At 39.3% G+C, this 72,089-nt stretch overlaps 2 protein-coding genes, 1 long non-coding RNA gene and 1 pseudogene across 3 annotated transcripts; 3 read left to right on the top strand and 1 right to left on the bottom strand.

The window, feature by feature from the left end:
• Positions 1 to 29,282: 29,282 nt before the first annotated feature.
• LOC120296382 lies at positions 29,283 to 31,913 on the bottom strand (annotated as a pseudogene).
• A 12,372-nt stretch (positions 31,914 to 44,285) lies between these two features.
• On the top strand, positions 44,286 to 47,934 carry LOC104452521. The gene is made up of 5 exons (XR_005552988.1): positions 44,286 to 44,796; positions 46,230 to 46,506; positions 46,623 to 46,773; positions 47,238 to 47,355; positions 47,641 to 47,934. It is a non-coding gene; the product is annotated as an uncharacterized LOC104452521 (long non-coding RNA).
• A 599-nt stretch (positions 47,935 to 48,533) lies between these two features.
• LOC120296356 (WRKY transcription factor WRKY24-like) lies at positions 48,534 to 49,411 on the top strand. Its single transcript, XM_039318239.1, has 2 exons — positions 48,534 to 49,150; positions 49,317 to 49,411. The coding sequence occupies exons 1-2, from the start codon at positions 48,807 to 48,809 to the stop codon at positions 49,393 to 49,395; spliced, it is 423 nt and encodes a 140-aa protein (XP_039174173.1). The 5' UTR covers positions 48,534 to 48,806; the 3' UTR covers positions 49,396 to 49,411.
• A 64-nt stretch (positions 49,412 to 49,475) lies between these two features.
• LOC104422935 lies at positions 49,476 to 56,523 on the top strand. Its single transcript, XM_039317700.1, has 8 exons — positions 49,476 to 49,495; positions 49,584 to 49,718; positions 49,842 to 49,890; positions 50,990 to 51,086; positions 51,665 to 51,925; positions 52,508 to 52,768; positions 53,347 to 53,577; positions 54,156 to 56,523. Exons 1-8 carry the CDS (start codon positions 49,476 to 49,478, stop codon positions 54,518 to 54,520), a joined length of 1,419 nt encoding a protein of 472 aa, XP_039173634.1. The 3' UTR covers positions 54,521 to 56,523.
• Positions 56,524 to 72,089: the final 15,566 nt, after the last annotated feature.

Genomic DNA, 72,089 nt, shown 5'->3' with positions numbered 1-72,089 from the left:
GCTAGCACCGGGGCTGATGGAAGGGAAAAGCAATACTGCACCACCCTACTTTGATGGAAAGGATTACAACATCCGGAAGAACAAGATGAAAGCTTTCCTACGATCAAAGGATCCTCTCGGAATGGGACGTTGTAGAAAAAGGAATTACTCCTACATCTCGCATCGCCCTCGAAAGAGGGAAAGAAACTGTGAGACCAGCGGAATGACTCAGGAAGAGACAATCAAGAGACAAGCACTCGATGCAAAAACAATTTACTCTTTATATTGTGCTTTGTCACCAACTGAATATAACAAAATATCTTCTTGTGTTACAGCAAAAGAAGTTTGGGACATATTACATATCACCTTTGAAGGAATAGATCGAGTGAAGGAAACCAGAATTAACATTCTCCTCGGTCATTATGAAACCTTCAAAATGAAACCAGGAGAATCTATAACTGACATGTTTAATCGTTTTACAGATATTGTCAATGGTCTTGAGAATCAAGGACAAACAATTTTTGATCCCATGAAGGTAAAACAAGCTACTTGCGTGGACTCTCCAAGGATTGGAATCACATAAAGACTTCAATAAGAGAGACGCAAAGAATTATGCCACTATCTCGTCGACGAGCTGATTGGAACTCTTCGCTTATGAAGTGGAACGAATTAATGAAGACGAAGATCCAAAAGGTAAAAAATCCATTGCATTAAAATCAAATGATGATTCTGATGATACAGATTCTGAAGATGATATGGACGATGAGGAGCTTGCTCTCATGATAAGAAGATTCATAAAACTGAATAGAAAAGGAAGAAGGTTCAACTCAAAGAAACAAAGTTTTCAAAGACAGCAGACCAAGTCTGTTGATGATGAGGAACCAAATAAAGATATAGTTTGCTTTGAATGTAAGAAAATGGACACATCGTACCCAACCGTCCTCTTCGAAGAAGAAGAGAGGAAAAGCTGAAAAGTTTTGAAAAGCTCTCAAAGCCGAAACCTCGGAGTGATACGAGTGTGAAGAAAGTGATAATGAATATGCCAACCTATGTCGATGGCACAATCGGACTCGATTCTGGATCGGACTCGGACAGTGAATTCGAGGCAAGTAATTTTAAAATTCCTGTCAAAGTTTCTAAATACATTGATGAACTGTGTTTTAGTCTTAAAACTTCTCTTAAAAGAATTTTCGAACTTAAAAGGAAAACTCAGCTCTAAAACACAAAAGAAAACGTTTTAGAAGAAAGAGTTAAAAGTTTAGACTTGAATGTTTCCACTCTTAAAGAAAATGAAGATAATCTTTTGAAAGAAAATGCCTTTTAAAAACTGACTTATCAAATATTTCAAAGAAATTTTCAATAGGGTCCGAAAAACTTGAAAAAATTATTACAGCTCAAAGACCTTACTTCAATAAGTTCGGTCTAGGTATGACAGCAACAATTCCCTTGATTGATTTTCCTAAAGTAAAAGAAAGAATTAAGGAAAGACCCTCGAGAGAGACTTACAAAAATCATTTCAAGAAAGTTTTTGTAAAGTTTGTAGGTCGAAATGCCCTCAGGTGTTCAAAGTGCAACAATCCGGATCACTTTGAAAAGAGTGTCCTATGATTTGGAAACCCGTTAAGAAAGTATGGGCTAATACTGTTTATCTTACTAACACCACAGGACCCAAGAAAATTTGGGTACCAAAGAAAGCTTGAGACTCTCTTTTAAATGCGGGTCTCCGTCAAGAAAAGGTAAAGTGGTATCTTGACAAAGTGGTTGCTCAAGACACATGACAGAGACTCAAATTGCTTCATAAAGCTTGTTCAAGTAAATGGTGGAAAAGTTTCATTTGGAGGAAACAACAAAGGAAGTATTGTGGGATTTGGAACTGTGAAAATTGGAAATCTCACAATAAGTCATGTTTCCTAGTGGAAGGACTCAATTACAATCTTCTCAAAGATTAGCCAATTGTGTGATACTGGTTTTAAGATCTTCTTTCAAGAACGAACATGTTCTGGAACCAGTAAAGACTCTACTCAGTCTTTCATGGGTCGAAGACATGGAAATATCTATCTTCTGGATGTGAAACCAAATGAATCGCAATGCCTAATCTCAATTCAAGACGAAGCAAGCTTATGGCACAGAAAGCTTGGTCATGTCAACATGAAGCAATTAGCCAAAATCTCATCAAAGCACCTTGTTCGAGATCTACCCAAATTACCATACCAAAAGATTGATCCATGCACTCCATGTATTTTAGGAAAGCAGGCAAGAAATTCATTTAAGCCAATAAATCATGTCTCTACTAATCATGTACTACGCTTGCTGCATATGGATATCTTCGGACCAACCGAACCTGTGAGCATTGGAGGTAAGAAATATTGCCTAGTAATTGTGGACGATTACTCCCGCTTCACTTGGGTATATTTCCTTGCAAGTAAGTCCGAAACCTTATTGTATTTTGAAAAATTTGCTAAAAAAGTTCAAAATGAAAAATGATGTGTTATCTCAAGTATAAGAACAAATCATGGAGGTGAATTTGAAAATCAAGATTTTATAAAATTTTGTGATGAATCTGGCTTTAAGCATGTGTTCTCCTCTCCATATACTCCTCAGCAAAATGGAGTTGTGGAAAGAAAGAATAGAGCTCTTTAAGAAATGGCTAGAACTCTTTTAATTGAAAGTAAGATTTCTTCACGATTTTGGGCTGAAGTCAAGCAAGAAGATGCTATATCATCAATAGAGTCTTCTTAAGACCTATTCTAGAGAAAACCCCTTATGAGTTATTCAAAGATAAGAAGCCTATTGTTTCATACTTTCATGTATTCGGTTGCAAATGCTTTATATTGAAAAATGCAAAAGATCGAGTTGGTAAGTTTGAAGAAAGATCGAGATGAAGGCATCTTCCTTGGATATTCAACATCAAGCAAAGCCTACGAGTCTATAACAAGAAGAGCCGATGCCTGGGAGGAGTCAATGAATGTCAAATTTCAAGACTCTACGCAAGATGAATCCAATGACTCATCATGAAGAGTCCGAACCTCGCTCCGCATCCACTCAAGAAGAATCTCGACTGGAAGACCAAAGATCAAGTCGTTCGTGAAGATTCAAATAAAGAAAGAGATCATCAACCGACAAATCAACCAAGAATCGGAAGCATAAGTCCAAATCATCCAAAATATCTCATTATCGGTGAAATTAATGAAGGAATTCGCACCAGATCCAAAAGGCGTGACGAGTCTAGTGATGTGGCTCTCATTTCTGAAATTGAACCAAAGAGCATAGAAGAAGCTTTATCTGATGAAAGCTGGATTGAAGCTATGCAAGAAGAGCTCAGACAGTTCAACATTAATTATGTCTAGGAATTGACATCTAAACCAAAAGGTAAAACTGTTTTGGAGCTAAATGGGTGTTCAGAACAAGATGAATGAGAAAGGAAGAGTCGACGAAACAAAGCAAGACTCGTGGCCAAGGGATATACGCAAGAAGAAGGAATAGACTATGATGAGACTTACGCACCAAAGAGCAAGGTTAGAAGCTATTCGACTATTACTTGCGTTTGCTTGTTATAAAAATTTCAGGTTATTCCAAATGGACGTCAAAAGTGCCTTCCTAAATGGATTTATCCATGAGGAAGTTTATGTGAACAACCACCGGGGTTTGAAGACCCAAAGAAACCGACTCGCCTTTAGACTGAAAAATGCCTTGTATGGTTTAAAGCAAGCACCTCGAGCTTGGTACGACGACTAAGTAAGTTCTTAATACATAATGGTTTTGTCAAAGGTAAAGTAGATACTACTTTATTTATCAAAAAGGAAAACAAAAGTTTTTTACTTGTTCAAATATATGTGGATGATATTATTTTTGGATCATCTAATGAAAGTATGTGCAAGAAATTTTCTAATCTATGCAAGACGAGTTTGAAATGAGTATGATGGGAGAGTTAACATTCTTTCTTGGTCTTCAAGTAAAACAATTGAAGGAATGAACTTTTATTTATCAAGAAAAATATGTTAATGATCTTGTCAAAAAGTTTGGACTAGAAAAGTGCAAAAAGACCGACATACCGATGTCAAGTTCTTTGAAGATAGACAAAGATAAAGAAGGGAAGAAAGTTGATCAAAAGTTGTACATGAGCATCATTGGTTCACTTCTTTATCTTACTACTTCTAGACCTGACATTTTGTTGAGTGTTTGCATCTGTGCTAGGTTTCAATCAGATCCTAGAGAATCCCATCTCAGTGCTGCGAAACGTATTATTAAATACGTTGCTTCATCTTCAAGCATCGGTCTTTGGTATCCTAAGAAGGGAGACTTTAATCTTTTGGGATATTCGGACGCAGATCCGGCTCGTTGCGAGTTGATAGAAAGAGCACTTCGGGAACTTGCCAGTTGCTTGGAAGCAGGACAATGTCTTGGTTTTCAAGGAAACAAAGCACTGTGGCTCTCTCAACAACAGAAGCAGAGTATGTAGCTCTTGAAAGTTGCTGTTCGCAAATTCTATGGATAAAACAATAGCTACAAGACTTTGGAATTGAAGACTCATGCACACAGATTAGATGTGACAACACCAGTGTAATCAATCTCACTATAAATCCAATCATTCACTCAAGAGCAAAGCATATAGAGATTCGACATCATTTCATTAGAGATCATGTTCAAAATGGAGAAATCTCGATTCAATTTGTTGATTCAAAAATCAACTAGCGGATATATTCACAAAGCCTTTGGAGAAAAATCAATTCGATTTTATCCGTTCCTGCACTCAACATTTCGAAGCTTGAGGAAGTTAAAGTCTAGAGACTCTCCAACCCTCAGACTCAGACATTCATGGCTATAGACTGTAAGTTGTTATTATATTCAATCTCGAAAAGGTACGATCATTAGTTCAGTTAATTTATAATTTCCGTGAAAAACTGAATCTTATCTTTTCAAAAAGATTAACTCCTATTTGGCGCTTATCGATTTTAAAAAGAGGCGTTTGTTCATTTTCCTTTGTGCCGATTGGTTTTTCCTTTTTAAACTGAGTTATATATATATAGTTTTCCTCGCTTAAACTTCAAAACCCTAAAAAGGCATTCTCCTCCCAATCCTGTCTCTACTTCGTGTATATCTTCGAGAAAGTTGTCATCTTTTCTTGGGAAAGCGAGTAAAGGAATCTTTCAACGACAAGGAAGGATGTCTTCTTTGAGAAAGTCTTCAAGAATCGCGAACGGGGACCACGAGAGAATGAGGGAGGGGCCTACCCATTTCGATCTCTCCGAAGAGGAAGATTTACCGAGTCGAAAACAGAGCCCAATTCACTCTCCACCACGTCACTCTTCATCATCTACCCCACAAGGTGCGGGTCAACAACTGGAGGAAGAAATAATCGAGGACGCAGACCCCGTAAGAGTCCAAAACCCTTTTTATTTACAAGCAGTATCGTGTGTTGAAGAGCATTGGGACTCCGCCGAACTATATAGATGATTTCCTTAAAGATAAGAATTATGAGAATGAGTATATATTTTTGCGACGAATGGAGGATTTGGGAATTGCTCCCAAAGGAAAGGCCGAGGAAGCACTTGCGAACATTCCAAGTGACCCTCGTGTATCGGGACTCAATCGGCGACGGGAACGATGATGATAAAATGTTCAAGTGAATTTCAACCTAGAATGGGTGTTGCTGCGAAGGTGAAGGGAAAAAGGATGGATTTGTTTAAATCGAAGGAATCGGAGAATTTGTTCTTCAGACTGTTGAAACGAGGGGTGATAAACCCTAGGAGTGTTGATTTCGATTTCTTGGATGCCATTAATGTGAACTTAAGGGAGAAGTTCAATCTACTTCAACTTGAGCAATTTTGCTCCGATACCACAGACGGTTATGCGTAATTGACAGCATACTTCTATTCGAATCTTAGCTTTTTAGATGGGAATAGAATATCCTTCAGTGTTTGAGACCAAGTCTATGAGGTAGATGTGGACATGTTGGCAGACATAATTGGAGTTGAAAGAGGACGATATAAACCAATCAAGGTTTCAATCGCTCGTACCACACTGGAACTTGTCAAAGACAGGAGTACAGAAGGAAGAGTTACCTACTCAAGAATGCATGCCATCAACATCTTGCTTCACAAAATTGTGATCAACTGTATCAGGCCAAAGTCTACATCCAAGACTGACGTGTCTAACTCCGAGGCGAAATTGATGTACGCGATCAATTCAGGATAGAAGTTCTCTCTCCCTCACACCATTCTCTTTCACATGTACAGAGCAATGGTGAAGGACAAGGGCCAATTTCCTTATCCAGATCTTGTGACCAAGATCTTTAGACACTTGAACATTGAACCTCCACATACTCTTTGTGTTCGACCATGCGACAAAATGGTGGTGGGTTTGAAAATGCTGACAAAAATGCATTTGAAAGAGCTTAATAAGGCAATGGAGAAGTTCAAAGTGAAGACTCCAACATCTTCTACATCAAAGAGAAAAGGGAAGGAGCCCATGAGTGCTCCATCCAAAAAGATAAGAACTCTTATCTTGGAGGATGAAGATGAAGAGGAAGATCTCACTATCTCTGCATTGAAAAGGACCAGACGTTTTGTACCTGAATCAACAGAACGACAGAAGAAAGGAAAAGAAGCAGAGGAAAAAGAACAGAGAGAAGAAGAGAGACAAGCAAAGAACAGAGAAGCAGAGGAGCAACAAGAGAAAGAGAAAGAAGACGAAGAGAAAGAAGCTGAAGAAGAAGGAGAAGCAGTAAAAGAAAAGTCTGCAAATGAAGCCGCAGAGAAAGGGAATCAAGACGCTGAAGAGCATGACCATCACTCTTCCCCATTTGAGGTCCTAGAGACAGGGGGAGATGGCGAGCAAGGAAGGACTACACCACATGCTATCAACAAGTGAAGGTGTGAGTCGCTCACCAGCAAATCCGGAAGATTTTCAGGCTTCTCAAATGCCCGAGGAAGGACATGATACGTCAACACCAAATCTGCTCGATTACACCGGTTCCATCGTCCGCCTTCACTCCATCCGAAAGAGCAAATGCGAGCACACGACGGACAATACAGCAGATTTTTGTCGTATCCTTGATGTTCTTCCGAAATGCGGGTCAAATCTATGCTCGGAATGTGAACTTCAAGTCCCGAAGAATGCTGGACAAGCATCTTCTGCTTACCCCGGCAGATCAAATGAAAGACCTCGCTCTTCAAATTCAAGCCAATGCCAAAGGAGAAGAGGTGGCTCATCTACGGGAAGACTTGAAGAGGCTGGAAGGCATTGTCCAGTCAATGGGAGATTTCCAGATTGTGCGCGTTCCCAAGCAGACTTGACTCTTTTCTCACCTTTTTAATGATGACAAAAAGGGGAAGAATTGCAATTTGAACTCTTTAAACTCTTTAAACTTTGACTTTAAATTTCTTTTGTGTGTTTGAATATTTGAGTATGACTTGGGTGTGAACTTGAATTTGACTAACTTGTGTGTGGATTTTGATGTTTAACTGTTTGCATTTATATCAGGTGTTGTTGTATGGTCTTACTCATGAAAGACTAACTGATTTTACGTGGATGCGTAGTCCAGGTTGATTTACTAATCTTTATGAGATGGCCATATTGCTTGAGTAATGTTTTGCGGGTCAAAGTTGTTCAAATCTACATGAAAGTTTTGTCACCATTAAAAAGGGGGAGATTGTTGGAGAAATCTTTCCAGAATATTTTAAAGCCGACAAAACATTTCTATCAATCTAGTCTCGGATAAATACAGGACCTTCCGTTTAGAGTCCTAAGACTTTCATATCACCCGGACTCGACTCAAGGCTCAAGACTCAAGACTGCTCTCATTGGCAGTTTTTCTAATCTAGTGACGAAGGCAATCCAGAGCCGAAGTATTTGGTTGACGATTTAGTCCTATCCTCTGGAGAAGATCTCTTGGCTGGATAAATATAACGGATTCTTTTATTCGTAATCAAGATCGTTTGAAGATCCGATGGTCGATGAAATATTCTTGGAAGGTTCTATTCTTGGAAACCAAGATCCTGGTTGTATGGGCGAACATGATTGATGGGCTATCGTCAGGTTCCTTTAATAGCTCGAATGATCTTCTTGATTGATTCCGTCCAACGGGTAGATTGGAGGAATTCCTTTGGTAAGTGCCAATGGGTATGATGGCATAAAGGAGTATAAAAGGAAGACGTTCTAGTTGCTTTAGAGCATGATCGATAGAGAAATTCTAGAGTCTAAAGCACCTTGATTATTAGTCGATACATTTTGAGCGAAATTGTATACACAAAGAGTGTCTATACTTAGTGATACCTTGAGCAAGTGTGGTAGATCATCTACACTGAGAAATCAAGGGAGAATAACGCTGTAACATCTCTTTGTTCATAGTGGAATCTAGCCAATAGGCTGTCAGTGTAGAAGAGTGGACGTAGGCTTGAAATAAGCCGAAGCACTATAAACCGCGTGTTCAATTTTCTCTTCTCTTAGTCTTACTTTGATTATTGTTTGTCTCAAATCTATCAACTATCTAGTATTGTGCAATTATCGAGAAAAATCATTTATATACCTATTCACCCCCCTCTAGGTACTTATACTAGCTATATCAGAACCATCGTACAATATTGATGTCTTGGATTACTCTTCTTGAGAATACAATATGAAAGAAGTGCCTGAAGATCAGGAGACTTCAATGTAGCTTGGGGATAGACCCTTGCATCTTCTCTTCTACTCCGACGCATCTGTAATATTTCCAGATTGGAGTGGTGGTGCAGGAGGGTCCACTGCTGTGCTTGTTGTTTCGGTGCTAGCCTTGATTCTCGCTGGTTATCTCATCCTTTCCGTTTGGGCGATGACGTTTTGTTTGGTTTTAGCTTGGGTTGCCATTGTTTGGCCGGTGGGTCTCCTTCTTCTGTTTGGTCCGTCTTTTGGATGTGGCCGTAATTGTGTGGCTTAACCACGTTTTGTGCCTTGTTGGCTTCCCTTTTTTTCTTCCTTTGGCATCCTTCCACTCATTATGCCTCTATTCATTATGCGTGTATGTTTTGGTGCCATTTTTGTTGTAAATAATTATTAGCTTAATATGATTACCTTTTACCAAAAAAAAAAAAAAGGTGCTTGAGGAGATTGCGGAGCAGATATCATCTGATTTAGTTAAAGCCTTTGAATGCTAACATCTCAGACTTGGTGAAAAGAGTGCCAAAGTGCGATGAATTATCACTTGTTCTTGATGACATTCCTCAACTCCTAAATCTGGAATCAATGGGGATTCTTGATCCAATGCCACAGAACAGTAGCAACATAATCTTGGTGACTAATCTTGGCGATCACAGTGGACATAATGCTAAGTTGGGATGATCATTTTTCTTGGGAGCTATTTTGCCACTCTGCATGTGGAATAGTTCACTCTTAAAAAATTCAAACTATAGCTAGAGAAATAGCTAGAAAGTAAACTCATGAATCCAGAGCGATTGTTCTAATGGTACAAGCACTAAAGGCTGTCCATGATTCTTCCATATGGAAACATACCCTTGAAACAGTGAGCCTGCAACTTGTAATTAATGGAGAAGATATTGAAGCCTTTAATGATTTCTATGTTGGCCTCCAAAGTGAGCTACTTGGTGAAGGAAAATTATGAAAATTGTGTAGGCTTCCTCCGCAGTAAATTTGAGCATCAAATTGGAGAGATTTGTTAAGAAATTGAATTTCGGACATTTCAGAAAAAGGAAAAGTATTCGGATGGGAGAGATAGTGGCCATTTTTGCTGTCCAAGACTTGTTATTTGTGGGAGTTTGCATGCAAGAAAGTAAGTGGGGATCAAGTATATTAGCATGGAGATTTTTGGGGACCAAGTTGGGTCGAAATGGAAGTCCAATTTGTGAAATTCGGAGGCTTGGGTGGGGGCTGCAACATTTGGCACCAATTTGGCTATTTGTGGAATTTATTGTGCAAGAAAGTATTAGGGGACACAAGGGGATGTGTATGAAGACTTTGGGGGACCAAGCATTGATGGAGAAGATATTTAAGCTTGACTTTTGGCCCCCCTTTTCTCCAACTTCTCGAGCACGCTTGCTGCCTCCCCTCTCCTTCGTGCGACGGTCTTCTCTTCTGTTAAATATGACTCAAGTTTGAGCGTTTGCTAAAATGCGAAATTTGGTGGACTCGCGAAGGAGTTGCACAAAAGAGGAAATAAAATTATATATATGCAGCAAAGCTTTCTGTTTCGTTACGAAGAGGCCGAATAAGCCGAAGCTTCGTGGGGCCCAAACCGACGCGATTTCACGCCCGCACGTTGAAGACGAGGTGGTGGGGCCCAAGGTCAAAAGTTTGACCTTGGGCACACACCTACATGAAGATTTCCTTTTGTACGTGAAGCAAGGAGGTGGGCATCGCGTATTAAAGGAAAATATATTTGTAGGTCTTTGGTTTTTGAGGGTTTCTTCTTTTCGGTGAGTTGCTACCGCACGTCCTACGAAGCCGCACACGATCGTTGAGCGAAGCCACATATTGAAGTGCCATTTACTCTGAGTGTCGTGGGTGTTCTCTGTTTGTGAGAGACATCCGTAGGCGATGGGTGCTTGATAGCGGGTGTTCGTGTTTCTCGTGCGGCAAAGCTTATTCGTGATTTACATCCAAGTAAGATTGATGTATTTGGTGTAATTGGGATTTGGGAAACACCGAGAGAGTGTTTGAGTGACTTGAGTGTGTAATCTCCTTGTATCACTTGATTTATAGTGAAATTCACTACTGCTCACCCCGTGGACGTAGGTCTTTACGACCGAACCACGTAAATCCGGTGCCCGATTTATTTTTCTTCTTCCGTCTATATTTTGTTCGATTGCTCACCCTATCGCAACATCTTCCTTGGACCAAAGCCAGTTGCTTCGGCTTTTCTTTCATTTCCTTGGAAGCTCGACTTCTCCCTTTCGCTGCTCCATTGGCGTCTGTCCTCCACCGAAGCTGCTGCTCCTCTTTCATGTTGCCACTTGCCCGACGTCCATTCCCCTCGGTTTCTCTCTCTCTCGCCGCCTCACACACACACATCGTCCACTCATGCTAGCCCCCACTCACGAAATCAAACCCCACCAAAGCAGCCCCTTGCGTCTTCCATCTCCACTGAGCCTACCCTCACGCCAATCCCCATGTTCTTCATTTCTTTTTCCCCTACTGCCAGCATGTCCGCACTTCAACCTCCATGTCAACACCCACCGAAGTCCTTCACGCCAGCAGCTCCTTCAAGTTTTCTTGTTCGACCAGCGGTTACAGATCCGGCCCATCTTCAGCCCCCCGCCAACAACGACACATCGCGCCATCCCACGCTCCAGAATTTCGGCCAAGCTCAGCACCGATCGGGCAGCTCTCCTCACCTCTAGTCCAGCTCGCAATTCAGCCTCAAAGCAAGTAGAAGCCAGCCCACTTGGACCAACCAGCAAGCCCCTTCAGAACCGAGTAGCAACTGTGAGGCTTCATGGCCCGTTTTTAGGCCCGACCGGTCTCCGTTTGGTGTCGCTGCAAGGTCGTTTGTCACCCACCGTCACACCATCGTCGTCATGGACTTACCAGCTTGCTAATCTAGTGAGTTTACTCACTAAACTCTGCTTAGGGAGTTAACTATACTTAATGGTTGATTAGTTTAGGCTAAGTATGGTTTAGATGGTTAGTTGGAACGGTTTAGTGATTTAATTACTCGTTTATGCATAGGTGGTTAGAATGGCTTAATTAGAGACTAGATAGATTGTATTATTTATCTAGACTGGTTCGGAAATTTTTCAGACCCGTTTTGGTATTTAATTAAGTGTTTCCAACCTAGGTTTCTATTTTTGGTAATTAAATGCATTTATTTAATTATTTTTGGTAATTATTTAATTATTTATTATTTTCCGGAAATTAGATTGGGATAACCTGGTGACCGGAATTTCGTGTTGATTGCAATTGTATGCTTGATTTATTTAATTGAATGCTAATTTGTGATATTTGAGTGGTGATTGTAATTTTGGGTAATTATTCCCATAATTAACTAGAAATTACCGGCGTGTCGGTTTACCACGCCAAAAATATTTTCAAACACTGTATAAATAGTGGGATTTTCTAAAGTAAAGATATTATATTTTTTGCTCAGGTCGATCGTGTATCCACACACGATTATTTATGTCGGGTACATTTTAACAGGATGAACAAGATTATAGCAGCTTCGGTGAGCACTATAGATATTAGCTTTGGCATGCAGCAATATATAGATATCTAGCAGCTTCGGTGAGCAATATTATCTAAAGTAAAGATATTATATTTTTAGCTCAGGTCGATCATGTACCCACACACGATTATTTATATCGAGTACATTTTAACAGGATGAGCAAGATTATAGCAGCTTCAGTGAATACTATAGATATTAGCTTTGGCGAGCAGCAATATATAGATATCTAGCAGCTTCAGTAAGCAATATTATCTAGCAGCTTCGGTGAGCAATATTATCTAATAGCTTTTGTGAGTAATAATAGATATAGCATTTTCGATGCGCATTAATATATCTATTTCAGCTTCGGTGAGCATTAATATATCTATTTTGTTGATACCTAAATATTTGCCTAATCATTTAGTAATTAGTTACATGAAAAGAAATAAAAAGAAATAAAAAATAGTAAAATTGCATTTCATGTAGTCGCATTTGGATCGGTACCAAAAGGCAACAAGAAGCAGGGGCTCGAAGGGATGGTGTCTCACCACTAGTCTGAGCACGCAAAAGAGCGAAAGTCAAAAATTGCGGCAATCCTATAGATAGGGGAACAAGTAGCCGTATAAGAAGCGAGAAAGAAGTTCCTGCATGTCCATTGTCTCTCGCTCATTAATGCATGCACATGCATGCGCAAGAATTCGGCGGACGTGAGGAGCCTCGAAGAAGCAAAAGGGAAGCCCATGATATATTATAATATACTCTCTCAAGTGGGGGTCGTGAATTTTGGTGAAGCAAGGAGAAGTGTGTTCAAGAAAGAAGCAAGTAACAAGCAAAGAAAAGTCAACAGTTGTGGCTAAATTAATGAGTGTCAGGCGGTGGCCTCCTTATTTGAAGAAGAACCGGACGTGAACAGCAAGGAAAAAATGACGGCTGCCTCCTATTCACACTAAAGTCGGTTGGACTCCAAGAACCCTATAAATACGCAAGGGGGGGAGGCCACGCGCTTAGGGGGGAGAAAAAAAGAAAAATTTTGATGGTGGAGGGCTTCTCCTTCGGTCGCACGAGTTGAGAGAAAGGAGGGGATTAAAAAAAGAAAAGAGAGAGACTCTCGTCAGAGTGAAAGAAGAAAATATGAAGTCAGGGGAAGAGATTAAAAAAGGGAAAAAGCAGAGATTGAGACGTGAGAGAGAGACAGAGAAAAGAAGGGCCCGTTTGTTTATGTTTCTTTTTTCTATTTTTAAACACCTTTTCTGTTTTTTTGTTCCTGGAACAAAGGAACAGAAACGCGTTTGGGTGCGTTTCGTTATTTTTTTGTTCTTTGTTCCCGTGAACAAAAAGAAACAAAAACAAGAAACACAAATTTTGTGTTTCTTGTTTCTGAAACACTTTTGAGAAACACCTTTTTTTTTTTCTCTTATTTTCTTGTTCTTTTTTTCTTTTGGCCGGTCGCCGGCCTCGGCCATGGCCGGTGACCGGCCGATGAGGGCCGGCGGCCTCGCCCGCCCACGGCGAGGCTCGCCGGCCCGGCAAGGCCGAGGCTCGCCGTAGCTGGGCGAGGGTCGGCCTCGCGCCGGCTTGGGCGAACTCGATCTCGCCCCCGATCCGGCGAGGCCGAGCTCGCCTAGTGGCCGGCGAGCCTCGGCCTCGCTTGGCGGTGGGCCCGGCGAGGCCGCGCCTCGCCCGCCGGGGCGAGCTCGGCCTCGCCGGATCTGGGCGAGTCGGCGTCGCCCGGGCGGTGGCCCGGCGAGCCGCGCCTCGCCCGCCGTTGGCGAGCTCGGCCTCGCCGGATCAAGGCGAGGCCGACCCTCGCCAGCCCGGTCGCCGGCCAAGGCCTTGGCCGGCGACCGGCCAAAGGAAGAAAAAAAAAAAATGAAAAAGAAAAAAGAAAAAATGAAAAAGAAAAAAGAAAAAATAGAAAAAATAGAAAAATATAGAAAAAGAAAAAGAATAAAAAATTATCCAAATTTACCAAACATGTTTCTGTTTATTTTTTATTCCCTAACAAGTTTACCAAACGCATTTTTTTGTTCAAAAATTGTTCCCGAATAAACACTTTTTTCTATTTCTCGTTCCTGGAACAATTTTTAAAACAAACACAAACAAACGCACCCGAAGTGACCGAACGGCGAGAAAAGGAAAAAAAGAAAAAAAAAAAGGAAAAGACCCTACTGTTCATCTTCTTCGGGAGTTCCTCGCCGCTGCTGGTCGCTCGCGCTGCAGCCGCCCACCCGCCGCCGTCCTTCTTCCGGCGAGCTCCGAGCCCGCCGCCGCGCCTCTGCCCTCGCGCGCCACCGCCCTTGCTGCTGCACCCAGCCGACGCCCGGCAGCTGCGCCTACGCGCTCTTCGCCCAAACACCAGCGACACCGTCCCGAACCCCGCACTCGCAACCGCGCCTCGCACGCCCGCGACCCGGCCACGACGCCGCTCCGCTGTCCCTCATCCCGTCCGTCCGTGAAGCCGCCGCTGCCCGACGCCATTGCTCTCCACCGCTACTCGGTCCCTCGCGACACCAAGCCCGTGAAGCCACCGTCTCGCCCACACTCGCACTCCGCCACGGCGTCCCCAAGCTGCTCCGTCCTCTCGCCGCACCGCCGCCGCAGTTGCCTCGCCCGCCACCGGTCCCCGCCTAAGCTCCGACGCCGCCTGATATTGCTAGTATAAACACCTAGAGGGGGGTGAATAGGCGCACACACAATTTTTCTCAAATACGGAAGCAATTCTTAACAGTTGAAATATGATCGAGGTAGAGAGAGTAAGGAAGAGAAAATCAAACACAGGATTTATAGTGGTTCGGCTTATTCCAAGCCTACGTCCACTCTTCCGCACCGACAGCCCCACCGGCTGGATTTCACTATGATCGAAAGAGAAGTTACGGACAGTTTTGCCTTGATTCCACAAAGTGTAGATATTCTATCACACCTCCTCAAGGTCTCTCACAAATATAGACTCTCTTTTGTATACAAGTGTTCGCTCAAGAGATTTATCTAAACAAATAGGAGCTTCAGACTTTGGAATTTTTCTATCGCGCACTCTCTTTTTAGACAACTAAGAACGTCTTCCTTATATACTCCTTTATGCCATCATACCCGTTGGCACTTTCCAAAGGAATTCCTCCAATCTACCCGTTGGACGGAATCAATTAGGAAGATCGTTCGAGCTATTAAAGGAACGTGTTGATAGCCCATCAATCCCGTTCGCCCATACAATCGGGATCTCGGTTTCCATAAGTAAAACCTTCCAATAATATTTAGACAATCATCGAATCTTCAGTCATTGAATCAGTCTTGATCAATCAAAGGATTCTGATACGTCTTTTCCAGCCACGAGATCTTCTCCGATGATAAGGTCAAATCTGAACAAAACATCTAGTTCGGGATAACCTTTCTTCAACGGATCGTAGACCGCCGATGAGGATAGACTTTGAGTCTTGAGTCCGGCTGTCCTAAGTGTTCGGACTTTAACTAACGAGTCTGCACCTTCGGACTAGACTGACGGAAACATTTTGTCAACTTCAAAACTCTTCATGAGGATTTCTCCAACAATCTCCCCCTTTTTGATGGTGACAAAACCTTCCTGCAGATTTGGATAACTTTGACCTGCAAAACATTTCTCAACCACATATGCATATCTTATAGAAATAAATGGCTAATAGAATAACACTAGAATTTGCAACCACAGAAAATAGGTTAGTCCAATATATGATTAAGCCATTCATAAGATATCAATATTGATAAATAGAAGCAAATAAATCCAAGTCTAGGCAGTTCTTATCTAGACACAAAACAAAGTCAAAGTCTGTCAAAAACAAACAGACAGTTAAACACAATCCAACAAACAGTTAAAAAGATTGAAAGTTTTCAAAAGTTTTCAAATCATGCATCTCTCCCCCTTTTTGTCATCATTTAAAAAGTATGAGATGAAATCAAGATTGCTTGGGAACGCGGACAAGCTGGAAATCTTCCATAGACTCGAACAATGCCTTCCAGCCTCTTAAAGTCTTCCTTCAAATTGTACAACCTCCTCACTCTTGGCATTGGCCTGATTTTGAATAGAGAGGGCTTGCATCTTTTCATTTAATGAACAGGAAGAAGCTTGACCTTCATTCTTCAAGCTTTGAACTTCGCATCCCAAGGCATAAATCTGACCTTTCATCTCCAAGAGAATATCCATGATTCTCATGAAAATCTGCTCCATTATCGGGCCCGAGTACTTGCTTCGCTCATTCGATGGAGTAAAAACGACGATGGTGGATCGATAATCTCGCAGGTTGGGCGATGAAGCTTCATGACCTTCCTCTGGAAATTGAGATGCATAAACATCTTCGGGTGCAAGCGAACGACCGACTCCTTCACTTTCATCCGGAAATGAAGATGTCACTCCTTTCTCCTGAACTCCCCATGTTTTCATGCCTACAGGTGGAGAAGAGATTTCCTCAGGTTCTCCTTCTCTTCTTTCTTCTTCGGGTCTTTCTTGCTCTGCTTCTTGCTCTGTTTCTCTTTCTTCGTCTTCCTTCTCCTTTGCTTCTCTCTCTTCTTCTTCCTTTTCCTCTCGCTTCTTTCGTCTTTTGTTCCGATTCTTTCGGGAACGAACGACTTAAGTTCTTCAAAGCCATTGCGAGATGGTGATGTCATCGTCATCATCTTCATCCTCAACGAGGAGAGCTTTTCTTTTCTTTGATGGAGTAGCCATGGGCTCCTTCCCTTTTCTCTTAGCAGCAGAAGAGAGTTGATGAGACTTGGCAGGAGTCTTCTCCTTGAATTTCTCCAATTCCTTGCTCGGTTCCTTGAGACGCATTTTGGTCACCATTTTCAGTCCTACCACCATATGATCGCATGATCGAACACAAAAGATTTGCGGAGGCTGAATATTCGAGATGTCTCGAATAACTTCGTAACAAGGCTTGGGTAAGGGAGTTGACCTCTGTCCTTCATCACCGCTTCTGTACATGTGAAACATGACAGTATGAGGGAGAGAAAACTTCTTTCCACAGTTGATGGCATACATCAATTTTGCCTTAGAGCTTGAAACATCAGTTTTGGAAGTTGATTTCGGCCGAAGGCAATTAATCACAGTCTTGTGAAGCAAGATGTTGAATGCATTCATCCTTGAGTAGGTGATCTTCTCTTCTGTTCTCCTGTCTTTCACCAATTCAAGTGTGGCCCGAGCAATGGAAACTTTAATCGGTTGATATCTGCCTCTCTCAACTTCTAACACATCTCGCCATATCCATATCCACAACATAGTCTTGTTCTTTGACATCGAAGGAAAATCTATTCGCATCTAAAAGCTAAGATTTGAATAGAAGTAAGCAAATCAATTCAAGATAAGCCTCGGTTGAGTCGAATGAACTTTTCAAGTTGAAGAAAACTGAACTTTTCCCTCAAGTTCACTTTCACAAAGATCCAGAAAATCAAAGTCCACACTCCTAGGGTTTATTACCCCACGCTTGACAATTTCGAGTACAGATCCTTTTGTTCCTTTGATATGAACAAATCTCCCTTTTTCCTTGAATTTCAGCCGTAATACCCATTTTCGGTTGAAATAGACCGAACAGATTGTCATCATCATTCCCATCTACGTGATTTGGCCCCCCACGAGGATCACTTGGGATATTCGCAAGGGTTTCCTCGGCCACCCCTTTACGAGCGATTCCCAAACTTTACATTCTTTTCAGAAAGATATATTCGTTCCTATATTCTTTTTCTTTAACAAAACTATCAAGATAGTTCAAAGGAGTACGAATTCCTTTTAAAGCACGATATAGCTTGTAGATAAAAGCAGGCTTTTGAACTCTTACGAGGTTTGCTTCCTCGATGATTTCTTCCTGATGAACAACGCCTTGAGGACTAGATGATGGAGAATGACACCGTTGAGAATGTTGTGGGCTCGGTTGCTGATCCGGGAGAAACTTCATCTTCGCAAGATCGAAGTGCGTAGGCCCCTTACTCATTCTCTGTGGTCCCCTGCTTGCGATTCTTGACGACTTTCGTGAAGAAGACATCTTTAACAGTGTTTGGAAGTTTCCTAGCTTGACTTTCCCAAAAAGATGATAACTTTTGAAGATTTAGAGAAGTAGACAAACGGGAATGGAAGATCGATGCTTTCTAGGGTTTTTGAGAGAGAGTAAAAAGTGAAGAGTAATCGATAGTGCTCGTTCGGTTAAAAAGAAGAGAAAACGAATCGTCACAAAGGAAATAAAAAAATGCCTTTTCAAAATAACTGATTTTATCCGTAAAAATAGCTATTTCAAAAATAACTTCCCTTTTGAAAATGAATCGATGTAATATTTACGGCAACAATTTAAACACGGTCGATGATCGTACCTTTTCAAGATAAGATTGGAGAGAGAAAGACTTACAAACCCGAAGGTTGAGACAAGACCGTTGATAAAGTCTTGTAAGCTCGAGTCCGAAAGTCTTTAGACTTTGATATCCTCATACCTCAAAATATTGAGTCCGGGTCCGTATAAACTCAAATTGATTTTTCTCTAAAGGCTTCGTGAGTATATCACCAGGTGATTCTTTGAGTCAACAAATTGAATTGAAACATCTCCATTTTGAACATGATCTCTAATAAAGTGATGTCGAATTTCTATATGCTTCTCTCTTGAGTGGAGAATTGGATTTTTGGTGAGGTTGATAGCGCTGGTGTTGTCGCAATTAATCTCTGTGCATGAGTCTTCGATTTCAAAATCTCTTAGCTGTTGTTTTATCCATAGAATTTGTGAACAGCAGCTTCCAAGAGCTACATACTCAAGCTTATGTTGTTGAAAGAGACACGATTTTGTTTCCTTGAAAACCAAGACACTGTTCTGCTTCCAAGCAACTGGCAAGTTCCTGAAGTGCTCTTTCTATCAACTCTGCAACCGGCTAGATCTGCGTCTGAATATCCCAGAAGTTTAAAGTCTCCCTTCTTAGGATACCAAAGACCGATGCTTGATGAAGAAGCAACATATTTTATGATGCGTTTGGCAGCACTGAGATGGGATTCTCTAGGATCTGATTGAAACCTAGCACGTCTGCAAACACTCAACAAAATATCAGGTCTAGAGGCGGTAAGATAAAGAAGTGATCCAATAATGCTCCCGTACAGCTTTTGATCAACTTTCTTCCCTTCTTCATCTTTGTCTATCTTTAAAGAACTTGACATTGGTATGTCGGTCTTTTTGCAATTCTCCAGTCAAACCTTTTGACAAGATCATTAACATATTTTTCTTGAAAAATGAAAGTTCCTTCCTTCAATTGTTTTATTTGAAGACCAAGAAAGAATGTTAATTCTCCCATCATACTCATTTCAAACTCATCCTGCATAGACTTTGAAAATTTCTTGCACAGACTTTCATTGGAGGATCCAAAAATAATATCATCCACATATATTTGAACAAGTAAGAAACTTTTATTTTCCTTCTTGATAAATAAAGTTGTATCTACTTTACCTTTGACAAAACCATTTTGTAATAGGAAATTACTTAACTGTCGTACCAAGCCCGAGGTGCTTGCTTTAAACCATACAAGGCCTTTTCGATCTCAAGACGAGTCTGGCTTCTTTGGGTCTTCAAACCACTGCGGTTGTTCCACATAAACTTCCTCATGGATAAATCCATTTAGGAAGGCGCTTTTGACGTCTATTTGGAATAACCTGAAATTCTTATAACAAGCAAACGCAAGTAATAGTCGAATAGCTTCTAACCTTGCCACTGGAGCGTAAGTCTCATCATAGTCTATTCCCTCTTCTTGCGTATATCCCTTGGCCACAAGTCTTGCTTTATTTCGTATGACTTTTCCTTTCTCGTTCATTTTGTTTCTGAACACCCATTTGGCTCCAATAACAATTTTTCCTTTTGGTTTGGATGTCAATTCCCAAACATCATTTATGCTGAACTGTCTGAGTTCTTCTTGCATAGCTTCAATCCAGCTTTCATCAGATAAAGCTTCTTCTATGCCCTTTGGTTCAATTTCAGAAACGAGTGCCACAACACTAGACTCTTCTCGCCTTTTGGATCTTGTGCGAATTCCTTCATTTATTTCGCCGATTATAAGATCTTTGGGATGACTGGACTTATGCTTCCAGTTACTTGTTGATTTGTCTGGTTGATGATCTCTTTCTTTATTTGGATCTTCACTATCAACTTGATGCTGGTTTTCAAGAGTCTGAGATGCTTCTTGAGTTGTAGACTTTGAAGGGTCTGAAGTAGGTTCAGATTCTTCTTGATGAGTCTGACTTGATTCATCTTGCATTGAGTCTTGAAATTTGACATTCATTGACTCCTCTACAGACTGGCTCTTCTTGTTATAGACTCTATAAGCTTTGCTTGATATAGAATATCCAAGGAAGACACATTCATCTGATCTTTCTTCAAACTTACCAACTCGATCTTTTGCATTTTTCAATATAAAACATTTGCAACCAAATACATGAAAGTATGAAACAATAGGCTTCTTTTCTTTGAATAACTCATAAGGGGTTTTCTGAAGAATAGATCTTAAGAAAACTCTATTGATGATATAGCAAGCTGTTGAAACAGCTTTTGCCCAAAATCGAGAAGAAATTCTACTTTCAATTAAAAGAGTTCTAGCCATTTCTTGAAGAGATCTGTTCTTTCTTTCCACAACTCCATTTTGCTGAGGAGTATACGGAGAGGAAAACATATGCTTACAAACCCAGATTCATCACAGAATTTTGTAAAATCTTGATTTTCAAATTCACCTCCATGATCTGTTCTTATACTAGAGATAACACAACCTTTTTCATTTTGAACCTTTTTAGCAAAATTTCAAAATACGAAAAGGTTTCGGACTTACTTGAAAGGAAATATAACCAAGTAAAACGGGAGTAATCATCAACAATTACTAGGCAATACTTCTTACCCCCAATACTCAGAGTTCTGGTTGGTCCGAAAAGATCCATATGCAGCAACTGTAAAACATGATTAGTAGAGACATGATTTATTGGCTTAAAAGAATTTTTTACCTGCTTTCCCAGAATACATGGAGTGCATGAATCGGTCTTTTGGTATGGCAATTTTGGTAGACCTCGAACAAGCCGCTTTGATGAGATTTTGGCTAATTGCTTCATATTGACATGTCCAAGCTTTTTGTGCCATAAGCTTGCTTCGTCTTGAATTGAGATCGACATTGCGATTCATTTGGTTTCACATCCGTAAGATAGATGTTTCCATGTCTTCGACCCAGAAAAGATTGAGTAGAGTCTTTACTGATTCCGGAACAAGTTCCTTCTTGAAATGAGATCTTGAAACCAGTATCACACAATTGACTAATGCTGAGAAGATTGTAATTGAGTCCTTCCACTAAGGAAACATTACTTATTGTGAGAGTTCCAATTTTCACGGTTCCAAATCCCACAATACTTCCTTTGCTGTTTCCTCCAAATGAAACTTTTCCACCATTTACTTGAGTAAGCTTTATAAAGCAATTTGAGTCTCTTGTCATGTGTCTTGAGCATCCGCTGTCAAGATACCACTTTACCTGTTTCTTGATGGAGACCTGCATTTAACAAAGAGTCTCAAGCTTTCTTTGGTACCCAAATTTTCTTGGGTCCTTTGGTGTTAGTAAGATAAACAGTATTAGCCCATACTTTCTTAATAGGTTTCCATACCATAGGACACTCTTTTTCAAAGTGATCCGGACTGTTGCACTTAGAACATCTGAGAGCATTTCTACCTACAGGTTTTACAAAGACTTTCTTGAAGTGATTTTTGTAAACCTCACTCGAAAGCCTTTTCTTAATTCTTTCTTTTACTTTAGGAAAATCAATCAAAGGAATTGTTTCTTCTGTCATACCTAGACTAGACTTATTGAAGTAAGGTCTTTGTGCTGAAAGAATTTTCTCAAGTTTTTCAGAACCCATAGAAAATTTCTTTGATATATTAGATAAGTCTGTTTTTAAAAAACATTTTCTTTTAAAAGATTTTCTTCATTTTCTTTAAGATTGGAAAAATGACAAGTCTAGACTTTTAACTCTTTCAAAACATTTTCCTTTTGTTTTAGAACCGAGTTTTCCTTTTTTAGTTTGGAAATACTTTTGAGAGAAGTCTTAAGACTAAAGCATAGTTCCTCAATATATTTAGAAACTTTGACAGGAATTTTAAAATTACTTACCTCAAATTCACTGCACTCGAGTCGATCCCGAATCGATCCAGTGTCCGAGTCGATTGTGCCATCGACATAGATTGGCATATTCATTATCACTTTCTTCACACTCGCATCACTCCAGTTTTCAGCTTTGAGAGCTTTTCGAAATTTTTCAGCTTTTCCTTTCTTCTTCTTCAAAAGAGGACAGTTGGGTCCGATGTGTCCCTTTTCTTGCATTCAAAGCGAGACTACATCTTTGTTTAGTTCCTCATCATCAACAGACTTGGTCTGCTGTCTTTGAAAGCCTTGTTTCTTTGAGTTGAACCTTCTTCCTTTTCTGTTTAGTTTTCTGAATCTTCTTATCATGAGAGCAAGCTCCTCATCGTCCATATCTTCTTCTTAATCTGTAACATCGTAATCATCATTTGATTTTAATGTAATGGATTTCTTACCTCTTGGATCTTCATCTTCATTGATCATTTCCACTTCATAGGACTGAAGAGTTCCAATCAGCTCATCAACGTATAGTGGCATTATTCTCTGCGTCTCTCTTATCGAAGTCTTTATGTGATTCCAATCCTTGGAGAGTCCACGCAGTAGCTTGTTTACCTTCATGGGATCAGAAGTTGGTTGACCTTGATTTTCAAGACCATTTACAATATCTGTAAAATGACTAAACATGTCAGATATTGATTCTCCTGGTTTCATTCTAAAGGCTTCGTATTGACCGAGAAGAATGTTGATTCTTGTTTCCTTCACTGATCTGTTCCTTCATAGGTGATATGCAATCTGTCCCAAACTTCTTTTGATGTACCACAAGAAGATATTCTATTATATTCAGTTGGTGATAAAGCACAATATAAGGAATAAATTGCTTTTGCATCGAGTGTCTGTTTCTTGGTTATTTCTTCCTGAGACATTACGCTAGATTCTTCAGTTTCTTTTCCTCTTTCAGAGACTGATGCAAAAGGGTAGAAGTAATTCCTTTTTCTACAACGTCCCATTCCGGAGGATCCTTTGATCGTAGGAAAGCTTTCATCTTGTTCTTCCGATGTTGTAATCCTTTCCATCAAAGTAAGGTGGTCTGGTATTGCTTTGCCCTTCTATCAGCCCTAGTGCTAGCATACTAGCCATGGATATTTTACTATGAAGTAAAACACTTCAAATAAAGTAAGTACACAGGCTCTGATACCAATTGATATTGCTAGTATAAACACCTAGAGGGGGGGTGAATAGGCGCACACACAATTTTTCTCAAATACGGAAGCAATTCTTAACAGATTGAAATATGATCGAGGTAGAGAGAGTAAGGAAGAGAAAATCAAACACAGGATTTATAGTGGTTCGGCTTATTCCAAGCCTACGTCCACTCTTCCGCACTGACAGCCCACCGGCTGGATTTCACTATGATCAAAAGAGAAGTTACAGCACGCTTTGCCTTGATTCCACAAAGTGTAGATATTCTATCACACCTCCTCAAGGTCTCTCACAAATATAGACTCTCTTTTGTATACAAGTGTTCGCTCAAGAGATTTATCTAAACAAATAGGAGCTTCAGACTTTGGAATTTTTCTATTGCGCACTCTCTTTTTAAACAACTAAGAACGTCTTCCTTATATACTCCTTTATGCCATCATACCCGTTGGCACTTTCCAAAGGAATTCCTCCAATCTACCCGTTGGACGGAATCAATTAGGAAGATCGTTCGAGCTATTAAAGGAACGTGTTGATAGCCCATCAATCTCGTTCGCCCATACAATCGGATCTCGGTTTCCATAAGTAAAACCTTCCAATAATATTTAGACAATTATCGAATCTTCAGTCATTGAATCAATCTTGATCAATCAAAGGATTCGATACGTCTTCTCCAACCATGAGATCTTCTCCAGCATGATAAGGTCAAATCCCGAACAAAACATCTAGTTCGGGATAACCTTTCTTCAACGCATCGTAGACTCGATGAGGATAGACTTTGAGTCTTGAGTCTCGGCTGTCCTGAAGTCTTCGAGACTTTAACTAACGAGTCTGCACCTTCGACTAGACGACGGAAACATTTTGTCAACTTCAAAACTCTTCATGAGGATTTCTCCAACACCAGCAGCCGCCAGCTCGCGCCGTCCACTGCAACCAGCATCCACCAGCACCCGGCTCACCCGCAAGTTCGTGCCGTCCTCTGCACCAACTCTGCACGAGCGTCGACCCGATGACGCTTCCGCCCGCGACGCTCACCTTCCGCCACGAGATCTGCAACGCCGCGCGACCCGACGCCCCTGTCGCCGTCACCCACCGTCTCCGCCGAGCCAGCACTTGACGACGCTCCTCTCGCCCGTTCCCGACGCCGACGCCCCGCGCCACCTCTACCGTCCGACCGCCTCAGCCCAAGCTCCGCTCCCGCAGCTTAAATCGACTACCGCGACCTCCGACCGTGACCCGACGCCGCAAACCAGCCGATCCGCCCCCGTCCGCCGCCGTTCAGCCCTCTGTTTCGCCCTCCGCCGCCGCTGGTTCGCCGGTTGCCTCCCCTCGCCGGTGCCCCGAACACCGGCAGCTTCGTCCGCCATCGCCCCCTCACCGAACGCCGTCGACCAACCCCTTGGCGACCCGACCGACGGTGACCCCACCAAAAGCCGCACGAGCCCAAGCCTTGCGTGGGAAAGGAAAAGATAAAAAGAAAAAAAAAAAAAGGGGAGCATTAGGTAGTTTTTTATTATTATTTTATCTTTTTGTTATATAGTTTATAGTTTGTTTTTATATAGTTTTTAGCGTGATTATTCATTAATGCATGATTGAAGTTCCAATGTGAAATGTCCCCTCAAATTAGGGATTATGAGTTCGATTTTTGCGCCTGAAATCCAACTCACAATCTCTTACAAAATCGACAATCCAATCTCATGCCCGAGATTCGATTCGCAATTTAATTGAAAATTGACAAACCCGATCTCATGCGCGAGATATGGTTCGTCAATTTTGGTATTAATCTTATCTTGAATGGATTGGATATCGGGTTATTTGAATTAACTTTTGTTTTTGCATAAAAAAAAAAATGCAAGTTAGATTAGGGCTAGGGCTAGCGTATTTAGTTATTTCGTTTTTTTAAAAAATAACAAAAAAAAAATCCAAAAAAATGCATTCAGGATATTAGTTTTTTTTTTAAGAATTGCACGTGTCAATTTAGAATATGATTTTTTATTTTAAATTTTTACAACAGAAAAAATCCCAAGAAAAATTAATTAATTTAGGATGCTAGTTTTTTTGTAGGTTGCATAATAGGTCTTTTTTTTTTTTTTTTTTTTAAATGCATGTTTTAGAAGAGATAACATGTCCCTTTAATTTTCACTCTAGTAGTTTTTTTAGTGATTTTTAATTACGAATTTTCATAAATAAAAAAATCATCATGCATTTTAGAATAGAATTGCATGTCTCATTTTAAGTTTAGATCAATTTGCATCTTAGGTTAGAAATTGATAGATTAAAATAACGTCTTAGTTTAAATTAGGATTTAGCATGACTTAATCCTAAGCTTAAATTGGATGGAATTTTAATTTAGCTAGGTAATTTTTGCATTTTTCTTAATTTCGAATATCATGAAAAATACAAAAATTTGTCTTTAGATTAATTAGTTTCATTTTTTAGGATAAATTGCATTTTTAGGAATATAAATATCATGTGCACGTCATGTAGAATTAGGTTCATATAATCCAAAATTGCCCGTCATTATAATTATGTCATTTTGATTTGCATATTTAATTATTGCATGTTCATTAAGAAAAAAAAAATTTACTCATGTCATGTAGTTTAGAACACATTGTCACGCCATTTCATGTTAGATTAGATGCATTGCATTTTGCATGATTTTCATTAAATAAGTAAAAAGAACTGCGTGTTAGAAATCATATTTAGGATTGTTGATATGAATTCTGATTTAACATTGCAAATGCTTTCGTTGCTATGAGGTAAGTCCTGCAATTTATTCATCGCTTTCTTGGGTGTTAAATTGATGGTTTGCGCACCCGCATGATCACCTCACATGTTAGGAAGATAAATTAAAATCAATTCAAGCTGCCTGCAAAATATTTTTTGAAATAAAAAAGAAAAGGTACCGAAAGGGCGTTAGAAAAATCTAGCGTAATCAAGTCCCCGAAGTCATTTAATCTATGGTTCGTAGGAGTGAAGTAATTTTCCTATTACTTTACTTGGGTTTCTAATCGACCCACCAAAAATAGATTAGTGGCGACTCCATGATAAAAATCTTTTGCATATTAAGAACTTGAACCTAAGCCGCGAATTGGTATGGGCTTGGGAGAGCCCGAGTTAAGTCTAGGCTTAACAATCCATTAGCCGAACCCTTAGGTGGTCCAACCCGCTTCAGGGAGGTCGCGACATATTTCAACTTTGGTGAGCATTAATATTATATATTAGCTTTGGTGAGCTATACCATCTACATTAGCTTGGGTGAGTAGTGATTGGATTGATCGAATTTGTAGATGGTACTGATGATTTCGATTTGAGCGGATCGATTTATCCTTGGATGACTTGACTGAGTTGATCGATGAACCGAATTGAATTGAATTGATTAGTTAAGTATATGAATTATACTAACTTGCAAGAATGAACTGAGGTGAGGTAAGTCCTCTGTCTTGTGTGTGCATAAACTGCCTTTAGGCGTATTTCTTTTTTAGTTGGAGTTTAAGGGGTGAACTTATTGAGACATTGTCTTACCCTGTCACGGGCTTAACTTTTCAGGTCCCTAGTGGGAATGACCTAGAGCTTGAGGCAGAAGGGTCATGAGCATAAGTGGCTTAGAAGTTCTTTTGAAGATAGACCTCATGTACTTAGATCCTAGAGTTGATATCTGTTTGTAAACCCAAGTGTGGTTTTTAATAATGTGTTTGATTTGAAATTTGTGATCCTGTTTTTCTATCCCATGTATATTTGTATTAGGGGATTAGTTTATACACTTCCGAATGTGCATAAAAATTGAATGAGTCAGCAACACGTCCTAGAACATCACAAGTTTAATCGACCACCGAGGATGGGCACGTGCTCGAGTTTCAAGGCATGACAAATGGTATGGTAGACACCTAAAATGACCGCCAGAAATTCCAAAAATTTAGTCAATGCTAACTTGCTAAGCAATGATGAGAATGGAAGATTTGTCAAGTTTCAAACTCTGGATCAGCATGCGTTGGCAAACTTACTAATTCATCTAGAGGAAAGTCGCTTGCTTTTGACCAGAGGTTGTTTTGACTTGATGGATCCACCAAGGTTGAGGAATCGGAGGGTGCTAAAAAGATATTCTTAATGTATAGTTGAATGACCGGAGGAACGAAGGTGCCAATAGTGGCTGTATCATCTCTCTTCACTGTCGGTCCGGTAGCCACAGGGAGCACTGCTCGCCCTTGTTTTGAGGCTGAGGAACTTGAAGAAGACGACTTCACTTAGAGTTCCACTTGAAGCTCTGATTTCGGTCGATTTCAGTATGATTTCCTTTCCACCGAGACTATGTCTGACCATATTTTTTTTGTTCACTTTTATTTTTATGTGAGCATGTCCTCCGGTTACATTCGGTAGCAGTCGTTGACAAGGTGGTGGCAAAAAATCCATGGCCCAAATGTTAACCATTACATACATCTAGGTTTGCTTACCACAGACTTTTTATCTGCTTGTGCTAGTCATGCCACGTAGGTATAAGCATTTAAAGGTTGGTGATGGAGGTGGCGATTGATAGCTGGTCCCAAGTAGACTGTGGCAAATCAGTGATAGGTGGTGTGGGTTAATGGGAGATCATGTTTTATGGGATGTGGATCTATCTTTGTTGAAGCTTAGGTGTTGCGGAATAAATATGCAGAGCGTTGAACGGGCGATGAGGAAAAAGTCCTGGGAATGGGAAGTTAGCGTAAAAGATGGCAAGTAAAGAAGAAGCTAAGAGAACAATTAATAGGAAAAGAAGACAAAAATGTGAAGGAAATAGAATGGGCTTAAGTTAAGTTTTATGGGCTAGTCATTATTTGTTAGATTTGGAGTTGCAATCCTGGGGCTTAAAACAAAGTCACTTGTGTTAGTTACTCGTCAGGTATCGGTTTTTATTTCTCGCACCTTAATCTAGACTTTTTCAAAACTTGGGTATTTACTTCCTGCACTTTCAATACATTGATTGCTCTTTTCCTTTTAATGTGATTAGGGAAAACCTTAGGATCATAATAAACTTTTGAAAACCATTGCATGAGCAATTAACAACAACAAGTGACCCTTAGGGTTTATAATTGATAATTAAAACTATTTGACCATTTGAATGAATATGCCATCCGAGTTAGAGGTATCCAAAGGGTGCTAATTATTTAAAAGAACTCTATCAAATGGAAGGCATAAGCAAGATAAAAATAAACCCTACTATCGATAAAAAGAATAAACTTTTATTAGCATAATCATGTTCTTAAGCCTTGTCACTCTCTAGTTGTGTATGAAGCAAGACAAACTCTTGTGGCTAGCCTGATTTTTAGCCAACCCAAAAAGGCTAGTAGTGACTTCTATCTCACATATAATCCTTTATGCTTAAATTCAAATTTAAAATGAACCCAACATTGCACAAGGTAAGAGCTTAGGAGAAGTCAGGCCTAATTGAGGACTATTGGCCCGCTTTTGGTCATTACCTTTAAATTGTGTGTCGTGAAAATTGGGAGGGTCGCGACAAAGAAAAAGGAGAAGGGACCAAAACCGAAAGAAATCAATCTCCACTTCTATTGATTTGGACTGTTTGTATTTGATGGGAACGATGGATAGGTGGCTCATGTTTGGCCCTTCTATTACGGAGTTGTTTATGGAAGCATAAAGTCAGTCTCCTTCCTCTTTGTCGAGACATCTTCGTGGAATTTTCTAAATCAATGCAAAAGTTGATCTCCTTTCTCTATATTTTACTGATGTTTTCGTGTACACTCAGGCGACATGTCATAACTTTACTGGATATCTTGCTCTATTTTGTACTTGCAAGTAATCTGCGTTTTCTTCTCACTTTTGCCTTTTCAAGCCGGTTTTGTTCTTGTGACAATCATAGTTGAAGCAACTACCGCATCAGCTTCTGCAATTACAGTTGAAGCATACAAAGATGGACTTAGCATTTTTGGCCAGATGAGTACAACAAATTACTCTTCTTTCAAGTTTAATAATGAGAGGTTATGCAAGAGGGGATAATATAGAGGCATAAACAAACGACAACAAGATGAAGAGGGATGCTGAGTAATGAAGGTTGGATTTGCAAGTAGTGCACCATTCAGTGAACGACGCCCGGGCCAGTGGCGGCAGCCGATTTGAGCCAAAACAGAACTAAGAGAGTGTATTTTAGCGATCCTTTCACCGACTAGTAATAGAGTGACTCTTAGAGCATAGGACATATTGATCTTCCCCAAATAAAGAGCACGGAATAAGATCAGAAACCAAAAATATGAGGCTCATCGCCCACCTGAGAGAAGCGATTCTGCAGCAGAATATGATTGCTGAAATGCCTCTTCCATGGAGGACGGAGACTTAGCCAAATCATCAAAACCTCCGTGATGACCGACTGTTAACCTGCCGCTGATGGATGACAACTCCGGCGTTGGAATATCGCCCTCCAAGTAATGCAAAACTTGACGGATGCTAGGCCTCATCAGCGGCTCAGCGTGGGAACACATCAACCCGAGTTTCAGAACCAACTCCATTTCTTCTTCCACAAACACCGTCCCCAACTTCGGATCTCTGGCCTCGAGAATGGCACCTCCGTCCCAGAAAGAAAATACCCAGTCCACCAATATCGTGTCCTCCGCATCTCCATTCTGGATCGGCCTTCTCCCGCAGGCGACCTCAAGCAAAAACACTCCAAATGCAAACACGTCTGTGCTCTTAGTGGCTTTGCCGGTTCGCGTGTGTTCGGGGGTGAGATAACCAAGCGTTCCTGCGACGTGAGTCGTTTGAGGGTCGGCTCCGTGGTCATATAGTCTCGCAAGCCCAAAATCTCCAAGTCTTCCATTTAGGTCAGCATCTAGCAAGACGTTACTCGCCTTTATATCCCTGTGGATCACTACTTGCTCCCAGCCTTCGTGCAGATAAAGCAGTCCAGATGCCACTCCTTTGATCACCCTAAATCTTTGCCCCCAATTTAGGGTGACTGTTGGTTGGTTATAGAGGTACCTGTCGAGGCTCCCATTGGGCATGTATTCGTAAACCAAGAGCAACTCCCTTTCCGACGGCAGTAACCAAGGAGCGACACTATGTTGCGGTGACGTAGCCGACCGATGCTGATGATCTCCGCTATGAATTCTCTCATACCCTGTCTCGATTCATGTGAGACCCTCTTCACTGCGATCTCTATGTTTGATGTGCGTAAGATTCCTCTATAGACCCGACCGAACCCACCAGTCCCTTATAGCTCTTTCTCCCGAAATCCTTTTGTCGCAATATAAAGGTCTTTGTACTTCAACCGGTGCGGGCCGTAGTCCCTCTCCCAATCTTCGAGCACCTCGGCAAATTTCCGTTTCCTTCTCATCACGTAAACCACGCTCGAGATCAGGATTGATATGAGGAAAAGAACCACCCATGGTAGCCCAATAGTCAGTACCTTCGACGTATCCTTTTACCGACCTGAGGAAGCTTAGGAAGTTGGGACAGGGCAAGTTCCTGAGCCTTTGCATTTACCCCGAAGCTCCAACCCAGAACATAGTAAGAAGTTTGGGTTGAACCGGTCGATAACGAGAAGCCAACATACATGTTCTCGTTGATAACTGACGCGAGATCCCATGTAAGAGACAGAAGGGGAGTGTTTGGCTTTTGCACTTTGATCGGAGCCAATGTGACATCGACCCGCTTTTCAGTTCCATTATAGTCCACCCAAACTTGCATTTCTTCACCACTGATTAGAGTCAAGTTCTTGAACTCGCCACCATATGCATAATACCCTGCCGGAGTTGAATTTGCTGATATCAACCCGTTCAAGTCGATTCCGACATGATTGTCGTTGATGTCATTAAACTCGCTGCTCTGGAACGTGTCAAATTCCACCCCGAACACATGATTGGTGGCGTTGCCGTGGTCAGTTTGGTTGAAAATGCCAAGGTATTCGCTAGACAGGGACCCGGGGAAGCCTCTCTGGGGCGTGACCATGAAGACGATCCCGTGGCCGCCCAGAGTCTTATACCGAGGTCGGATCGCGAAGACGAACGTGGTGGAGAAGGAGAAGACGGAGCCGTTTGGCGAGTTCTTGAACTGGACTGGCTCGGGATGGAAGGCGTGGCCCATATTCTGTCTGACGTCGTAGCCCATATTCAGGAGGCCATCGGGGGTGACCCAGGCCATCCCATCGAGGCTCAGCTTTCCCAATTGGAAACCGTTGTACACGAAACTGGTCACTTGAGCGTAAGCCGAAACGGCTAGCAGAGAAACCAGAACAAGAATCTTGAAGAACATAGCTCAAAGTCTGCTGCAATTGATTTCGAAGGATACGTCACACCTGGAAATATATATCTAAATATCTCAACTCAATTTATCCAAAATGCAATTACCAAAAACTCACAGCCGATAGCACTTTCCTCTTTTTTGCCGATAGCACTCTTGTCTTTTTTGTCATTAGCTAAAGAACTTGAAAAGATTAGAATGAAATGGGTGAGCAATATCTCTTCTAAGCAAAACAAGCACCTGCTATACATATTTGCAAAACCATATCGAAACTCATCGAATTCAAATTCATAGTATAGCATATGCATGAGATCAAATACAAGTTTTATCTTTTCAACAAAACTTTATACGTATTAGAAATACTTCAGTAATTTCAAAGCAAATATCAATGGTTCAGTCTATTGATTAATCTCATCAATTCACGTATTAATAATCTATTCTATTAATCAATCTCAAATCAAACATCAGTAGTCTATTCCATCAATTCATCTCATCCAGTCACATGTCAATGGTCTGTTCCAATATTCAATCTATTGCACTATATCGAACAATAGTCATAATACAATGCTTAGTAACAAGGCAACTAAGTTTCCTCCTTGACAAGTTCTCCATTCATTATCAATCGGTGGTTGAGCCATAAGGATATCCTAAAAACTAATATGCATAACCAAAAACCCTTCACTGTGATAGTGTGTACCAAACCATCATTTTTCAATACTAGAAATCCAATTTAGAATCAATCACATAATCATAATACAATTTTACAAATCAAAACATTTATCTCTCTACAAATCAATTCTTTTCGGAAACAATCTAGAATTGGTATCATAAATCATTTTCACAATACCAAACATATACCCTTTTATAACATAATACCTTTCATAAATCAGATTAACAAATCAATACATATAACCTTTTTGCAATCCATTTCTAAAGCATTTCTCAAACAATTTCACAATAATCATCTCATAAATCGTTTCCAAAACTGCTTTCAATACAATTTCAAATAATAAAAATGGTAGTAAATGCCCAATCAAGATTTTATACATTGAATATGCTATAAACATCACTTTTGCCTTTTAGACAATTTTTTTTTTAAATATTTTGCACACAATATGTCTAATTCTTTTCATTTTCAAAATTTAGAAATTTAAAGAAGAGATGGTATCACTTACTTAGAAATACCCAAAACCAAATAATTAGCTATATGAGCCGAAAATCTCGTAATTTTATTAATTAAACAAGAATTGAGTCAAAACCATGTGAAATGCTTCTTTAACCATACTTGATTCAGAGTCAAAATGCTCACTATGGGTCGCTGAGAGACCTCAAGAATGACTAATTATGGCAAAAAAACCACTAGTGTGAAGAATAATCACTCGCATGACAAACTTTTCACACCATATCTCTTTACTGAACTCCAATTCAAGTGCGCTTATTGTCAAAAGAAAGCCCTTTTAAAGTATTTAAAGATCTTCAGTTTGGCCAGCCAAACTGTAGATGGCAACTGGTGAGATTCAGCACCGAAAGCTGCTGGTTGAGTTACTGTTCAGCATGTGCACCCAATTTCAAAAGTTTGTTTCGGGCACACCGTAAGCTCGAATTGAGTTATGTAAAATCACATAGCTCCATAACATCCTAGACTATCAATACCCCATAAATTTTCAACTTAACAACTTCTAAATCGGACTTTGCTGTTCCAATTTGACATAATTTTGAATTTGTACCATAATTCCATAAACTATTCCGATTATAAAATGAAAGGCTTGAATCCTTACCGAGAATTGCGAATAGAAGTAAACTCCGCTTTGCAAGACCCCCATAGCATGTAGCGCAAAACCTTCTTCCCTTTCTTCTTCTTTTCCCTTTCTTTCTTGCTTTTCTTTTATTTCTCTCTTTCAAGCTTGCCCTCTTCCCATTACAACAACAGAGCCCACTTTTCTTCTTTCTTTGTTAATTAGTCAATATATTTTTTTTCCATAGACTTTGATCGAGTCCAACTCCACACATTTGCATATACAATTAATTACAAGGGCTATAAAAATCAGAAGCATCGTTATCTAACAACGTCTAAAGAATGGTGCAAATTTCTCCACGTGAGGTAGGACAAACGCATGGTGGAAAAATGAAAGACAACGAAAGTCCACAGTTTCGGCCGCCATTCTAGACTGGGCACATCTTATGGTACGAGAGAAGTTCTATTTATATTTTAGATTTACATTAATTTGGATGAGGTGATTCGAAAGAAAAAACTGGGATTTAGATAATTGTAAGAGAGAGAAGAAAGAAAGGATTGTAAGGGATTGAGCTAAATTGTTGTCAAGATGCAAGGGAGGAAAAAGGAAAAAAAAACGATTGTGATGCGAATAGCCTTTTGTGTATTCATAAATAGATATAGAATAGTCTTACAAGTGAGGAAGAAGAATAAATTTATTGAGTGGCGCACAAATCTGTTCAAATACCTACGAATCCCTTCATATGATTTTAGAATGCACATGAATTAACCTGATCAATCCCTCATCATCTCCCTTGATCCCTCCTAATCATTTCCTTCCCTCTCTTTCATCCAAACACAATTATGTTTTTAGAACCTTTTATCTACCCTCCCAATATCTTCGAACAAGCATGGTTTTAATGTAGATCCACATGCTGCACGTTGTATTTCAAAGATACAACAGTTTCAGCGCTAAATTATTAATGTAAGAATTATTGTGACCCACATGATATTTATTTAATTGTTTAACAAATATTTAAGAGCTAAAATGTATTGGCTATGAAATGTTGCAAATCTTATAAAAGAGATGAAAGATACAATTCTATTGAGAAGTTATCGTTCTTCCAAAGAAGTGCGACTCTTATGAAGTTAAAAGGAGTTTTGATGGAAAATGCCTATTAATAGCATGTATAAATAGGATATGATTTTCTTTCAGCAAGAGGACGGACGTTATATTTTACCCTCCATAAGATAAGATATGTTAAGGAAAAGTATGGATTAAGGGAGAGAAATTAGATCTATTTGGTTTTCCGCAACAAATATTTTCAAAGGTATTGCTATGGATAAATGTATGTTTTCATCCCTCTTATTGTGAAAATCATGAAGATCAATAATCCCCTGTTTTGAATTTTAACATTAAAGAATTACTTTATTGATAACAATAAATTGACAATTTCTATGTCCCATAATTTACAATCTTATTCAAATCAATGGCGTGAGAGAAAAGTATGACAAAATTTTTAAGGGTATTTTGAAGATTGTAATAGGAGACTAGAACTCTCTCCTACATATACGGCACGTGTAACTCTTTATTTTACACATCATACATCAATCACCTTTGATTTAGTAATAGTAATGGATACATAATGTGTAGAAAAATTTTTACATCGATTCTGCAATTACTAGTAATCCTAGATAGATATAGATACAAATATGTTAGACTAGTCCTAAATCATTCTTAGAGATGGAAGCATATCTCAGTTTTCAAGAATTAGAATAGGAAGTTAGGGAGATGGACACCAAAAGTGTCAAAAGTTGTGTATAGCGCTCATTTTAGTACCAAATTTTTTTTTTTTTTTTTTAGATCACTTAACTACAATTTTTTTTAAAACGATCATTTAAGTGACAACTCCGATTTGGGTTGATGTGGCCATATTTTATTAATTTCTCAATCCTACGTGGCTCTTTGACGTACTTAATTAGCATATAACCTCTAAATAACATCATGCAGACAAGTTATGAGTCATTATTTGTATGTCAAAAATTGTATATATGGATCGTTTGAGTGCCAATTATTGTTAAAAATGATTACTTAAGTACTAATCGTTATTGAAAAATGATCACTTCAGTACTAGTTGTTGTTAAAAAAATGGTCATTTAGTGCAAATTTCAATTAAAAAGTTATTATCGTGCGACTTTGTTTTGGACGTCGATGTAGACTGGATTTTTTTTAAAGAAAATGCGTCAAATCATATTAAAATTTTAATTATAAATGTTACGTAATCAATTTGGTTGGAATTTTTTGTCGGAAACAATTAAAGTAATCGTTTTTTTTCTCTAATTTGGCATTTAAGTGAGCTAGGAAAAACTCTTGGCACTAATGTGAGCGCCGTAGGCAAGTTTTGGCACTTTTAGTGTCAATTTCCTCTAGACTATGGTAGTAGCCTCACAAGTGGTCCCTGTGCTTGTTGAGTTTAGGATGCCTCTTTTTCCTTCTTTTTTTTTTTTTTTTTAAGTACAAACGTCTTTCATCTAGAGACATATGTTCTATGTTATATTTCTTAGATAAAATTTAGAAGCCACGTAGGATGCCACGTCTACACGATATCACTATTTAATGGTGACTAAATTACTACATTAGTGTTTGCATTTACTCTTCTTCTTCTTCTTTTATTATTTTTTTTTATAGAATCTTCAATTTGAACAAACAACATTTAATTTAGAGACTAAAATTGCCAAATACCAAAAGAAAAATTTCTATTACGGAGATTAAACAAATTGAAAAAGTACGGGGATTAGTAGTGTGATCTCTTTTTCTTTAGCTTCCTCCATTGATGTAATTGAGGTATGTGTATGTTATAAAATTTACATTTAGACTTTGTTAATTTTGTGAAAAAATAATGATTTAAAAAATATTTTCCTAAAAGTGATTGTTTGCATTGTTAAGAATAAAAAGCTAATAAAAAAATATTTTCCAATAATAATTTATAAATAGATCTTTTTGTGAACGATGAAAATTTTGTTCGTTTTTTTTTTAAAGCGATACAAATAATCATTTTGGGAAAAATAACTTTTGAATCATTATTTTTTTTTTTTGCAAAACGAATGCATCTTAAGTTCTTTCATGAGTTCCATCGGATTCTGTGGCTTGTTTTTTGAAATTTGTGGTGAACACATCTTAGTTTTTGGTACTTGTTCGAGAAGATCATCACCCATGTTACCAAACAAATTCTAAATGAACAAAGAATATCAACAGTGCTTGAGTGTTGACGCCTAAAAATTATTTGTTTTTAATTAGGTTTTCTTTTATTTTATCTTTTTAGAAAAGCGGAGAAAAAACGAAAAAAAAAAAAAAAAAAAGTGGAAGAAAAACAAAAAGAGAAGTAGCCCTCAAATGGGCCCTTACGGCCCATTTCCCTTTCAGCCCGGCCCCACTAGTCGTCTCCTTCCTCGCGCCTCTGACAGCACACGCGTAGAGGACGCGACACCGAGAGGCAGGCGAACGGCGACCCACGTGGGAGGGGCAGGCATGCGTCGGATGGGACGCCGGTTCGGCCGGCGAGGCCGCTTGGCGCACGAGGACGGCGATTGAAGCTCCGTCAACCGGCTGCCCCCTCGCCTATAAATAGGCCTCCATCTCCATCGTCGAGGGGCACACCGAGAACGATCGAAGGTTGCAAAGCTTCGAGCTTCCTGCTGAGAGACTTCAGAAGGGGAGCCGAGGTCGAGCAAGCCCAGATCCGAAGGCTCGCGGCTGGAGAGGGAGAAGTTCTGCCAGGTGGAGACGGAGGGAGAGAGAGAGAGAGAGAGAGAGAGAGAGAGAGAGAGAGAGGCCACCGGAGCTTGGGGTCCCCTGAGAGACTTTGGGGAGCTCGAGTGTAGGTCGGCCGTGGTGTGGTGAGCTCAGAGGGGTCCCTGAGAGACTTCGGGGAGCTTGACGAGTGAACCCGAGGGAGAGAGAGAGAGAGAGCCCCAACCAGATCTGACCGAACCCAGGCCTCGCCGTCACCGTTGTTGCTCGCCGCGGCCTCCACTGTCGCAAATCGACCCCCGCCGTCGCCATCGTAGCGCCCGTTCAAGAAAGGGTAAAGAGCTCGTAGTTGTCGTCCCTGCCATTCATTATAGCCCCCTTCCGTCGCCGTCGCCGTCGCCATCGTCGTTGCCGTCACCGTTGTCGCCGTCGCCGCATTTGGGAAACCCTAGGGTTCCCGATTTTCCGGGTCGCGACCCCGGGTAGACGGGTCGGACCCGGATCGGGAACCGGGTAGGGATCCCGCAGATTACGGGGGCGGCGGAAATTCGGGTCGCGAGTCGGAGCCGGGTCGGGTAGGGTTTCGCCGAAGGGAGCGGGTTGTCGGGCCGGGCGTCCCCAAACGCCCGGTCACGACGTCGTTTTAATATTAAAAAAAAAAAAAGGAAAATGCGAAAAATCCGAGTCGGGTCCACGTTTGGGTTGCCGGCTCGGGTCGGACCCAACCCGCGGATCCGACCCGGTTGGTTTTATTTTGTTATTTCAATATAAAATAATATTCTAATAAATAAAAAAATAAATATTTTATTCTCAAAAAATCAAAAAGTGTTTAATTTTCTAAAAATATTAAAAAATGTTTTAATTTCCAGAAAATCGAAAAATATTTAAAAATTTCGAAAAATGTTTTAATTTCCAAAAAAAATCGAGAAAATCAAAAATAATTTATTTTCCAAAAATATTCTGAAAAATATTAAAAAATATTTTATTTTCCAAAAAATCAAAAAAATCAAAAAATACCAAAATCAAAAAAGTTCTTTTTATGTCCAAAAATTAGAAAAAGACTAAAAAAAAAAAAAAATGCTTTTCCTCCCAAAAATGCATGGAAAATCCCCGAACATCCAAAAAGCCTTAGGATTTAAACAAGATTAGGTACCAAAAGGGCCTTAGTGATTAACTAATGTAATCAAGTCCCCGATCCTAATTTCTCTCGGGGTTGCGCAGAGTGAGTATTTCTCCGATACTTCACTTGTGTTTCTAATCAACCCACCCCAAATCGATTAGTGGCGACTCCAATTTAAAAAATGATTTACAGGTTAAAAACTTGAACCATTAAGTCGTGAATTGGTGGACTTGGGAGAGTCCGGGTTTAATAAATTCAGCCGAGCCATTAGCCTCATTTAGGCGCTCGTACCCGATCGCGGGCGCTAGAAGAAAAGAGGTTGCGACATTGAGGTTTTGGAACCTAACGTCAACTTTATGTCATCTAAAATTAGCCAACCCAAGTAATGCATTTACTGCAAAGTCACCTATAGAATAGTGTCACGCAACTTCTTGGGCAGAAGGACACACCAAGAGTGCTAAAAGTTATATATAACACTCACTTTAATATCAAAATTTTTCGCTAGATTACTTAAATGCCAATTCGAAAAAATAATAATCACTTAACTGCCAACAACGAAAATTCCGACAAAAAGTAATACGTGGCTTTTTTAATTAAATTGAATTGGCATTGAAAGTCAATGATTTCAAGCCACTTATTATTGGAAGAATTCATCATTAATGTAGACCTAAACACTTGGTGATCTAATCACGTTGCAAGGACCGTTGCAAAGGAACATTTTCCTATTCTAAGGTAGAGTGCCTTGAAATCTTTGTTAGATATAGGTGTCTACGGAAGGACCAGTGCTTCACATTCCAATTTTCAGTTAGTATTTGCAATTCGCTTAAAGAACATATTCTTTATTTATTTTGAATGTCAATTGTTCCTCCCACATATGGCTTGTCTAACTAAGATTTCAAGATACTCCATCTTAGGAAAGGAAAATATCAGCGAACTCAACATTTTCAAGATAGAAACCTCCTTCATGATGGGCCTCGTGACCTAATTAGACCACCGAGTGTTTCAATCTAGAGTTCTTTAATAAAGAAATGCTTGAAATCACCTTGGAGATTGGGTTTCCAGCGTCAAAATTTGACAATGACATGCATAAACATTTTAGTTGCATTAATAACATCCAATTTGAATAGATATATAGATGATTTTGGATCGTCAGATGTCTAGCACCTCTAGATGCACCATTGCCTCCAAGCTTAAAGGGAGTTCTATTAAACGCGTGCAAGAATTCAAGTAGAATGCCCTAAGTCCAGTCAAGCAAGAAAAATAAGGTGAAAGGGATGCATTTGTGATACCATGTAAGTTTAAGACTCGGAGTCTTTGCATAGACAAGAAGAAGCTATGAAGGGTCACAATCTAAACACAATTTCTTTGTAGGAGTAAAATTGAAAAGTTTATGCAATTTGACTTATCAGTAGATTGGAAAAGTCATTATCCGTAAAAGAAATTTGACTTGCAAATGCCCATACTTTTTCCTTTCGGTCTTCATTTGGCCCCTTGCAATCTCTTGCCAAAAACTTATGGTATCTTATGATGAAATTTTATTGGCCCTATTACAAAGTACATTGTTCATTCAAACATGTTTCTTCATTTCTCTTTTCTCTACCAGAGGCACGTGGTTAGATCATGCAATATGTTGTGTTCTTTGTCGTCTACATCACAAAACTCATCAAACTGTGGAGAAATCCTTATACTTTCCAACATTCCACTAAATAATCAACAAAGATGTCACACTCTTCGATAAACAATGCTCCTTACAGAAAGCAAACCTTTTTATCCTCCCTATCTAAATCATCATAGTTAAAAAACTCAGACACTTCATCAATACCTTGGATGTTGATACTGGGTCATCTCCACAACCTCTTCAATTGATCTCCCTGAGGGTGAATAATGTCATTCTTCCTAAAAGTTCTCACCAATTTATTGATCATGCAAAGTAACACACTCTCTAACCATAGCTTGTGCTATAGGTATAAATATTTGGATTTTTCATACTTAGACCAACTTTTTCAAACATTTTATATGTGCATCCATATGGGGAAAATGCTTCATATTTACAAGCTCATTGTCGTCTGACTCATAGCACAAATCACAAAATCTACTAGTAGATACCACCTTTTTGTTCTTGTATTGTTAGAAATATCTATCTCCTATAGATCATAGGAATCCCAAAAATTATCAAGGAGAAGCAAGTATCACATGCCTCTCACTTTGCTCGATACAAGATTGAGTAGTCTCAACCGCGTTGACTCCACCCTCCACTTTTAGCTTCAGACGCTACGTAATTGCATGTTGCACTTTCTCAACGTTCTAGGCGTTCAATAACCATATCCAAATTAAAATATCAAACATTTTCACAACCTTTTTATTTCTATTCAACTTATGCAAGACTATAGTTTTTCCAATTCCCACCATTCCCTATACTTCAATTCTTTTGAGATTTCTTTCTCTCCAGAACCACCATTCCTCACTCTTAGAAGGCATCTATGACTCCCACAGGCCACTCCGTTATCAATATTTGCCTCTTATAGCAGGGCTTGTAATTCTCCACGCTTCTTGACCACATGCTTGTCGAAATTTGCACATGACCAAAACTAAGAGAATCTCCAAGCATGCCTGATCTCTTATTGTGCTTGTTTTTCAATCACCTTAACCTTGCAAGTCCAACCTTCATATTCTTTAGTTGCGCTCCTCATCTTATTTTTGTTTATTTCCACCTCTTCATCATCCCTTCTTGCATAAAGTTTTTTTTTTTTTTGCTTTTTTGTTCTATATCTCCAAATTGAACTTAAAATTGTCAGCATAGTCAATTTTTTATGGCAAAAAATGCTACGCCTATCCTTGTATGCTTCAACTACTATTGTAGAAGCTACTTGTCGCTGCTTCAACCATGACTATCACCAGAACAAAATTAATTTGAAAAGGCATCCAAACAACGAGAGAAGGAAATATATATTGCCTGTGAGTACGAAATTGAGTTAGTCATAAGAAGATGGTAATGATACTTACTCAGAAAAATGGGAAAAATAAAAGGCTTAACTTTTTATTTGCCAAGTGAATGCACTGAAACAAGAGAAGGACATTAATTTTGCAATGATGTAAAGACATCAACAGAAATGTCTCAACAACAAAAAAACCTTAAAACTTTTGCATTTGGATCAATTACAGTCTAAGTGAATCCAATCCAAATGTTTCAACCTATGTTTTTTTTTTTTTTTTTTTTTTTTTGAGAAAGCTCAGTACCAGAACTACAACATGATTATTATGTTACTATAATAAAAACATAAGGCAAGTCAAAATAATAACAACGTATTCAGAAGAAGACTTATTTAGACCATTAAAAATTTTAAGATGGCAAAAGATGGCAGCTACTCAAGCTACAAAAGTTGCATCTTTTGTCATCACACCATCGTTTAATCACAGAGCAGAGGAACAATTTGGCAATAGAGATTGGATCTTTTCAAGAACAGGCTTACGCAACAGAAAGGAAAAAAAGAAAGGAAATAAAAGATAAAAATACAGTCCAATAGGCAACATATATAAGATTCGTAGAGTGAAGGAACATCTTGTGTACTTGAATCCGCTGAGATTGAAATTGGCAATATGAGAATCACATGTAAGTGTTGAGAAAACTTCTACCAAGTTTTGAAGTTGACAAAATTTTCTTGTTCTTGTTCTTGTTCTTGTTCTTGTTCTTATTTTGAAGAATAGTAGACTTCTAAAGTCATATTGTAGACTCTTGTCAAAATCTATTCATTCTAGAAGTCTTCTCACTCTGACACAATCCAGGTTGAAACCAAGTCCAGAACAAAAACATAATCATATTCAGAATTATTGATCTTACGACAATGATTCAGTATGAATGTTATAGAGATTTATTCTTTAATATCTGGCTTTATGGCGAAAATCTCACTTACCTTTTATAAATATATTGATGGAATCAATCATGAATTGATAAAATCAATCTTGAAGAAAAGTTCTTTTTGGAAAGCATCTACTTATGGAAATTTAGATTCTTATTGTATGGGCAACTAGAATCAACAGATTTTCATCTCAATCTTCAAACAGCTATAAGATTTCCTTAATTGATTCTGTCTAACGGATTGATTGAAAGAACTTCCTCTAGAGAATGCCAACATCTAGTAAGGCATAGAGGAGTATTTAAGGAGCTCATTTAGTCTATTTGATAGTGTGCGTGAAAATTGAAATTCCAAAGTTTGAAGCATTTCCAACCACTTGTTCTTCAATGACAGCTCTTACAAATTGTATTCAAGAGAGAAAATCACAAGAATAGTGACTTTGTGTGGGAAAAAGAAATCTTCCACCGAGTGTTTGCATTTGAAATATTGTACTTATTTATTAATACCTTAGTGAATTTCAGCCAAAAGACGACGGTGTGGAAAAGTGGACGTAAGCTTGATCTAAGCTAAATCACTATAAATCTTGTGTGCAATTCTCTTTTCCCTTAACTCTTTTCAACTTTATTTGTTGCAACATTTTAAGTTTCACAAAAATCTAGTCCATCTCTTATCTAATTTTGAATTCTGCACCAGAAGTCTGATAGCTCGTTTAATCAGACTCTGATCCTTTTCAGACTTTGTTTGCAACTTAATTTATATCACATTTACTTGTCAATGTTTGTTTTTAAACACCTATTCACCCATTTCTAGGTGTTAGTGCTAACATTTTCAATAAGAAACATGGCACATGTTTGATGCTACTTGAGCGATCAGTGGGCGATCCATTGACGTTGACTTGTAAGACCAAATGGCACCTCTACAATTACATAGATTCCCTCATGCACCTTAGCATGTGAATGTAAATTGGTGAGTTTTAGGACTATGCCTCGATGTGTCGGGCAATATCTTCTATTCTAATGAAAAATTCTTAGATAAGCCCAATGTATGTATGGCCAATTCAAAGGTTCTGTCGGATGAGGTGGGTCTCAATCAAAGGGTGCATGTGAGTTGGGCTCACATCTACTGAATGCAGGCAATACCTACTCTTTTCCAACACCCTTCTATCTCTAACAAAACCGTCTATTTTGGTGAGAAATGGTGGTCACTGCTCTCTCTTTTACAAAAACTTGTTCTTTGCCAACTTATTATGGCGTCTGGTGATTCGTAGTTAGCGCGTGTGTTGTTTGCTTCTTCCTTCTTTGGGTTATGATCATGGGGAACATCAGAAGCAAACCAGAGTCGATGGAGCGGAGGAGCAATCATGGAATTAGGACGAGAGCAAGCTTTCCATCATATAATTCTGCTTCTGTCTCTAGTTCCTCTGTTTAAGCATTCAATTCCAACATCTCTTGCAGTTCCTTGATTCCCTTGGATTTTTCACACATGCATGATTTTTGGACAAGGAAAAGAGTTGCTATTATGTTGAAACGGAGAAGAGAGAAGAATGAGCCATGCATTGCTTCACCTAATTATAATCTATGGGTTTTTTAAAATCATATTCATTTGTTTACTTCTATAGCATCTCTATGCCAATTTTCACAGGAAAGCCAGATCTCCCATCAGAATGAAGATTATGAGTTATGAAGACTGGTTATAAGCCCTACCGATGCAGATTATGAATTATGAGCAATTTAGTCATAGTATTTGGATGTAATTACCATGCTAGTGAGCAGATCTAACCATGTGAGCATATCGGCCGTTTGACCATTAAAAAAGGCCAATAATAAGCTTGAGGATGAATTACATCACTCGAGCTCATCCTGTTCACGCAACAAGACCGAGTGAGGCAAAAGTTATTGGTACATTTAATGGTATCGGTCCCCACAATAAGCCGGAAGCCGTTACATCCACGTCTATGTCGTGTAAGGACCGACTCAGCCGACTCACACCTTAGCGGAAGTAGTTGCACTGCAAGGCCGTATTTATTACAATTCTGAATTTTCAAGTGTTATTTGTATTTAAAGATATTATTTGCAAACTAATGTTATTTCGACATAAAGTGAGGGAACTTTTTGGAAGTCGTGTCTATATATTCGTGTTTGTTGTACTTTTCATAATTATTGAATAATAGGAGGTTGATCATATTTGATTATTCATTTAACGCGTCAGAGACCGAAGTCAACCATCCTTGTCTGGTTCAAGAGCTATCAGCCTCATCTACCATTCCTGTGAGGTATATGCTCTCTGAGGCTCATCTTCTCAACAAGTTTTGGGGAATCAACACACACATACGTAGAAAAAGAGAGGCAAATCGACGCGTTGATCGAGCGAAATTGAGCCATGAACAGCCCCCGCACAGAACGGAGGCTGGAATTGCCAGAACAAGACAAGATCAATCTTGATAAGACCATCAACACCAGCCAGAGAACGCTCAAGGAACGAAGGTTGGGGTTATCGAAATCAGACCAGAGCGCCAAATTCAAGAAATCTGCTCGAGCTCGGACGACAACCATCGACGGCGGTAGTGGCGACTTTCTGGAAATTGTCGATGAATTCACTGGGATCCATTCGGCCGGAGGAGGAGGAGAAAGCGAAAAAGGTCTCGGCTATGGCAATGAAAATAAAGGCAGCCCTTGTGGAGCTGGATTCTCACAGATTACTTTCTTTCCAAATCACTTGAAATTGCCAAGACAGGTATATAATTTTCTCTACTATCGAATGAGTCACACGTAGTAATGTAAAAAAGTTTATTCTCATCTTCGTCTTACTAATCTGTTGATATGTTTATTACATAAGAATTCATAATTCCTCAAAGCTTGATCGTTCTCACACTATTTTCTTGAAATTTATGCTGGTTTAAAGACGTGCGTGCAATTGGATTATCGGAAATGTTTCAATAATTGACTGAAGAATTAACTTATATAGATGGGCAATAATTTGAAAAGATAAACACAAAATCTTACGATTTCTTTTATTTGTATTTTTATTTTAAATTGTGCAGCCAAAGAAAATCTCTTGGACCTACCCAACACCACCAAACCCTGCATCATGACATTTGTCTTGTCGCTTCATTGATGAACTATCAATTTATCACACAACTACGCACCGTGACTTTTACTAGTGTCAATGACCTTTTACAAAATCACCAAAATTTAAATAGAATAATTTCAACAAAATGAATTGACTGAGGATAGACAAAGTTGGGTTTGGGCACTGGGGGATTTTCAACTCAGAAATTGAAGGTCACTTATTGAAATATCACTAACTACGTGTGAATAATTTTTTGGCAGGACCACCTACATAGGCCAAAGGCCTAAAGTTAGTCTGTCATGAGGCTTACATGATATTATATGGGCATCCAAGTAGCTAAGCCTTTGTGTTCATGCCCTTGAATTTTTAAAATTAATTAATTAATTAGGACCATGTCGAAAAAAAAATTCCTCTAGTTGGATCTTTAATTGGTGAATAACAAATATGGTTATCACCTGAGCATGGGGATGTCCACGTCTGTAATCCATCAATTCAAAATCTAGCTCCAATTAGGAATGGACAAAAGTATGACTCAATTAGATCTGCTAATGCTACTACTAGTCTATCAAAAATAAGAATTCAAATCATTATATTATGTTCTATAAAGCATGAAGGTAGTTTTTTTTTTTTTTTTTTTTGGTCGGTAGCATGAAGGTAGTTAACCCATACGGTAGTCAGCAAGATTTAAGTCCTCCAATTGAATGTTGGGCCTTTATCCCTAGTTCATCACAAGGTCCTTCAGTTGGATTTTTAGTTAGAAAAGACTTTAGTTTTTCACCTCATAATCAGATTGGAAGAAATAGGACCTTGTGTTTTTCCATCTCTCAGAGAAAATGTCCTTCAATCATGCCTCTTATTGGTGGTAACAGACATTAACAGTCAGTGATATTCACACCCCGTAACCCACCAATTAAAAAGTGACCAAAAAAAAAAAAAACTCTACCGATAAAAGATATGATTGGAGAGAAATATAGTCAAAATTTATTCTACCATCTACGTATTTATTACTCTTGCATAATCGTCTCGCTCTCAAGAAACCATTCACATTCTACTCCCTTAATCCATGGTAAGTAACTTGATTTATCTTTTGTAACCAGCTGCCTTCATTTCTAAGATACTGGGCTGGCAATCATTGAGAGGCCAATGCAGCAGAGCTAGGATCAGGCCGGGGGTGTTTCCAAATTTGGTTACAAATTCCCCTCGCGGTTAACCCTTCCGTTTTATTTATGTGGAACGGGGGCTCCGATAACCACGGCCTTTATTTAAGGTCCTTAGGCTGGACCAATTTCTCTTTTGTTCCGGTGATATATCTTATCCTCCTCTGTGGTCGAAATTCTTCAGCCACCACCACTTGAGTTAAAGTAGTTCCGGAAGGTACGTATGTGATTAAGCAATAAGTCTGGAAAAAAATTTCTTTGCTTTTTCTTTTCTTTTTCGGCTGACAGCAATTGTTTTGGGGTTAACAAGTTAGATGATGTTCTTTGCTCCAGGAATTTCGTAGATTACTACTGCAGGAACCTTTTTACTATAGAAAGTCGGATGAACAACTATTATATAAGGTGAAATTCCAATTGCCACCTGATGATGGGTTCAGTTGGAGGAAGTAGATCAGAAGGAAATTCTTGGAGCCAAGTATCCAAGGTGAGTTTAGAGACGATCAGTTCTCTAATTCTATAGTCTTGAAGCTCCATCATCCCAAAGATTCACTAGAACATTATTCCTTTGTTCAAAGTAAACCCCGTTCAATGTTCTTGCCTTTCTCACTCCTAGTCCAAATTCATCCTCAGCATGTTGCATTGGTGGACTTGAGATGAGCCACATCCTTGAAAACGTTAAAAGGAAAAAACTCGATACTTGTCCCCTTGTCCCCGGTTATGTGATTGGAACAGATAGATCTCTTCCATTTTTCCTCAATTATTAACAGTTAGTTTAGTTTGGCAGCTTCTTACGTTGCTATCACTTTTCTCTTCCTTAGCCTACTAAAGTTTGACATATAATTGAGCACTTTGGGATTACCTCGGCTATGAGTGCACACAAGTTTCATTATGTTTCTTTGTCCTTTATATCTAGCTGTCATTAATATATTTCCCACTCTTCATATTCAGGAACTATAGGCGCACTCATTGAAATGTCCAAGGTTGCTTGGCTAGAAAGCGCGTGCAAAGATCCGATGACGACTCCCGTAAATTCGTGGAGTTGACGATGCGATGAGTAGATACAAAGGTAAGCAGGGAATACTAGGATCAATAATACTTCTTAGAAATGCTTGTTATTTCGATAAATCTATGGATATAACACAACTCAATGTCATGCCTTGAGCAATGAAGATACAAATTGAGTAATGGAACCTGGAACACTCACCTCTAATTGCTATACCTTTTCAAAAAGGGGAAGCGCACATCCTTGATATGCATTCTCCATCATTTTCCTGCCGATTTACATGGTGGTTGTGTGTGCTTTTGCTTGGAGAGAAATCAAGTCTTGATGATTCTTTTCTCGATCTAGCAGATTGGAAGAGGGAGCACAGGGATATCGAAGGGGCGCCACCGCATCATATGGTAATCAGAATTTTGCAATATAAACTAGAGAGAGAGAGAGAGAGAGCCCACAGGTTCAGCCGCCATTCAGTCAAAACCCACAGGCTACGTTTGGTAGTCAGGATAAAATTCAGGATAGGATATTATTTATCTTATCTTATGTTTGGTGCTCACTCGGGGCATGATAAAGTCGGATATAAAGGGGATATAGACATGATAAAATTATCCCATGTGAGAGGTGGGATAAAGGTGGATAGGATTTCTAATGTCCATACTATGAAAGTTATTTCTCTCGAATAACAAACTTATTAAATTAATAAAATTGAAATATATTTCAATATAAATAATATTTGAATTATAATTTAAGAAATTAAAAATAAAAAAATCATTTTTAATTAATCCATTTTTAATTTATATATTCAATTTTAATTCTATCTTATAATAAACATTCAATCTATAAAATATTTATATTTATTATATATTTTAGGTATTTTTGTATTTTAGGTATGTTAGTACAGTTTACTATTTGATAAAATTTTATTAAATAATGATGAAAGGGGAAAAATAAAAAAGAGGAAAAATAAAATAAAAATAAATTAAGGAATAGTGTTACAAGAGATTTTCACCATATCTCGTTTATGAACATTTAAGTTCATTTATAATGATATACAGTTTATATATATATATATATATATATATATATATATATAAATGTACATGATATGATTAAAACATATCCGATTTTAATATTATGATTCACCAAACAATAGACGAGAATATAAAAAAAAAATCTCGGGATTTTATATCATATCCTATCCAGTCCTATCCGATTAGAAATTTGACGACCAAACGTGCGCTACAGGTTTTGACCAGCCAAGCTTCAAAGAAGATGCCTCCGCGTACACGGCCAGTGGGATGCCCAGAGCATAAGAAAAGAGCCTTGCGCGACACGCGACCATTGCCTCTTCTTCCTCCCTACCCTTTGCTCTCCCCTCCCCTCCCTCACCACCTCCCTCTCTCTCTCTCTCTCTGTTGGAGATCAGAACATAACCGGAGCCATCCGAGGAGGCCTTTGCTCTCCCTCCCCTCCCTCACCACTTTCGTTTTCCCTCCTGTTTTCTTCTTTCTGCGGAAGCGATGGCCTCACCATCGGCCAGCACGGGGAGCTTGGACCCTCGAGCGAGCTCCTTGTCATCCCTCCTCGCCTCCGCACTGGAGGACGACCCTCGCCGTGGGTCCGGCGTTCCCAAGTTCAAGTCCATCGCCCCGCCCTCCCTGCCGCTTAGCGCCCTCCCCTTGAGCCCCTCTGCTTTCCCCACCATGCCGCCTGGTCTCAGCCCTGCCGATTTCTTGGACTCCAAGGTATCTCCTCCTCTCTCTCTCTCCCCCGCAGCAAGTCCCCCGACAGTTACCAGCAGATCCCTAAAGGGGAAGACGCAAATTACTCTACCTTCACTTTCCAGACCAACGCCAAGCAGCAGGTATGTCTACACTTTCTTTATATGCTCATCCCTCTTCCCTTTGCCTCACGATTATCGCTCCATCAAACGAGATGATTCCCGTCCTTCTGACGAGAGCGCTGTGAAACCCGAACTCAATCCATTCCAGACCAACGCCAATAACCGATCCGATTACGATAATTTTCAGTCTCAGGCTCAGTCCATGCGAGAGCAGAGGAAATCTGACGATGGCTACAATTGGAGGAAATACGGCCAGAAGCAGGTGAAGGGGAGCGAAAACCCTGGCACTATTACAAGTGCACTCATCCTGAATGCCCTACCAAGAAGAAGGTTGAGAGATCTCTGGATGGCCAGATTACCGAGATTGTCTACAAGGGAACCCATAACCACGCTAAGCCTCTGGCCATCCGGAGATCCTTGGCGTCCTCCGCCTCCTCCGTGCCATCTCTTGCAGTCCCGGTCTACAATCCCGCCGCCCCAAAATCAATGACCCTGCTTTTTCTGCGCATGGCTCCTCGCAAGTAGACTCTGCAACCCCAGAAAACTCTTCCCCTTCGGTCATCGGCAATGAACCAGATCCCAAGAGATGGTAAGTTGCTAGCTGGATGGAGTTCTGTTTGCTTGTGTGCAAAATTGAAGTTTGTTTATATTACAATTGGATGGTTTTGATCTGCTCCATGGTCCCTGATTCATTTCATTCCTTAATTGTCAGGAAGCAAGAGGGTGAGAATGGAGGGATTTTAGCTCCTGGGAGCAGAACGGTAAGAGAACCAGTAAATTCGTGTAGTCGAAAATAATTATGAGGCACACGTCATTATTGCTTTCTGGCCCATGTTTTCCTCTAATAGGGTACAAGTTATATTTATTTGGACATGCATACTTAAATAAATATAATTATGAAGCTTTGTGACGAGGTGGTTCAATCACAAAACTTCATTCTATCCTACTTTTGTACTATTTATTTTTAAATAGGTGTTAAAGATTGTCATGGAGCACTTGCTAAAACTCATTACTTTTTGTCTCCAGCTTTATCATAAAGCTGTTGCGCGGATCTTTTCTACCACCTCAATCAACATCTTATTTGCTAAATTCAACAATCAGATGCTATGGCCTTATTTATTTATTTATTTATTTTTTTGAAAAAATTTCTTCTCTCTCAAAGTTGCAGGTGACTCATCCTCGGCCACTGCCAAATCAAATCTCAAGTCACTAGAAATCTGCATATCTTTTTAAAACTATTTTATCCAATTTGGAACTCTGGCTCTATGATATTTATTTGCTGAAAAATATGCAAATAGATATGAGATAAACAATGAAAATAAACCAAACAAGAGATTACATTGTTAGTTTGACCGATCAATAATCTATGTGGAGAGTGACAGAAAAATTTAACAATAATCAAGCGATACAATGGAGATTACAATCACTCCACCTCTCAAGTGTTTGCTAACCCCTGTTTTTGCACACTTAAACTCACAAACTAGCACTTAAGACTTATCTATTCATTTTGAGTAACATAGAGAAATAACAGGAAATTTTATTGAGATGTTTCTGGCGGCTTAATCTTCTCATCAGATGAAAATACAACTCAAAAACATAGGAAATTTAGGAATAAATCCTGCTGGGCTATGCACCCAAAAAAATAAAAATAAAAATCACTGAGCATGTCCCAATTGCCTGGCCAGGTGGGCTATGGGCAACAAGTCCACCTTCTGGCTGGGTGAATGACGGGCAAGACCTCCAGGCAGATCAATCTGATGTTGAGCACGGTCTGCATGGACTTGAGATATTATTTCAACACTATCAATATCATTTAGATGTTGAATGTACTAACATTGTTGTAATTGCCTACTGCTTCAGGATAAATCGATCTCTGATCAGCCTGTCGCTAGTTCAGTTGATACATCCCTTAGTTTGGGTTTGGGCCCCTGTTCTCATGCTGCTGAAAATCAGAAAGGTAGCTTTCATTCCTCAAAGAATAGTTACATGTTAAATGATTTGGGAGAAGATTTGCAATATGACACTGATATAACCTTATCCATTGAAATTCAACCTTGGTCTGTCCTAAAAGATGAGTTTTCTAGTAATCTTTGTTTAGACAATAGCATATTGCTAAGCTGGAGGTGACTAAAGAGATGAGAGTTTTCTGTGCTTCCGAGATCGCTATCTCGATGCTTCTGTCGATAATATTGCATTTATATATGCATCATATTACTATTGTAGATGGCATTAAGTCTATAAGTGCTGCTATTTCCAAGGAAGCACTTCTTGTGCATCGGGATTTATTTTGGGCTTAAACGGGCTCATTCTCTCTGAACTGATCCAAAGTCGATAAATGGGGTGACCAAGTGACTTTGTTTATAGTCAAGAAAGCAACTGACTTTGGCTTGCTGTTTTCAAGTTGTCCCCTTAGATCAGTGTAGCTGCATTATCATGGAATTTGTTTTGACAAATTGCAGAAAGAGAAGTTTATATATCTCAGGGTAGATTATGATAATGATTGTGCCTTTGCCTCATGAATTTGTTTCTGTACAGAACTCAAGCAGTTATTTGGAATTGATTTGCTTCACACAAAGACAGGCAATGTCATGAATGAAGGATCTCTGCCGAGTGATCTGACAGAACAAGAAAATGCGACTGTGTCAAGTGAAGCGGAAAAACTAGTAGCCAAGCAGAAGCAAAGAGCAGAAAGTGATTTTGTGCCAATGCAAAGCACTCGAGATGCAAAGACTGAACCATTTACCTCTTCACATGCTGCTGAAGATCAGAAAGGCAGCTTTTATGAAGATCAGAAAGGTAACTTTTATTCTTCAGAGATTCATTACATTTTAAATGATTTGGGGAGAAGATTTGCAACATGACACTGATATAACCTTGGCCCATTCAATTTCAATCTTGGTTTGTCCTAAAAGATGAGTTTTCTAGTACTCTTTGTTTAGACAATAGCATATTGATTAGCCGAAGGTGACTAAAGGAATGAGAGTTTTTCTGTGCTTGCGAGATTGCCATCTCAATGCTTCTGTCAATAAAATTGCATTTATATATGCATCAAATTACTATCATAGATAGCAAAAAGTCTAGAAGTGCTGCTATTTCCAAAGAAGCATTTCTTGTGTATTGGGATTTATTTTGGGCTAAAATGGGCTCTTTGTCTCTGAACTGATCCAAAGTCAATAAATGGGGTGATCAAGTGATTTCGTTCAGGGTGAAGAAAGGAAGTGACTTTGGCTTTCTGTTTTCAAGTTGTCCACTCAGATAAGTGTAGCTGTATTATCATGAAATGTGTTTGACAAATTGCAGAAAGAAAAGTTTTTTATATCCCGGGGCAGATTATGAATATTGATTGTGCCTTTGCCTCATGAATATTTTTCTATACAGAGCACAAGCCGTTCTTTGGGATGGATTGGCTTCACACTAAGGCAGGCTATGTCACGACCAAAGGATCATTGCAGAGAATTCCGAAAAAAGAAGAAAATGCGACAATGTCAAGTGAAAAAGAAAAACTAGTAGCCATGCAAAAGCATAGAGCAGAAAGTGATTTTGTGCCAATGCAAAGCACTCGAGATGCAAAGACTGAACCGTTTACCTCTTCACATGCTGCTGAAGATCAGAAAGGCAGCTTTTATGAAGATCAGAAAGGTAGCTTTTATTCTTCAAAGATTCATTACATTTTAAATGATTTGGGGAGAAGATTTGCAACATGACACTGATATAACCTTGGCCCATTCAATTTCAATCTTGGTTTGTCCTAAAAGATGAGTTTTCTAGTACTCTTTGTTTAGAATAGCATATTGCTTAGCCAAAGGTGACTAAAGGAATGAGAGTTTTCTGTGCTTGTGAGATCGCTATCCTGATGCTTCTGTCAATAAAATTGCATTCATGTATGCATCAAATTACTATTGTAGATAGCATAAAGTCTAGAAGTGCTGCTACTTCCAAAGAAGCACTTCTTGTGTATTGGGATTTACTTTGGGCTAAAATGGGCTCTCTCTCTGAACTGATCCATAGTTAATGAATGGGTTGACCAAGTGATTTCGTTTTTGGTGAAGAAAGGAACTGACTTTGGCTTTCTGTTTTCAAGTTGTCCACTTAGATAAGTGTAGCTGTATTATCATGAAATGTGTTTGACAAATTGCGGAAAAAAAAGTTTTTTATATCCTGGGGCAGATTATGAATAATGATTGTGCTTTTGCCTCATGAATTTTTTTTCTATACAGAACTCAAGCCGTTCTATGAATGGCTTCACACAGAGCCAGGATATGTCACAAGCAAAGGATCATTGCTGAGTCTTCTGAAAGAAGAAGAAAATGCAACGGTGTCAAGTGAAGCAGAAAAACTAGTAGCCATGCAGAAGCAAAGAGCAGAAAGTGATTTTGTGCCAACGCAAAGCACTCGAGATACAGAGACTGAACTATTTCCCTGTTCTCATGCTGCTGAAAATCAGCAAGGTAGCATTGATTCTTTAAAGATTTGTTACATGTTAAATGATTTGGGGAGAAGATTTGCAACATGGCACTAATATAACCTTAAGCCCATTCAATTTCAACCTTGCTTTGTCCTAAAAGATGAGTTTTCAGTACTTTTTGTTTAGACAATAGCATATTGCTAAGCTAAAGAGCAGTAAAGAGACGAGCTTTTCTGTGCTTGCGAGATTGCCATCTCGATGCTTCTATCAATAATATTGCAATTATATATGCATCAAATAACTATTATAGATAGCATAAAGTCTAGAAGTGCTGCTGTTTCCAAAGGAGCACTTCTTGTGTATTGGGATTTATTTTGGGCTAAAACGGCCTCTTTCTCTCTGAACTGATCCAAAGTCAATAAATAGGGAGACCAGGTGATTTTGTTTATAGTAAAGAAAGGCACTGATTTTGTCTTTCTGTTTTCAACTTGTCCACTTAGATCAGTGTAGCTGCATTATCATGGAATGTGTTTGACAAATTGTGGAAAGAAACGTTTATATATCGCGGGGTAGATTATGATAATGATTGTGCCTTTTTCTCATGGATTTGTTTCTATACAGAACTCAAGCCGTTGTTTGGGATTGATTTGCTTCACACAAAGGCAGGCTATGTCACGAACGATGGATCTCTGCTGAGTGATCTGAAAGAAGAAGAAAATGCGACCGTGTCAAGTGAAGCGGAAAAACTAGTAGCCATGCAAAAGCAAAGAGCAGAAAGTGATTTTGTGCCAATGCAAAGCACTCAAGATACAGAGACTGAACTGTTTCCCTGGATAATGAAAAGGGCGCTGATCCTCATGCTACTTTGGGAAAAGTTCATTCTTATTCATCACACTCAGAGTGGGAAGTTGGTTCACATTACTCAGAATTGGAAGTTGGTTCACATTGCTCAGAATCAGAATCTGAAGACACTGATGAGAAGATGAAGATTCGAGCAAGTCGAGAATATCATAGGAGAGAAACATCGGAAAGTGCAGTTTTGCAAATGCGGAACACTGCAGAGCCAGAGGTTGAACCCTTTTCCGTGGAAGTAAATGAAGACACTGCTTCTGACGAAGTTCATTCATATTCCTCAGAACAAGAATATGAAGTTGATTCAGATTGCTCAGGTCCGGAATATGAAGTTGGGGATAAAAAGGCGAGGATAGAAGCTAGTCAGAATATAATGATATTATACACATACCAAAGATGAAAAAGGAAAGTTCTTCACATGCTACTTTGGATGATGCCAATGCCTTAATTGATATGTTAGGTGGCAGTGGAAAACGAGAAGGCAGACCATCAGAAGGATGGGGTGCAATTAAATATGACTCTATAGTCGACCATCTCATTAAGTCCATAAAAAAATCTAACATTGAAAAAATGGGAATATATGGCAGAAATGAGGTTGCAAAAGCTATTGTCATTGAAGCTTTGAAGGAATCAGCAATTTTGAGAAATTTATTTGATAGAGTCATCTGTGTTACTGTTCCTCTGAACTGCGACATGGAAAAGGTGCAAAAGGAGATTGCTGGACAAATATCTTGTGATTTAACTGAAGCCAATGCAGTTGATATGCCACATTCGGTGGTGAATGCATTGGAAGGCCTCAAGTTTTTGCTCATTCTTGTTGGCGTTAACCAACACATGAAGCTAGAGACATTGAGGATTCCTGAAGCAACACCACCAGTTGGTAGCAAGATAGTCTTTGTGACTAGATCAGGACAATTGTGCGATGAAATCGAAGTGGATAAGAAAATATGCTTGGATGATCTGTTGCTGTACGAATTATTTCGTCAGAATGTGGGTGAAGTTGTTTATTATTCTAAAAAGCCATAGCTAGAGAAATAGTTAGGATGTGCAGGCCATATTCACGTGCTGTTATTCTAGTGGCAAGGGCACTGCAAAATGTTGATGACATTTTAATCTGGAAACATGTGCTTGAAAGACTGAATGTTCGACCTACGAGTCATGAAGTAGGTATAGAAACTCTTATGGTTAATGTATTAAGATTCTGCATTGACCAACTAGAAGATGATAAAACTAGAAGATGCTTGAAAAATCTTGCTCTTTGTAACAATTACCATGAGATTGCATCTGAGTCTGCCATAGGCCTATGGGTCAGAGATGGTATCGTAGACGCCCATGATGAAGGCCAAAAAGTCCTAAAAGATCTTGTCAATGCTAGCCTGCTCCAAGTTGATGAGAATCGACAATTTGTGAAGTTTCAAGACCAGGATCAGGATATATTAGTGAACTTAATATTTCAGCTCGAGGAAAATCGTGTGTTTCTGATGCGAGGTGGCTTGGATTTGATAGAGCCACCAGAGGTTGAGGAATGGGAGAGTGCAAAAGAGATTTGTTTGATGCATACCGCAATTTCTGAGCTACCGAAGGAACCAAGGTGCCCTTCACTTTCGTCGTTATATCTGCAAAGAAATTACAAGCTAAGAAAGCTTTCTTCTTCATTTTCAATCAGATGCCTGCTCTAGAAGTATTGAATCTGTCTAGAACCCGCATTCGGTGCTTGCCGGAGTCCATATCTCAACTTGTCGGCCTCAAAAGACTCTTCTTGAATGATTGTGTCCTATTGAGATCGATATCGCCAGCAATTGCAGGGCTCAAGCGGCTGGAGGTATTTGATCTTGAGGGGACGAAGATTAAGAATCTTCCCAGGGAAATTGAATGTTTAATTAATTTGACTTGTTTGGGAATCTCAATTTCTGGAACTGAACCTTTTAGTGACTCGAAAACAGTGATTCCTCATGGGGTAATATCTTCTCTATTGCACTTGGAAGAACTGAATCTAGATGTGGATGCCAATGCCGAATGGTGGGATACATGTGCTGAAGGTGTTTTATCTGAAGTTTGCAACTTGAAAAGGTTAAGCACTTTCAAATTCTCCTTTCCTACATTGGAACTTTTGAGGCAGTTTAATCAGCTAAGGAAATCAATGGAGCATCCATCTTTAGCTCAATTCAGACTTTGTGTTGGTAATCATGCTAGCCGCATCATGAATCAGCTACCTTCAGATATTGAATTCGAGCTGGAACAGTGCAACCGATTCTTGAGGTACACAAATGGTGATGGTGTCTTCACGGATATTAAGGACATCCTGCAACAATCAGATGCTTTTTTCTTAGAAAGGCATGCTAATCTTAAGAAGCTGTCTGAACTAGGGATAGATAGCATGGACCAACTCAAGTGGTGTGTTCTGGGGGAGTGTAATGAGCTTGAGGTGCTCGTGGATGCATCGATACCCTTCATCAAGAGGCTTTAACTGAATCTCACTGCAAAAGCATTTGTCTTGAATCGCTAGAGTTTCTGTATGTGTATTACATGAGAAACTTGAGAAACATTTGGAAAGGCTCAATGCAGAAGGGATGTTTATCTTCTCTCAAGCTGTTGACATTGTGTAAATGCCCCGAGTTGATAGTTATTTTCTCAAGCGAGATGCTTGATAATCTCAACAACTTGGAAGAGGTCACAGTTGAGGACTGCCCAGCCATCAAAAGCCTAATTACCTGCCAAACTTCTACTGGCAAAGTTTGTGAGACGTCGTATTTCCTCCCTATTTTGAAGAAGTTGTCTCTCCATTACGTACCTAAACTTTCCAATGTATCCTGTGGGCTACGGATTGCACCGAGGCTAGAAAGATTGAGTTTTTATGACTGCCCGAGTCTCAAGTCTCTTTCGACTGATGAAGTTTCAGTGAGCATTTGAAGAAAATCAGGGGGAGAGGAGTTGGTGGGAGGACTTGAAATGGCACGGCCATAAGCCAGATCACTTGGACAGTATTTTCGTCCCAATTGACACATGTGACATCCCTTAACTCGTGCGTGTGCCGGGTGCGATTCCTATTGTTGGAATTGCCTGACAAGTCAGTGGGAACTTCAGTTATTTGACGACTATTGTATGGAAAATATCGCTAATTAAACTTTGACAACTCCTGCCTCCCTAATGGCAGGCTTTAGGCTTTTCTGTGGTCTATAAGTTTCTTCTTGCCCCTGTTCCTTTTCTGCCGTTCAAAGAGAAGACCGTGAGATAAAGGATGACTGGGCAGGGCTTGAATGGCCATCATCAGGTCGGTTGAAGTAATGATAAATAGTGGAATAGAAGATCTGCACTTGAAGAATTTCGTTCCCGTGGGTTTGATTTTTGCTAAAAGCAATCAACATGGATATTAGAATGCCGGCACAGACACGAAGGAACTTTTAATTCTGCTTTCCCAGCAGAATTGATTAGAAGCTAGCTTCCCATTTACTAGGTATTGTCCCTCACTTTCTGTCATTAGAACAGTGAGTTGAGTCTCTTAGTCAGGGAAGCTCGCCACGCTGCTAAATAAGCAACAGCCACAGAAGAATCTTTTCCATTGGCAATCCATTACCTTATCGGCTATAAAACATGTGATTAGTAACTTTTTGTAAGAAAAAAAAAGCAACTAGTACCTCTTTTATATGAAAAACATAAGTATCGATGGACAAGTAACTGGTTATTTCCCCATGTAGTCAATCATTAGCATCTCTCGAGCCATAATTACTTAATTTATCTGTGTAAGTGGATGATTCTCATATGGATAAGTAATCATTAGTATATCAAGCAACGAAGATAAATGCTCTTTCGTTATGACTGGAATATTTTTATATTAGAACAATAAATTTAAGTGCATCAACTACCTCTCATATCTATCCATGGAAATAGTACGTTTTCATAGAAAAATAACTTTGAAACTATTAGCAATTTCGGTATGTGATCTATAATAGTGGTCACCGCTCCACGCTTGGGCCGGCACATTATTGTACCGGGCCGTGCATTGAATGGCATGGCGGGCATGAGCACTTCCGCCATGCCATTCAATAAAGTTGGACGTTTATTTTTCAAAATACTAAAATAATACAAAAGAGCAAAACTTTCAACAAGCCTCTCATTTGTTGTGTCAACAGCAGGAGATAGCACTTCCGCCATGAGCACTTCCGCCATGAGCGATGGAGTAGAACGTCAACACACCCATCCCCTCACCTGTCTTCTTCAACTTTTAGTACTTCAAATTATATCATATTTAGCTAGTTGGATGAGACTCCAAATTAAGGAGGTGTTCACGTCAATATTATCTAGCATAATGCTGATAATTTTATTGGAGATGGCATAATCATTGACAGCTTTCATTATTTCAGTAGTTACATTTCCGGAATCATGCGAGAACATTTACTTCTTAATGTAAGAGTCCGGCGACAAAATTCCATTCATCATTGACCCAATGACTGATGACAACAGAATACGCATAATTCATAAGGCTTAGTACATGAATCAAAAGTTGAGGGAAAATTACCAAAAAAGTCCTAAACCTATTGCAATTATGCCAATTTAGTCCTAAACTTATTTTTTTTACCAATCGAGTCATAAACCTTTAACTATTATTCTGATCAGTCCATCCGGCCGAAATGGCCGGTTGGCGCCGACGTGGCAGCTAGCTTTGCGCCGACAATATTTTTTAATAATATTTTATTTTTTGAAATATTTTATTAATTAATTTTATCTTTTTTTCCTCTTTTTTTCCCTCTCCCTCCTTCCTCCTCCTCTCCTCCTTCTTCCCTAGGCTTCGACGGCCGGCCAGAGGGGAGGGCTGGCCGGTCGCCGGACTGAGGCGGCCGGCGGGGCGAGCCCTCGCCGTCGCCGGGTTTGGCGAGGCGAGCCCCACGTGATCCGGCGAGGCTCGCTCGCCGGTGGCGCGGGCCTAGCGACGGCGGGGCGAGCCCCCCCGGATCCGGCGAGGGCTAGCCTCGCGGTCGCCGGGCAAGGCGAGCCCTCGCCAGATCCGGTGAGGGGGGCTCGCCAAGGGTCCAGGAACTGATCTAGAGGAAGAAGACCTTGGAGTCGCCGACGGAGGCGGCGGGGATGAGGCGGGAGTCGAGGAGGCCAAGGATGCTGTCGCAAATCTTGGAGAGCTCGGCCTCGATCTTGGCGTGGTAGTCGCGGATCGCGTCTAGCAAGGCCCTCCTCGCCGAATCGGCGAGGGCTCGCCCGCCGGCCGCCTCGGTCCGGCGACGGCCAGCCCTCCCCTACGGCTGGTCGTCGGGCCAAGGGAAGAAGCATGAGAGGAGGAGGAAGGAGGGAGAGGGAAAAAAATAGGAAAAAAAGATTTAAAAAATTAATAAAATATTATTAAAAATGTCGCCGGTGCCGGCCGGCTGCCACATCGGCGCGCCGGCCATTTTTGGCCGGATAGACTGATCAAGAATAATTATAAAAGGTTTAGGACTCAATTGGTCAAAAAAAAATAAGTTTAGAACTAAATTGGCACAATTGTAATAGGTTTAGGACTTTTTTAGTAATTTTCCCAAAAGTTGAAGACATTGGAAAGTTAGCCATCGACATTAGATGTACTAAGACCACCATTTTCTCTTTGTATAGTGACTCGTAGTTTTTGGCATTTGTTGTCCTCGGAACTCATCTGAATTGAGGTTGTAGAGTTGTCTACACATATTGCACAAAGTAAGGGATCTTCATCGAAACTAAAGGGTTACTCCGCAGCAAGACAATAATATGTAAGCTCTCTGCAATTTCCTCCCTCGTTATAATAATGGAAATCCCATATACAGCGCTGTACTTAAAGAGCACCCTCCAACTTTGGAAATCTCTTCCTCATATTGGTGCCGGTGCGTCCTCAAGTAACCCATCCCACTTGACGATTCACCTTTTAATATGCCACCGCATGTCATGCAAATGGCTTTCTTGACATCATTGCATCAATCTCGAGCCAGAATATCTTCCAAACACCGAACATTCTTCTCCGCGAAACCGGTGCCGTAGTTACTTAGGGGTTTTCCTGGGGGTATAGGTATTGTATGGGGAAGCCTCCTGGCAAGGACTAGCTTCCGGCATTTGCCTTTGCAATTTATCCCAATTGTCGGGTCATTGTGTCTCGTCATCCTTGAATTTGACTTGTTATGGGGACAAAGCCGGCTTATATATGTTGTTGTCATGGAACTCAATGAACAAGTGCCACGTATTGCACAGCGAATACATAAATGATTTAGAAAGCTAGAGCATTCGGAAGCAGGGAAATTGTACAAAAACGTGAGAGGAAGCGGCCCAATTTATAGAGTTCCAAATTTTTCTTGTTGGCCATAATAATTTACTAATGAAATGACCCAACCACCTCTTATATGTTGACATAATTGTCCACAAAGTTCTAAACATATTGTATTTTTATCAATTCAGTCTTAAACCTTTCAATTTTGCTAATTAAGTCCTAAACATTTTTCACTTTTTCCTAATTAAGTTTATCCGGCCAATTTTGACTTGAAACTACTGACATGGATGCCGAATGTACCGTGTAGGATAGTTAACAGTGCTCTATAGGACAATTAGTAATAACTTGGATAATTTTCAATAATACTTTAAAATGTTATGACTTTATTATTCTTTTTGTCGTTCTCCTTCCTTTTACCAGTGTTGGTTGGCCTTGCCTACCATGGCGAGGTGTTGTTCTACAAGAGTCGACGCCCAAAGAGGCCGACCCTCGTCAAGCCTTGCCTGGGCAAGGACTCCCCTTGTCGAGGCTCACCCCTAACCAATTGGGCCACAAGCCAGCCCATCTAACCCGTAGCCGATCGGCGACCACTGACAAAAGGAGGAATAAAGGAAAAAAAAAATAGAAAAAAAAAACTCGAGAAAATTATTAAAATATTAAAATATTATTAGAAGTTGTCCATGTTAACACTATCATATTAAAATATTATTAAAGGTTGTCACGTTAGCACTACCCATATCACATAGGACAACTAGCATACATGTCATCAAATTCTAGCAAAATTGGTTGAATGAACTCAATTGACAAAATGTAAAAATATTTAAAGCCGAATTAATAAAAATGTAATATGTTTACGATTTTTGGGATAATTTTCTCCTAATATGTGTGGTTGGCGTTGGCCGGACGGTGACCCAGAATCGAGAATAAGGTCACATTGGCCCCAAACAATGGATTCGACTTCCAAGATTGAACCCATAATAATGAATAATTTGTGGAGCACAGGCCCGCCCATTAAGACCCATCGACCTGACCCAGCCCATACACACAATGAGGCCCGACCCACCACCCAAAAGCTCTGTGCCTAGCTTTGCCCGGTGGCCAATTCTATGTTATCTGCAAAATTCATTATAAAAAAAAAAAAGAAACGGCGACCTACGATAGGTCATTAGATAGAAATCTTTAACCGTATGTTGATTTCATTATATTTATAGATCAATGGTCTTAAGCTATTAAAACACATTAATTTGGAGAGCCAGCTAGCAACTTATTAGTGCATTGACACAATGCCCTATTCTAGGCCTAAGTATAAAGAAGCCAAATGCCCAAGTCATGCCATAATAATATAGTTCATCCATCGTGCCCACTTGATAGAATGTCTAATCAAGCCCGTCACTCATAAAGGCCGTGACAACGCAATTGACCCATGAGACCTATCGATGGAATGCTTAGAAAGCTCATTGGTGGTGAGTTTCCAATGGACAAAGTTTAATTAGGGTTCATAACACACATCGACGATCAATTGTAGATTAGAACCCCACAGAAAATAGACTTCAAAACTTTAGAAATTCTTGAGGAGGAAATGACTCATGACAAGACATTCAACACAGAAAATAGACTTCAAACAAGAATCATACAACATCAAGGTCCCACTAGATTTTGGAAGAAGATTATTCATATAATATTTTTCTTCAATTTTGAATTTCAAATTCAAAGTAGATTAGTTTTTCTATGTTCGATATTTGTTTTTAATTATGCAAGCTTTCCAATCAAATCTTATAAACCTTTTACTTTCCCTATAAGCTTCATAGATTTCTGTGACATCTCAATTTTCCAATTCTATTTTCAATAAATTGAGATGGGCATTTCATTGGCACACATATAGTTCTTTTCCCTGAACTGATCACTCATGTGATAACTAGTCTATCAGGTAAAGCCGTTAAGAAATTCTGATGCATTGAACTCGAGAATTTGATCAGGAAACAACATTTCGACCGAGTTAATCTGCAAGGGTCATTACGGCATAGTTAAAAATCGATTAGAGACCAGAGATAGGTCGACTCGACAGAGGCATGTGATCGAGTGTGGGTGATTCCACCAAATCGCACAATTCTTGTTGATTGGTACTGGACCGACTTTTCTATCGTTTGGGTACCCTGTGTTCGTATTTGAAACCTTGAGATTACCCCGACAATCGAAATTCGCCAATGTGTCAAAGATGTACATTGTGGCTTGAATTGATCAACCACATGTCAAATGCATGAAAATTTCTAAAAAGATACCCGGTATATTAAGACATGCTAGTATCATGCCAAAGTGAAATTAACCGTGAAATTGAGATCAAATTCTGAAATTAGAAATCATGGTGTGTCACAAATCTTATTAGGAACATTGAATTAATTTATGGACTTTAATTGGACTCAATTGGAAGAGAATCGAGTGGAATTGAAGAAGTTGTTGTACAAGATTTTATGCCCCGGCGGAAAATGAAATTGAACCTATTGGACTAAGGTTATGAGAGATTGGAGTTAGTGGAAGATGACGTCACCTTATGTCACGGTGGTTGGAGCCAAGTGATGAGAGCTTGACAAGTGGAGGGTGGAGATTTAATCTAAAAAAGGGTACCTATCAACATCATCTTCAAGCTTGGGAAGAGATAGAAAGAGGAGAGGGAAAGCTCTGAATGGAACCAGTAGGCCGCACACCCCTTCACCGCTCACTCGGTCGCTCAACATCGCCGCCTGTCGCCGTCACCGGTGCCATTCGTCTGCACTCACTCGCTCGCACAACCGGCCAACTCCGCTCCCCCTTCGCCCGCATGCACGCGAGCCAACCGCAGCCCTCGTCGTTCATCCGTCGCTGCTCTTGGCCGAGCTGCAGCCGTGAGCCACTGTCCAGCTCGCCGGGAGCTCGTGCAAGCCGTTGCTACCGCCCGCCGATCCTCCTCCGTCGTTCCTCCGCCCGAACCAGCACCGGATTAGCCCCTTCTTGGCCTCAACCAGCAGCTCGCCAAGTGGGTATTGCAGCGAAGGTTTGGCTCGTTTTGGCCGTCTTCCTAAGCCCAGATGCTTAACCTGCCTTGAGGAAAGTCGATCCCCTCGGCGTCCCTATCATTTTAGTCCGCTCGACTCGCTAATCCGGTGAGTTTAGCTCACTAAACCTCACTTAGAGGGTTAATTATGCTTAGGGAGGTTTAGTTTATGTTAAGTATTATTAGGTTGTTAGTTTAGGTTATTTAAGAGTAGATTAGATTAAGGGGTGTTTTAATTTAAAGTGTGCTTAATTAAGGGTAAGTAGGTTTATTTAAAATAAGCCTTAATTTGACATAAGTGAATTTACTTTTGATTTATTTAAATATCTCGAAATTATTAAATAATTTAATAATATATTATTATTCGAAATTATTAAAATATTATTTAATTATTTTCTGAATAAATTTAATTATTTATTAAATTCGAAAATTTTGTCGGGACCCTAAATTCTCATAATTTCGTGCCGGTCACTGCCATTGTGTAGTCAGATTTCAAAATTGATGGTTGGATATTATAAATTGAGTGTAGATCGTGAAAAATATGGATATTACTATTTAATTAATTTTCGGAATAAATTTAATTATTTAATAAATTTCGAAAATTATTTTGGGACCTTATTTTCTTAGAATTTCGTGGTGATCGCTGCTGTGCATTTAGAATTTGAATTTGATAAATGGATGTGGCAAATGGAGTGTGATTGCAATAAATAGGGATTCTTTTTATAAAATCCCAAGTGTCAAAATTTGATGGAATAACGACCGTGATTGACCACCTATTAAAGGTTGTGCCCAGTGGGGCCATGATTGGCCACCTATTAAAGGTTGTGCCCAGTGGGGCCGTGATTGGCCACCTATTAAAGGTTGTGCCCAGTGGGGCCATGATTGGCCACCTATTAAAGGTTGTGCCTAGTGGAGGTGATTGACCATCTATTAAAGGTTGTGCCCAGTGGGGCTGTAATTGACCACCTATTAAAGGTTATAACCAGTGGGGCCGTGATTGACCACCTATTAGAGGTCGTGCCTAATAGGGCCGTGATTGACCACCTATTAGAGGTCGTGCCCATCGAGCCGAGATCTACCACCTAATTAAAGGTAGTGCCGAGTGGGGCCATGATTGCCACTGGTTGTTAAACCTTCCTATAGGGTCATGATTGGAAGCAGTGATTGATTTGCTAGAATGACATGTAATCGGCCGAGTCGATTGATCGCTGAGATGATCCAAGTGGTTGAATTGTTCTGGTAATGTGATTGTGTCATAGTTGTTTGGTTATAATAATTGCACGTGGTTGAATTATATAAAATGTGCTTACCTACAGATGAAGACTAATGTGAGGTAAGTCTTATGTGTGATGTGGCTAGGCCATCTAGGGTGTATTTTCTTTCTAATAGGGGTTTAGGGGGTTGAACTTGCTGAGACAATGTGGCATCCCGGTTGTGGGATTAAAATTTTAGGTCCCTGGTGGACGGAGCGGCCAGATAACTTTGGTTGGCCTTGAGGAGTTGAAGATGTGAAGTCATAAGGATTGGAGAACGTGTCCGATTTGTAGGTCGTGGGACAGTTCATTTTTAAGAGCCGGTCTTTTGTAGACTTTTGGCCGTAGACCTCTGTTTGTAATTCTGTTGAATTATGAAAGTGTTATGTTGTGGTTTTGCTTCACCTTTTCTATCCCGTATTTCATTGTCGGGGTTTTATAATACGTTCCGCTTGCGTAATAATAAATGAATGGGGTCGGCGACACTACTTGGGAATGTCGCATTTGCATGACCATGGTGGGATGTTGGCGCGCTCGAGGTTCGGGTGTGACAATTTCCACTGAGAAATTTATTGTTCAAATATAATTGTCGAACAAGCATGCATCCAATAATTTAAGCCATATCTACCTAATTCAATAAAAGTAAGTTGCAATTTCCTTATCTGTTTTCAATTATTTGTCCACGCGTTTCACTTTAGTAATTTGAATCTAGAGAATTCAAGTTATAGTAGACTTTAATCATCAGAACCATTTTCTGACGATCACAACTTACACGTCTTTTGGCGACCACAGTGGAAGAATACGATGACTCACTGAACTCCCAGAAGCGTGTCTGGGCTTACGGATTTTGAAGCTAATGACTTCAATGATTAGGAGGAGTAGCGGTTCAAGAGCCTCTGAGACTGGGGATGGTCCTCAAGATGGAAGACCACCACCCAATCCATTGCTAAATACGTACAAGAATATCACTTTTTTTCCAATTGACTCGGATTATCTTGAATAAATTCAGGAAAAAACCTTGAAGTGCTAAACAATTCGAGCACGCAGCTCAGATGAATCTACACTCAGGCAATGTGGTAAAGAAAACAAAAGAAATCAAATCATTCACCATGTCGATGCACAAACTAAGAAGGTAATAATCAGGGTTCACAAAGGTGACCTCGTTTTTGTGAAAGTCGATAATCAGGGGGACCATAGGGTCACGCTTCACTAGTAATGTCGTTTTGTTGAATGTCTTTTTTATCTCTGTACTCTCTGTGCTCGCTTGACGTGCACTTGTCATACTCGTAATGTACAGTTTTAGTTTGATTTTTTCTTTTCTTTTCTTGTTTCATTAAAATTGCGTCGAGAATGGGAAGACAACATAAAGCAACTGGAACAATATCGTTTAAGCAGGATCTGGTCTGCTGCATATTAATAACACGTATATTCTGGAAGAAGGAGGATGAAAAATCTGTACTTCACATTGATCTGGCAAGAGTGATCAAGAGATAGAAACAGTGTCTGATTGGCGGATAGATAAGGGATGGTATGATAGACACTCAAAATGACCACCAGAAAGTCCAAAAATTTAGTCAGTGCTAACTTGCTAATCAATGATGAGAATGGAAGATTTGTCAAGTTTCAAACTCTGGATCAGCATGCGTTGGCAAACTTACTAGTTCAACTAGAGGAAAGTCGATTGTTTCTGATCCGAGGTTGTTTTGACTTGTTGGATCCACCAAGGTTGAGGAATGGGAGGTTGCTAAAGAGATCTTCTTAATGCAAAGTTGAACGAAGTAGCCAAGGCACCAATCGTGGCTGTATCATCTCTCTTCACTGTCAGTCCGCTAGCCACAGGGAGCACTGCTTGCCCCCGTTTTATGGCTGAGGAACCCGAAGAACGATGACTTCATTTAGAGTTCCGCTTGAAGCTCTAATTTCGGTCAATTTCAGCATGATTTCCTTTCCAAGGAGACTAAATCTGACCACATTCCTTTTGTTCACTTTTATTTTTGTGTGACCATGTCATCCGGTTGCATTCGGTAGCAGTCGTTGACGAGGTGGAGGCACAAAATCCATGGCCAAAATGTTAACCATTACATACATCTCCACAGGTTTGCTTAGCATGGCTCTTCATCTGCTTGTTTAGTCATGCCACGAACGTAAGAGCGTTAAAAGGTTGGTGATGGAGGTGGCGATTGATGGCTGGTCCCAGGTAGACAGTGGCAAATCTGTGATAAGTGGTGAGTTAATGGGAGATCGTGTTATATGGGATGGGGATCTATCTTCGTGAAGCTTTGGTGTTGTGGAATAAATGTGCAAAGTGTTGAATGGGCGATGAGGATAGGGATGTCCACGTCTGCAATTCATCAATTCATAAGCTAGCTCCGGGATGGACAAAAGTATGATTCAATTACAACTACTAATTCTAACAAAAGTCTATCTAAAAGAAGAATTCAAATGATTAAATTATGTTCTATAACGCATGGATGTAGTTAACCTATATGGTAGACAGCAAGATTTAAGTCTTCCAGTTGAATTCTGGGCCTTTGTCCCTAGTTCATCACTTACCAGAAAAGGTCCTTCAGTTGGATTTTAGTTACAAAAGAGTCTAGCTTTTCACCTCATAATCAGATTGGAGGAAATAGGGTCATGTGTTTTTCCATCTCTTAGAGAAAATGTCCTCGAATTATGCCTCTTATTGGTGGTTACAGATATTAACTGTCAGTGATATTCAGACCCCGTGACCCACCAATTAAAAAAAAAAAAAACTCTACCAATAAAAGGTATGATTGGAGAAAAATATGGTTCAAATATAGTATACGATCTATGCATTTATTAGCCTTGCATAATTGTCTCACTCTCAAGAAACCATTCACATTCTACTTCCTCAATCCATGGCAAGTAACTTGGTTTCTCTTTTGTTCCGGTGATATATCTCATCCTCCTCGGTGATCGAAATTCTTCAGCCACCACCGCTCGAGTTGAAGTATTTCACGAAGTTACGTACGTGATTAAGCAATAAGACTCGGAATGATTCAGTTTTCTTTGCGTTTTCTTTTCTTTTTCGTCTGACCGCAATTATTTTAGGGTTAACAAGTTTTATGATGTTCTTTGCTCCAAGGATTTCGTAGATTCCAACTGCAGGAACCTTTTCACTGCAGAAGGTCGGATGAACAACTATTCTTTAAGGTCCAAGTTTTCCCAGGCCCGAAATTCAAATTGCCACCTAACGATGGGTTCAGTTGGAGGAAGTACGATCAGAAGGAAATTCTTGGAGCCAAGCATCCAAGGTGAGTTCAGAGACGATCAGTTCTCTAATTCTCAAGTCTCGAAGCTCCATCACCCCAGAGATTCACTAGAACATTATTCCTTTGTTCAAAGCAAACCCCTTCAATGATCTTGCCGTTCTCACCCCTAGTCCAAATTCATCCCCAGCATGTTAGATTGGTAGACTTGAGATAAGCCACATCCTCGAAAACGTTAAATGGAAGGAACTCAATACTTGTCCCCCGGTCATGTGACAGGAATAGACAAATTTCTTCCATTTTTCCTCATATAGAAAGTTAGTCAGTCTCAAGAAGACTTGATGAAAGATATCATCATTTAGCAGCATATTCATTTTCATCGTGTCAATCATCATCCTACACTTGATGGGCTATTTCATGGTCAACCATCTTTTTCTTATATCTTAATCGACTAAAAACGATTTCAGTATTGACTGTTAGCTCAGTTTGGCAGCTTTATACGTTGCTATCACATTTTCTCTTCCTTAGCCTAGTAAAGTTTGACATATAATTGAGCACTTTGGAAGTAGCTCGGCTATGAGTGCACAAAAGTTTTATTATGTTTCCTTTGGCCTCTATGTCTAGCTTTCATTGATAATTTTCCCTAACTTCATCTTCAGGGATTACATGTATAATCATGAACATAAATCATCTTATTTACTTCATCTCCTGAACACACTTTCCCTAACTTCATCTTCAGGGATTACATGTATAATCATGAACATAAATCATCTTATTTACTTCATCTCCTGAACACACCTGGGGCATCTCGACACATAGGACATCTCAACTCCAAAGTATCCTGCAACATCCACCCACAAGGCATCCAGCCATACTCATGCATAATCTCTCTTTTTTTTAATGTGAGATATCTTAAATCCCAAGGCATCTTGAAACACTTCCCAAAACATCCAAGGCATCATCGTTGCCCTCACGTGGATGACGACATTTTTTTTTTCAATTTTAATGTTATTATGCAATATTAATGCACATGAAGATTATCAATATCAATATTCAATGCACTGCATCATTTCACTTTACCAAACATATTCCATATCAACATTTATGCATAGCATCATTGTACTTAACCATCATCAAATAAACATATTCAATATGCATACTTTTCTCAAATATAATAGACATGTATTCATCAAATAATGATGCTAAAAACATGAAGGACTAAAATATCCATAAAATAGAAAACATGAGAAAAGAAAATAGTTTTTTTTTATATATATTTTTAATTATCTATAGCTTTCAGTAACTACTATACTCGGTAACCTACCATAACTAGTAATCATATTATCATCTTTGGTACATGCCATAATCAATAATCGGTACCTGCCATAATCAGTAATCGGTACTGCCATCTTCGGTAAGCTACTATAATCGGTAATTGGTAACTGTCATATTCAGTAAGTGGTAATCGATACTGCCATATTCAATAACTTAAAAAAAAAAAAAAAAAAAAAAAAACTCTTTGCCAAAATACTACCAATCACCAAAGACTTTACTCATGCTTCTTATTAAAAAAAAAAAAATCAATGCAAACTCAACAAATCATCATCGAGATTCACACGAGTGAAGAATCAGATATGCTATCACCAATTTTCTTACATATGTTCATAAAACTCACTATAATTAAACACTCATCAAGCAATCAAGCCAGGTACTCATTAGAACAGCCTAGCTTAGCACCTAGAGTTTTCACTTACTTTGGAAATAGAAGCTTGAATTTTCTTTCAAAGTAAGACAACCAAATCAATGATTTTTGTCTTGAAAACAACAAATCCATTTATGAAGAGTAGAAGAAAATTAATCCGTTTACCTCGTTCAAACCCGGAAATAAACTCAAGACTTTAATGAAACGCGCGTGGAATTCTTTGCTTTTACTCTTGAATTTGAAAGCGAAAGTTGAAAGGAATATGAAGAGTGATAGGTGAAATAGTGAAGTGAGGCATTCACTTGGGAATTCTCTCTCTCTCTCTCTCTCTCTCTCTCTCTCTTGAAGTTGAAGACTTACCCTTCGGTAGGGAAGCAGTTAAGAGTGAATTTGATGGAGTTACTTAATAAACCTAAGGTAAATCATGAGGTCTAAGAGTAGAGAGGCTTGTTGTTCCAATCAAAAGGGTTCATGTGGCCCCTAAATGAATAGCTTAGGCATGTGACACAATCTCATAAGCTAAGAGAAGACATATTTAGGAGAGTTTCATCTCATCTTGCCAAGTAAAGAGGTTGCCTTGCATTAATGAAGTATATGTTAATATAGATGAAATAAGCATAACATCAACAAAGCTAACTCCAAAGTCTCACTTGCTAATGGAGGAAAGAAAGGAATGCAAGGTTCAAAGTAGACTTGTTGGAAGAAGAAATAGCTAAAAGAATAACTTTCCAAAAATAACATCTTTGGTTGAAATGCTAAGAATTCAAGGATATCAGCACATAATTATGAAAACCAGTATCTATTCTAAATATTATGTAAATCCAAAAAATATTTTGAACTTGTCAAAACGTTTAGCAAAACTTTCCAAACATAAGTTAATAATTAGTTTTTGAACTCGTCAAAACATTTGACAAAACTTTCCAAACATAACAGTCTTATTAATCAACCATATAAAATTCATAATGCGTGACATCGATCGCAACTAAATTCCTACATATTAATAAGGTAGGAATTTTCCGAACGTCATAGTCTCTCTCAAGAAATCATTTGCATTCTACTTTATCATTCCATGTCAAATAACTTGGTTTCTATTTTATACGATGATCTCTTATCCTTGTGCATGATTAAGATAGAAAAATTACCAAAAAGTCCTAAACTTATGCCAATTCAATCATTAATCTTTTAATTGTGCCAATTCAGGCTTAAATTTTTTTTCACCTATGGCTAATTAAGTTCATCCAACAAATTTTGACCAGAAATCACTTATTTGGACACCGATCATTCTATATGGCATGGCCAACCCTAACACGGACAATTTTTAATAATATTTTATTTTTCTCGATTTTTTTAATTTTTTTAATTTTCTTATCTTTTCATTCTTTGTTATTTTTATTATTGTGACTAACGAGGGTCATCGGGCCCTTGTCGATTATGGACGAAGGCAACAAGGCTTGCTCATGGCTGCGATGACCTCACTTAAATCTGGACAAGGGTGCCGCAACCTATGCTAGCCACAATAAAACAAATTAAAAATAAAATAAAAGAACGAGAAGAGAAGAAATGAGAAAAGGAAAATGAAAATAAAATTTTAAAAACAATTATAAAATCAAAAAATACATTATTAAAAAGTATTCGAGCTCCACGTTAGTTTATGTTTACGTCAAAGATTTGTAGTCAAAATTGATTAGATAAACTCAATTGATAAAATGTAAAAATATTTTGGATTTAATTAACACAATTAAAATATTTATAAATGTATTAATAAAATATGATGGGTTTAAAAAAATTGTATTTATTCTATTTTTTATATCACCGCCGTTTCCGGTCTGCATAATAAAATTGAGATTCAAGTTCCAAACAAGAACCCTTTTTAGGTGGACAAAATGAGATTTATTAAAATCCAAGTAATGGTTTGAAATGAAACTTTCTTTTCCCATTAATTTTTGGGGACCCACATGTGCCCAAAACAAATGCCACGTCGTTTGATCATTCGTTTAAGAAACGATCTGTCACTGTCAAAATAAGCAAAGGTTCCAAGCCAGCGTCAATATGATGTCTTCCCCATTTCTTTAATGCTTTCCCATTCTATCTCAAGCATTCATATATTAATTTGTCTAGCTTTCCTGTTTGATTATTTTATGAATGGATGCGAGAAATTCTAGCTTTGCTTGGAAGTTGGGAGCAGTGGAGCAGTAACGACGAGGAACAAGGTTTGAAGCTTCTTGGTCATCACCATCTATCTCTCTCTCCTTTTTCCTTCATTTAAAATC

Source organism: Eucalyptus grandis, chromosome 7 (assembly GCF_016545825.1).
Source record: "Eucalyptus grandis isolate ANBG69807.140 chromosome 7, ASM1654582v1, whole genome shotgun sequence".
In the NCBI taxonomy this organism is placed as follows: Eukaryota; Viridiplantae; Streptophyta; class Magnoliopsida; order Myrtales; family Myrtaceae; genus Eucalyptus; species Eucalyptus grandis.
Note: the sequence above shows the minus strand (reverse complement) of the source record. Positions and strands in the feature narration are given on the sequence as shown.

What these genes read in the sequence shown, in the direction of transcription:
- LOC120296356 (XM_039318239.1), top strand. Translation starts at nt 48,807, where the DNA reads ATGGCCTCACCATCGGCCAGCACGGGGAGCTTGGACCCTCGAGCGAGC. An exon ending in AGACCAACGCCAAGCAGCAG is followed by an intron (nt 49,151 to 49,316) that starts GTATGTCTACAC and finishes GATAATTTTCAG; the next exon opens with TCTCAGGCTCAGTCCATGCG.
- LOC104422935 (XM_039317700.1), top strand. Translation starts at nt 49,476, where the DNA reads ATGGCCAGATTACCGAGATT. An exon ending in CTTTTATGAAGATCAGAAAG is followed by an intron (nt 52,769 to 53,346) that starts GTAGCTTTTATT and finishes TTTTCTATACAG; the next exon opens with AACTCAAGCCGTTCTATGAA. An exon ending in TGCTGCTGAAAATCAGCAAG is followed by an intron (nt 53,578 to 54,155) that starts GTAGCATTGATT and finishes GTTTCTATACAG; the next exon opens with AACTCAAGCCGTTGTTTGGG.